The 65,332-nt window shown below is 42.5% G+C and overlaps 1 protein-coding gene across 2 annotated transcripts; it reads right to left on the reverse strand.

The window, feature by feature from the left end:
* Positions 1–732: 732 nt before the first annotated feature.
* INPP5D (inositol polyphosphate-5-phosphatase D) lies at positions 733–58,821 on the reverse strand. 2 transcript variants are annotated; one of them, XR_014565059.1, is made up of 28 exons: positions 58,476–58,821; positions 49,169–49,232; positions 35,848–35,998; positions 33,003–33,174; positions 31,905–32,045; positions 31,307–31,394; positions 29,950–30,018; positions 28,742–28,813; positions 27,771–27,894; positions 26,826–26,932; positions 25,606–25,708; positions 24,661–24,857; positions 22,947–23,064; positions 21,828–21,924; positions 18,721–18,859; positions 16,279–16,387; positions 15,821–15,909; positions 15,553–15,634; positions 13,634–13,723; positions 13,399–13,512; positions 11,505–11,587; positions 8,728–8,815; positions 8,271–8,420; positions 5,735–5,831; positions 5,324–5,443; positions 4,620–4,871; positions 1,958–3,665; positions 733–1,926 (listed from the first exon to the last, which is right to left on the reverse strand). XR_014565059.1 is itself a non-coding variant. In XM_083741789.1 (28 exons), the coding sequence occupies exons 1-28, from the start codon at positions 58,607–58,609 to the stop codon at positions 1,829–1,831; spliced, it is 3,621 nt and encodes a 1,206-aa protein (XP_083597915.1). In that variant the 5' UTR covers positions 58,610–58,821; the 3' UTR covers positions 733–1,828. The 2 variants fall into 2 exon arrangements, 1 of the variants encoding a protein (XP_083597915.1); XM_083741789.1 differs by having other exon boundaries at positions 733–1,831; positions 3,098–3,665.
* Between the last annotated feature and the right edge of the window lie 6,511 nt (positions 58,822–65,332).

Raw genomic sequence — 65,332 nt, forward strand, 5'->3', positions numbered from 1 at the left:
AGTTAACACACTCTCTGCATGGAGGAGAGGGAAGATCACTGCCTTTTCCTTTCCCTACCTTGGCCCTCAGATCCTCTCTACCAGTATGGGGGCGTGGCATTAGCTAGTACTGTGAGTCTGCCCCTCAAATGCTTTACCTAGAAATGTGGCTGTCCCACATAACAAGGAAGACTGGCTACAGGGCTAGGTCTGGAAGATCACCTGAATGATGTGGGATAAGAAAGAGGGACAGGAAACTGTCCTCCTGTGAATTTCATTACATTGCATGCCTTAGGATGCAAGCCAATCCATTTCACAAAAAATTGGAGAAGTGCTCCAGGGATAGGTTTATGATGGTTAGCCTGTTGGAAATCCACAGGCAGGGCCCAAGCACAAGAACACTCTCCCCTCCTTTGGCTTCCAGCAACTGGCTTGCAGAAGCATGCTGCTTCCTACTGTAGAGGCATAGATAGCACAGCTATCATAGCCTTCGATAATCCGCTCCTCCATGCTTCTGTTCCATCATGCAGAACCAGCTTTTCTCAAGTTCAGCCATGGAGAGAAAACAATTCATTTGGATAGAACATGGCAAGCATGCTTCCCACACCCAAATAATGCTACTTCTGTATTTCCTTACTTGACCATTCAGTATATTTTATATCCAACTTCTCTTCCATTGAAGAAGCCAAGGCAGTGCACCTTGAGTACCCAGGTGGCAGCTGCAGACCCTTTATAATTATCAGCACATAAAAGCAAATTATCATTTTTTTTATTTTAGCAACACATTTTAACAAAGTAGACATTAGAAACTGCACAATTTTATGACAAAGCTGTGCACGAGGGTCTGAGAGAGAGAAGTAAAAAGAAACTAAACATTATCGCTGACGTCATGTTCAATGAAGTCAGCATGTACCTAATGCCACTAAAACAACCAGGAAGACATTCTATTCTGCAGTAGGATTGACTTTTTAAAAAAATGCTAGACTAACTTCCAGTGGTCATTTTAATTTGCTTCACATTTGTACTTACAAATTATATTTTAAAAAACCTCCACATTTTTTCCTACTTACTAATAAAAAAAACCCCACAAGGACAGATCAGATTGCTAAGGCTCGTCTGGTATTAATACCTAGGAATCTTTCTGTACCTAGTAAGGAGCCCCTTTATCCCAATCCATGCTACCCATCAAACTAATTGGAAGAAAAACTCGGTGGCAGCTTACTATTAATAGACCTGCAGTTTCAAAGGACACACATACTACCAGAAAATCCATACTCTTTCTGCCCTAATCCTGTGAAAAATACAAAGTTATAGCACTTTTGACAGCATTGTTTGTTCTTGCTTTTCCACTCCACTGAGGGGAGGAATGCCATGAAGCTCTGCCAATTTCAAGATGGTTCCTGCTGAGAAAGAATTGCCCTCATTCAGGTTTGAAATACAGTAATCTACAAGCTTGTGTATGCAGAGCACTTTTTGGATGTACCTAACTTGTGCTTTTCCCCTTTTCCCATCCTTAGTACCTTTTGTAACACAAATGTCCACAACTCCTTTGCTCTCAAAAGAATTACCAAAGCTGCAATGTAAAAAAATCTATTATTATTATTATTATTATTTTAACCATTACGGCATTTGCTGGTATCGGACATATTCATGTATCTTGGTCTAAAGTAGTCTTGCATGATGTCTCAGGAGATGTGTACTGATAGATAGAGATTACCTCTTTCAAAAAATTAAAAAGAATTCCAGGGCTTTGTGAACCAGATCAGAGGATATAGACATGAACTCTCGGAAATGTCCATGCAGGTTCACTTCAGGACTCGTTTCAAGGTCTCATCTGTGAAGTTGTTGTTCACTGCAAAGACAAAAAGAACATCCACTCTTCAGCTTACCTACAGAATAATTATATAGCATTGACACTGCCCAAAGGCAAGGACCCTACATCTTAACCTAATTCTAAATGTTAAGCCAGGCCCTCCACCAAAACATTGTTTGCCTCAAGCAATATCTGCCTTGTAGATGACACTGGGAGCCATTGTTGGTGGATGCATTTTGCATTAAGCCCAAGTTACTGTTTGCTTTGCAAAAGCACTATCTGTATCTGCTCTGGTGATGCTCTTGTGTAACACCTCAGCAGGTATTTTATCTCTGTGCAAAGGGACCCTCAGATATAAGACTTTAGCTCCTAAAGTTTTAAGCAGCCAACAAATACTTAACAGTTGCCTCTGGTGTCATTGAGGCATACAGCTAAAAAGTATTCTCCTTTATCTTCTTCTCACTACCCCAAAGCTACCAGTGCAGTAGAAGACCTGAAATTGATTGGCTTGCAGTCAGGATCTTCTCTAAAATCAAGGAAAGGACCAACACCAGCACTTTAGCAGGGTGCATTATCTTGTCCCTAAACTCGCTGCCTGTTACTACTAACATGTTTTTCAAAATAAGTTTTAACCATTGTGTCTCCGGTTATCAGTCTAATGTTTGCATTATTAGTTTATTCACAACCCAAAACCACTTTGTTCTTTGGTGGTAAATGAATTGGACTCTCATTTACCACCCAAAGGATTAAGTGGGTTTGGGTTTAGGGAACTGACTGCTTTTAATGAAAGGGCAGGTGTTACACTGTTTTTATTGTAATTATTGGTATGGTTTTAATAGGTTTTATATATGCATATACAGTAGTTTGAGTCCTGAGATGGAAAAAGGCGGGATAAATATATAATAATTATTATAAAGTAACTAAAAATGCAAACACTGTTGGTAAATGAGAGTCAAACCTTTTGGTTCTGTGTGGCCTTACAGCAAAAGTAATCACCAAAGCACGGCAGCATCCTGCCCCAATTAAAATTTGGCCCCAAAACTTCAGCAGGCTGTTGAAGCACATTTGCAACAAATGGCAAGTCCCTTTCACTACAATGATACAACACTTCTAATAATTGCAATGCATCTCACTGGCTTACAACAACAAAAAGCAAAGACAGTAGCTCAGTGGCAAAACACCTGCTTGTTATGCAAATAGCCGCAGGTTCAGCCCACAGCATCTTCATGTAGGGCTGGGGAAAATCTCTGCCTGAAGCACACTGCATAGCAGCTGCCACTTCCTGCAGTCCTATCCTAAACGTACCGGCGTCGTTGTCCGGCTTACAGGTCCATTGTCGTTTTGGTGCTTTCTGTGGTGTGGAAGTTCTGAGCTGTCTCGATAATCTTTTCCTTTGGTGTTCTGCATGTCAAGCACCACTTGACTCTTGGATGGAAGAGGTGGTTTGCTGTGTCCTACTTCAGACCTTGAGAATTTGACAGGTTTCTTCAGTGGTGGTACTAGGGGGTCTAAGTTGGAACAGGGCTTCTGCTTGCCAAAAGTCTTTTCAGGCACTGCAGTCTTTCCCTCGGTTTGGTTGGAATAGGTGTGACAACGAACTCTGGATGCAGGGACTGGGAAGGGTGGGGAGGACTGCTGCTTGTATGCCGATTTGCTACTGTCAGGCTCCGGTAACTTGGGGAAAGGGAAGCTCTGGTCAGGGATATTTGGGAGCTCTTTTCGAGACATCTTGGAGAATTCCTGCTCTCTCTTGGACGGCACTTTGTCCTTGGTTTTTGCAAAGTCATAAAGTGGGTTATCAATCATCTCTGGTTTAGGATACATGTCATCTGGTAGAAATGGCTCTATCATGCTTTTCCTCACCTCGGCATACCTGCAATGGGAAAGGAGTGGGGGAAATATCAAAGGGAAAGCAAGGACAGGTTAAACCAAAGAAATTAAAAGCGGTGGGGAAGTAATCAAAATGATTGTGATAAAATACATGAGAATAAAATGCTGGTGAAGACTGAACTTTATACAAAACAGTGGTATTAAAAACCTGTTCACCACCACGACAGTGCTCAGATTTTAAAAAGTGCATTCAGCTAGGCTGGAAATTATTTATTGAAATTAGATGTACCAACTATGCACTTCAGAGAGGTTACTGTGTCTGCTTACTAGGAAGGTGGTGATGCTGGTGGCACCTCACTTAATATTTTCTACTTTCTATGGTTCACAGGGGGACGCGGGTGGCGCTGTGGGTAAAAGCCTCAGCGCCTAGGGCTTGCCGATCGAAAGGTCGGCGGTTCGAATCCCCGCGGCGGGGTGCGCTCCTGTTGCTCAGTCCCAGCGCCTGCCAACCTAGCAGTTCGAAAGCACCCTCGGGTGCAAGTAGATAAATAGGGACCGCTTTCTAGCGGGAAGGTAAACGGCGTTTCCGTGTGCAGCTCTGGCTTGCCAGAGCAGCAATGTCACGCTGGCCATGTGACCCGGAAGTGTCTTCGGACAGCGCTGGCCCCTGGCCTCTTGAGTGAGATGGGCGCACAACCCCAGAGTCTGGCAAGACTGGCCCGTACGGGCAGGGGTACCTTTACCTTTACCTTTTATGGTTCACAGGTGGGGAATCTGATGTTCTCGAAATGTTGGACTACAGCTTTTTTTAGCCGCAGCAAGCATAGCCAGTTGTCTGGAATACTAGGAACAACTGGAGTGTCATAAGTTCCCAATCGCTTTTAACACCTGGCACCTACAACCCAGTCAATCCCTCAGACGCTGATGAATCACTCTGTTAAAGAGCAGGTGAATGAGGAGGAATTAGAACATCTCTAGAGGGTGTGCAAAAACTCACACTTGATCCTTTCGATGAGTTGTAGACTGAGTGGGTGCTCTTGGAGATCCAGGGGACTGGGTGGAAGGCGTGGTGGGAGACTCTAGCCCCATCAGACAAGTACTGTCTTTGGATTGTAGGTCATAGTTCCACGCAGCAGGCAGTTGGTCTGGTGAAGGGATCTGCTTAAGCTGGCCTGTTGCAGGGAATTGTTGAGAGGCAGCCGCCATCCGTAAGTAGCTGGGATTATTGAAATCTGTGGTCACTGTACTTCTGAGGAGAAAGAGTTGCGGAAGGCAGAAAATCAGTCAGAATACAGAGTTAGAGAAGCGAAACCCAACCCTTAGCATAGAATATCAGTAGCTGGGAAGTGCAGCTGGGCATGTTGCGCTCATGTCCAGTTTATAAGCTTCTTACAAACATCTGGCTAGCCACTGTGAGAACAGGATGCTGGACTAGATGGGCCACTGGCCTGATCCAGTGTTCTTAATACAAAGTTAGAGAAGCAAGGTTTTTATCTAGAGCAGCTTTTCCCAACCTGGTGCTCTCCAGGTGTTCTGAACTCAGCTCCCTATCAGCCCCAGCCACCACAGCCAATGGTCAGGGATGCTGGGAGCTGGGAGTTTAGCAATATTTGGAGGCTGCCTGCATTTCCAGGCTCTTCTTCTAGGCAGGAAGAATTCTTTAGTGCATACAGCAAAGCACACTAAGGTAAAAATCACTACCGCAAAGGATCAGTCTTGCTCGGTTCATCTAGAGAAGTTGTCGCTGTTCCTCGATAGCGGGCAATAGCTGCTGCTTCTTTGGCCATTATGTGAGTGGATTTTCTGCTGGAACAAGGCTCCCTTTCAGGGGAAGACAGTGCATTAGTAGGTTCCATAATCTGATAATTTTCAAACATAATGGTAGCATTTTCTCCATGCAGCCATTTCTCACATCTGTTACTTTATTTGGAGATAGTTTTCAATGCTCTTATTATATTCTCTTGGTGTGGTGGGGAATAATACATGTAAACAACTTTCTTGTTTATTCTGCAATGCACACAAGCTCTGGCAGATCCATATCTGCCTGAGGGCACGTCACCAGCCAACACGTCAGTCATCTTTGCACACATAAATTAACTGCCTTTATCCTACCTATTCACCGGCTCCCACTCTTTGGCATAGTCTACACAGCTCGAGACCCTCACTGGTTTCTGGCCAGCAGCCTCATCCCGTTCAATCTTCACGAAGTCTAGAGGAAAGAGACAAAAGAAATATAACAGTGCTTAGGGCTGCAGTACAAGTTTGTAACATTTAGGTTCTAAATCCCTGAGATGCAGTCTCCAACTAAACAGTTCCACAAGCACAAGGAATTTTTGCCATGCAATGGAACTTCCTCAGCCTCTCCTCCCCCTGTGTGACTCCTAAAACTGTCCCAGGGGTCCCAACAGGCGGGTTTCAAGACCAGGCCCATCTGCCTCATTCTCTAGTAGAATTTGGGTGGTTAGCTGAATTCATCTCCCCTCACTGCCTACATAGGCCTGAGAGGGTCTCTGTACTTGTTAAGAGTTACATAAATGGAAAAAAATCCATTCATCCTAGTGTAACATGGAGGTAGTTCATGGGGGTGGGCAGTGGCATTCTCTTGGCAGTACCAGGCAAGGATGAAGCAGTGTAGTGAAGGGGGCAGGTGAGCTCCAGGGCTGGCACTGCAAATAATAATAATATAATAATAAAATTTTATTTATAGAAACCGAAGCCCAGTTCCTCAGTCCTCACCACCACCACCTCTCCTTGCTCCATCTCTGTCATGATGAGCACATTGCTGCTAGGAAAACCTCACTGCCTCCACTACCCCTCACAAGCTACCGTAACATTGTGAGAACCACAACTAGTAAAATGGCCCTATGCTGGAGCCGATGGCACTACAGGGACAGGAAAAGCAGCAACTTGAAGAAAGTCCCTTTCCAAGTATCTCTTGAAGGTACAGATTGAATATTCAAAAAGGTTTGATATCTGCAGGTCTTTCCAAGCACTATAAGGCATTTAAACAAATATATTTCTTTTTCTCAAGAAGAAACAAAGCATAGCTACTTCTCTTCCATTAATGATATTTGATATCAATGCTTTTCTATCAGGATTTTAATTCTATTTCGATTACGTTTGACATCCGGATCAACAATGCCAAAGGCCACTAATGTTTTCAAAAAGACAACAGCTATCTCTGCATTTTAGAGCCAGTTTGGTACCCATTTTTCAACGTATCTGATGAAAAGGAGAGGGAGGGAGAGAGAGAGAGACCTGCTCCCAGAGCCTGATCAGCATTCACATTTAATTTTTAAAAAATTAAATACTACACCCTGGATTGCGACTGGCACCACAGCACATGGGAAAGTTGAAACCTTCCCACCCCAGCCAAATTCTCAGTAAAAATCACACACAGCTCCTTGCACTTGCAGCAATTAGTACTGGGGGTAGGGGAAGATAGAAAAAAAAATATTTTCAAATGCTTATTACCAGAAACATTCTTCAGGATTTTCACAGCGGTTATGGCTCTTCTCTTTCACACACTGATATTCCCATTACAAGGAGATTATCTCCATATCTCCCTTCAAATATCAAAATGTCTAAAGGGCATTGTGGGTTTTCCTCCTCATTCTAATTGCTGTGCATGGGTGTGTGTTATTTTTTTACCAATATAGGGGCTGGGGGGGGATTTAAGCCACCCCTCCCCTGTGATGCTGATGACAACCCCCCTGTCCACCCACCCCCAGCACATGCCTGTTATTAAATTTTTAAAAGCCTATGACATGGCTGCTAATCACATCATTCATATAATACAGAGTGAAAATAAAGCAGAAGCATGTGAAATCTATATTGCTGACCGTCAGGTAGAGGGCTCCCTCTGGCTGTTCATTTGGTTGGAAGCAGGAAAGAAGAGCTATAACTTTATTCCGTAGATCTCCTGTATATTTGTTTATACCTCAGTGTGGGGGCGGGAATTACTTTTCAACCCCAAAAGCCACAGTGGTTTTTTTTTTTTTTAATGCTTAAACACTCCATTATCAGAGTCAATCTTCAGGTTCTTCACACACTGATACTCTCCTTACAAGGAGAATACCTTCACACAGGAAAACATCTCTTCTTTTATTTATATATATATATATATATATATATATATATATATATATATATATAAAAATATAAAAATATATAAAGGGCAACGTGATATTCTCCCCTGCCATGTATCAGCGATTTTAGCAGACAAAGACTCATGCTACCCGTCACATATTTTCTGCTTATGGATGTAACACACAAACAATGGTTTACCATTTTGTGAATGAACCTTGGATTCATGGCCTCCCTAATCCCGTCTCCTCTGCTGGTACAGCCATGAAGCATTCACTTCATTATTATTTTTAACTAACGGCTGCTTTGTATTATGTCTGAACCCAGAAAAATTGTGGTTAGGCTTAACTATGGATTACCAAAGCAAGTCAACTTCAAGCTGTGGTTTATGAAGCTGATTTACTTTAATAAAACCTTAGTTAAGATTAGCCACTGTTTAGGGTTTGGGCATAACACTAAACTATGGTTAATTGAAAATGAACTGATCTTCTTGCAGACAGGCTGAAACAGGAGAGGGGGGAGAGCCCATGAGCCCATTGTTTGTTCATGTAAATTGCCTTACCATATAGTTTTTCTCTCTGTTTCCCTTCAGATGTTTGCAGCTTGAATTCACCTTGGAAGATGCCTGTCTTTTCCCCATGGTGTGTTAGCATAGTTTGGATTGGGACTTGGGATTCTGTAGCTCCACTTCGAAGGGCAATGCAGCCTTCACCTAGAGAAAGACAAGGGAACAGATAATGCCAGAAGGACAGGTTTGCACAGGGAACTTGTCGGAGGGAGACTGGATAAGTCCATAGCGATTATGTTCCTCGTGTAAAGAACCACAGTTCTCAGCAATACTTAAAATTACATTTTAAAAAGATATGCTGTTGTAAAATGTTGCTATCGTAGAAAAGAGAATTTCTAGAAACCTAGAAATTCATACATGCATTTTCTCCCACACATTAAACAACTTTGTGGGCAGGGGGAAATGTAAGGAGAGGTTGACTCATGTATAAGCTTTAGAGGCAAAGTCTTACCATAGGATTCATCACTATCTGATGATTTAATGCTGATCAGAATGTGCTGGTCTAGCAGGTACTCTGGATCTGAAATAATTGGAGTCAGCTGCAAGAGAAAGCTCAGAAAGGTCAGTGATACCAGAGAGGGGACTGTATATACAATATATATCCCAGAAAGTAGCACATTTCCCTTAAAAATGCAATTGTGTTAAAGTTAGCCTCTGTAGTCAGTCAAAGCTTATGCTATCAAAGCTAAGAGTACTACCGTTACCCTTTTGGAAATTGCAATTAAATTTGCTATCCTACTTGCGCTTTCATAGGAGTGAGTCCTATTGTGATCAGGGGATTTACTCTCAAGAAACAATGTTTAGGATCTCAGCCTAAGGGTAATATCAGAGCTGCTTTTGAATTCCAGTGTTACAATTTTTTACTTGCTGAACAAAAATTACAATGACTGAAGGGCCTACATTGTAGCTAGTCCTGGATCTCCGATTACTACATTTAGATAACATACAAGTTTCCCGATATGTTCATACGTTGCATTTTAGGTGTACATGCTTATAAATGTACACCTAAAAATATGGGATGTGAAGCAGCCCTCAGAGAAAGGAATGGTGGAAATCCTGTAAGTAGAAAAGAGACAAAGCTGGAAGTCCCCAGTCTGAGCCTTGCCTCTGTGAGATGAACTCACAAGGTAGTCCTAGGTAGAGATGTCAGGAAATGTGAAGTTCTTGGAGGGTTGTTGAAAACACCTGTACACCTACAAGACAATCTTATTCCCTGTAGAGGGCATTCTGCAGATACCATCTTATCGGGAAGACTGTTTCACACCATGTTGGAATCAGGCCTTTAGTGTGGCATTACCTTCCCTTTGGAACTCCTTCCCACTTGATAGCAGAAAGGTGTCTTCTCTATTGTCTTTTCAGCACCTGCTGAAGACGTTCCTTCTAAACAAGGACAAGCCTTCTAAAATATTTATTCCAATTGATTTCTCTTGGATTTGAGTAGCTTTTATGTATGTGCTGCTATTGTTTCAAACTGCTTTTATTTTTATATTTGTTTTTAACTGATTTTATATGTGCAGTTCTTTTAGCTATTTTTATCTATGCAACTATTATACATGCTGTGTAACCCTAATCTTCATAGGAAGTAATTTAATAATAATAAATAAAAATAATAAAATAATAATTAACTAAGTTATGTGACGTGCTTTGGACATTAAAACACTCTATATAAATGCCAAGCAAATGTATTAGCGTATCTCTGTCTGCCTTCTAAGAAACCACTGGTACGATTCTTTCTGACATTAATGACTTAGGATGATTTGCATGTGCACTTCTGATATCACAACTCTAAAGCAATTATAAGTTAAAATATAACATTTTCAATGAGACACAGTTAACGCTGTGATAAAATAATGTTAGAATTTCCCTGTATTAGCAAAGGTGGAAACAAATATTCCATTTGACCAACAATGGTTTTCAAGGAAGAAATCCCTGTTATTTGAAGCCGCATCATATAATCTCTTTCATCTTGTAGCTGCTTTAATATATTCTTCAGGTTTTTAGAACATCTGGTTATAAATACGGGTTCTGTATCTGAAAGTGATGCCCAACTCCAGTTTCTGAACTGAAAATCTGTGAAGGTGAGACCATGTATGGCCATCATACATGAAAAATACATCATACACTGGGTGTCATCATCATAACATCCTGTTAAAGTAGAAGGGAGAATAGAATCAGCCATAAGGTCTTGTCTCTTCTTATGCTTGTTATGTAGGAGTCTGGAATGTAACACACCACAAACGGCTAACTGGGGCTACTAGATTTCTCTTGGCAGCCCTTAGCTGCAAGTCCTTTTAAGGACACCAGTTGGAATGTCATTTTAACATGTTCTTCCAAACTATTTAATTACCCATATGTTCATTTAGTATAAGTATTTGGAGCAGGGCTCCTAAGAAAGCATTCTATAGCCTATCTAGAAGAGAGAGAGAAATTCAAAAATTGGGAGATCTGAACTTTTGATTATGTGGAATCATGAAACCTTAGTGTTAGAATGGATCTGCACTGTGGGTTGTTGAAGAAGATCTAGAAGTTTTTCTCCCTAGTAGGACTCCTGTTTTGGGGGAACTGCATTTTCACAGTAGTCAAATCTCAAAATGTCGGTGCAAGGAAAATGCAACTTTCACCCCAACCTTGTCATCCCAACACTTAGACGCACTGGGATGTGCTCATCAACAGTGACTCGTGACATAATAATATCTCTCCCACATGATTTCATGATTATGTGTTAATTTTATTTATGTAACTTTATTGTGTGCCTTGTTGTACCTTTTATTTCAGTATACCCTCCATCTGGCCCTGCAATCTTAAAATGCTTCCCTGCTTTAGCACTCAAGCAATGGGGAGAGTGCTTGCTGAACTAACAAAAGTGGTGGTATACACTCAGCAAAATGACCTTGTAATTTTGAGAATTTCCCCCCTAATTATTTTTTAAACTTCCTGTGCACCTCCTCCTCTGTTGCTGAATGTTAAAAAAGAATTTGGTCAATTCCACTTCCCTGCTGTTCAGCAGCAGGGAAGTGAAACTGACACAAACATTTCTGTGCAGCAAGATGATTCCCTTGTCTGTCTATTGAGTACTGGATGTAGCACAATCAGAGACACGTGGAAGGATTGTACAAGCAACAATGGTGACCGAGGATGAACTTTGCACAATCTTTTGTGCTTTTATATAAACTGCAGCAAAGCTACAGATGGAAGACATTTGTTAAAATAAGCATGAAACAAGGCTACCTTAGGAAGGGCTTCAACAAACTTCACCACTAGTTCGCCTTCATTTCCTTCCTCATTTTCTCCCTCCTGGCTCTTTACAAAGCCTGCAAAAGTGTGAGAAAAGAAAAATCATTTGCCAGCTGAGAAATGCACAACAAGCACACACATTTGCAAAACTAAAATAAAAAAACTTGGCAGCAAATGGAAACTGCTAATTATTCTGCTTTGTGGACACAAAAATGGGAAGCATTTGTGTGTACAAGAATCTGATTCTGTCAGAATGTTTGCAAAGTCCATTTATTGAGTCCACTGAATGACCTTACTATCTTATCTTTTTATTATTTCCTTTCATTTAAGAAAGGTGTTAGAAGTCTCAGTGCATGCGTGGACAAGAGGATAAGGAGAACATAACAGCTCTTCCTACGCCACTCAAGATAGCACATTTTTGAAATTCTAATTTAAGATTCCTAACACATGGTTTCCATAGAAATGTATGCAAATCTCTGTATATTCCCCCCAATTTTTTGTGTGTGGAGCTGGATTAATCGATCTCTGTGACATGTGAATAAGAGTACAGTAGAGGCATGCTATTTTTCTTTGCAGAGGAAAGAATAGTCAACAGACTTTGGGCATGTACTCTCTCACTGCATAAATGGCTCAGATTCAGGAATTCATACAATTTCCAGCATTGATGTACAGTTCTGCTTACAAAACAAACAAAATGATTGTCTCCCAAGGCATCAACTGTTTTTATTGGCTGCAATTCACAAGGCGATTAAGCTGCAGCATTCCAATTTAAGTTCTGATAAAATATAAGGCAATTCTCCCAGTCTTGGGAGAATCCATTTACATGGCTACCCCTAATATTTTTCTGCCCAAGTTGCTCTGCGGTTGTGACAAAGGAGGCTCTGAATTGCTTGTCATGAAGATAGAAAACTGATTTTGCATGCTACTGCAAGCCTTCCAATTTAAGGTAGAGAGGTTTTGTGCAAAGACTATGCAATCTGGAGACAAGAAAAGCAAAAAAATGATCTCTCTCATACACACACACACACACACGAGAGAGAGAGAGAGAGAGAGAGAGAGAGAACGAACAAGTTCATTCTCCTACAGTGAATATAGTCATTCCACCAAATGCTGTGTACTACTATTGTACAATACAGAATTAGGTTTAGGACTAGAAATGACATCTGTTGACTGCACTATGCTACCTTGAATGGGTTCAATAACTTGGTATATGTCCAATATAACATAGCAATGATGGACTACATCCACATCACATTTTCTTCCAAGCTCAGACCAGCATGTATAGTATTTCCCCCTCTCTTCTTAACCCTCACAATAACTGTGTGTTAAGTTCCAGAGCATGGTCTGAAGGTGCAAGATGCAGCAACCTTGTTGAAGCTAAGTTGTGAGTGCCAGAATGGGAAGCATTCCTCTGAGAGCGCTATATATATCACCTTCTATGGTATAACATAAATTAAAATACATGATTTATGGAGAAATATAGGGATTTGCCATGCAGCAGCAGCAGACTAAATTGCAGGGTCTGTGGCTAGTCTCAGTTGCCTGGCAGGCTTGTGTCCTTTAGATAATAGAACTGTAGGGCTTTTTTTAAAGGTATACTACATGTATGAAACTTAAGTGATAATAAGGGAAACAGCCCTGATGATGAAATTTCAAGGGAAAACAACAAATAAAAATTGGCAAAATACAGCAATTAACACCAAAGAGTTACTACAACCAAGAATGAAGTATTTCAAAAGACAAAGTGGATATATTCTGATTCTTTCTCTCTCTTTCCCCGCTTTTGAGTTTGTCAATAGCCCCCCTTCTGCAATATTGTCCCTTCTTGATAACCTAAACATCATTAGAGCTTCTGTATAATAAAGACAAAAGGTGGAAGAAACAGTACTTTCTAGGCAGCTGGAGTAGAACTCAATGTAGAATTTTGTCTGAGACTTCGTCTTAAGGGTGGCACTGCAGCGCAGGAACTCAATCTGTCCCAGGGAATCTGTGTACTTATCATCTGGAGAAAGGAGGACACTTGTTCAGGTTAAAGATAATAGTTTTAAAGCAATGAATGAGATTGTTTTCTACTACATCTTTCTTTATTAAGGGCAGGGAAAGCTTGCACTGCATTTGCTTACCATTCTTTGAGACAAACTGAGAGGTGACAGCAACCTCAAACGTAGCAAAGACAGGACTGTGATCACTTGTCATGATGTCACTGGTGCATCCTAAGAGGAAAGTCAGATTCTAAGCACCTGTTTTTCTTGACCTCCCAAGGATGGAGAGAATAATGCAATTGTCTGTCCTATACTCAGAGTTATCTATGGAAACAATAAGCCCCATCTCTCCAAGGGGATTGTGTACTAGATGGATCAGTCCATCTAGTACACAAAAGTTTTCTGACACAGGCTTTGGACATGGTTACTTGAAACACCACATGTTTCTGAACAAATCAGTCCAGGTGAGCCTTGGGGACCTTCTTCAGATTTCACCCCTCTATGAAATAAGATAGGTGGTGGCGGCCAATTGTGGGGCCTTCTCTGTTTTGGCACTACACATTTGGAATCCCTTCCCTAGAGAGCTTTATCTTATACCCGTTTTAATTTTCCTGTCATCACCAGGTCAAAATGACCTCAGATTGAGTACTGTATTTTTTGCACCATAACACTCACTTTTTTCCTCCTAGAAAGTAAGGGGAAATGTCTGTGCGTGTTATGGAGGGAATGCCTACGGGTGGCAGGGGGGATCTGCTGCAGTCATGAGCAGAGGGTCCATGGTTCCCCTTCCTTCCCTCCTCCGTGGCTCGCTTTGAAACAGCAAAGCGGGAGAAGAGACGCTGAGTGGGGAGGCGAGAGGGACAGAGAGCCTGCTTCTTTAAAGGAGCAAAGCGGGAGAGGAGAGGAGCCACTTACACGAGTGTAAGCAGCTCCTGTCCGGTTGGTTCCTTTAAAGCAAGCAGGCTCTCTGTCTCTCTCTCCTCCCCACTCAGCTCGCTAAATAGCAGCAAAGTTTTTCAGCTCGCTAAGCTGGGGATGAGCGGGGAGGAGGGAGAAAAGCAGAGCCTGTTTGCTTTAAAGGAGCAAAGCGGGAGAGGAGAGGAGCCTTCTCCCCTTATACCCCTCTTCTTCATTATTAGCAGCATCCTTCTCCACCCACCCCACGCGTGTTCCTTCTCCCCATAAACCCCTCTTCTGCATTATTAGCAGCATCCTTCTCCACACACCCCACGCGTGCTCCTTGTCCCTTGAGTGCTTTTCCTTCCCTCCCCACTTAAAACGTGGTTACAAAGCATGGATCCACATGGATCCTCAGGATTTTTGCATTGGGCTACTCCAAACTCACTGTCAGATCACATGTCTGTGGCCACAGCATGAACCACAAAAATCATACATCCACTGTTTCATTTAGAATATTTTTCTTCTTCTTTTCCTCCTCTAAAAACTATGTGCGTGTTATGGTCAGGTGCGTGATACAGAGCGAAAAATATAGTATTTGCTGTAGAACTATAGTTTTACAGCATTTCATGTTATAGTTTGCTATATATCATGATTTTGATAAAATATTTCCTAACTGTGATTTTATTTTATGTGTGTCGTTTTGGTAAGACTCTGACAGCATTTGCCGAAGAGCTGCTTATAAGCATTTGATTGGGAACACATTAAAAATACATTTAAAAGACAAACAAACCCAGAGGCCAGAACTGGGAACCAGGATTAAGAAACACTAAACCACCAGCAGCCCTCTAATGCTACACAGCTTTTGACTTGGGGAAAATGGGATATTCTACAGGTTACTGGCAGTAGTGAGGTTCTTCCTGCTTAGTGACAGCGGCCTAATAAGGTGTTCTAACATCTGCAAGGTGCATTCCCAGTTATCACACAGCCGATTCTCTCCCCACTACACATCCAAGTTTTAGGAGCAAGCATTCCAAGCCAGAAACGACAGTGTGCATCCGTTGCTGAGAACTTGGCAGCGAAAGGCAATGCTACAGATTCAGCTCTGAATCATTTCCGTTTAAACCAGCTTTGCTGCTATTCCCAATCTGTTCTCTACCCACCATAAGATTGACACACCACATGCACCAGGGGATATGATTTCCAGAGCACTCGATCACACCAGGATGGCAAATTGTATTTCACCTGCAAACAAAAGGAGAATCAATATCGAAAACACATCACTCCACAAGAAGGAAAGCTTTGGTGCCAAAAAGCCAGCAGCCTGTTCCCAATTAGAGTTCTTTCATGGTGCTCCTCTATAGAAAGAGGAGCAGTTCTGGCAACAGACACCATTTGAAACATCATAATATGCTGGAAGATATGGCATACCCCTGTTGCTTTCTGCTTGGTGTAGACATAATGCTCCCGGGTGTTCCTTTCAAAGCGATAGGTTGGGGCAAATGTTATTTCTTCCTCCTCTGAAAGAGACAGATGTCTAGTTATTGTTTTAACCAAAACCTGGGTACACATGTCAAAGCACATCATGCAGGTTACTTCAAATCAATGTATGAGGCAACTCCTAGAACACAGTTAGCTGTTAGTATATGGTCTCTTCACCATATGGATCGGGCAGTTTTCTTAATGCAAAGAAATCAATTGCATTGCAAAGAAAAAAAAGGATTGTCACAAACAAAACATTTACCACATGTGTCAGTTTCTATACAGAGCAATTTAAAGCAGGTAATCACTCTCTCTACTGAGATTACTCTCTCAGTGATTACCCCTTTAGAAGGGTGTTTTTCAATGGCAGAGTAAAAAAGGGCAAAAGGAATAGAAGCAGAACTTACCAAACTGCAGAAACACCTTTTGATCCCTCTTTTCAATGAGAAGCTGGTCGTAAGGCAGTAGCTCTGTGTACTGCATCTGTTTGATCTTATGGACGATATTGTCTGCTTCCTGATAACAAGGAAATGTCATAATGGTAGATGTACCACTCTCTTTTCTTAAAAAAAACAAAAAAACCTTCCTGGTTAATAAATAGCACACTAGCATCTGAGGCCACAAAAATCTGTTACTGAGGCCCAACTACATCTGATACGCAACTGGATCTCCTGACACTTTGATTCTCAAAACTGGTTGATAGCAGCGGTACATTTTCCAATCCAATTTACATACATTTTTCAAAGTTGCTGCAAGGGCTAAGAGCAACTTGGAACAGGAGTGATTTAGATCAGGAAAATGACATGAGGAAAATAGGATTTTTAAGTGCCTGTAAGACAGAGTTGTTCTGCCTGGCCTTTGGCTTGGAATCAATTTGATTCCCTCCCCCTCTTTCTTTCTTTTTTCCTTTCTCCTTCTGTGTTGGAACTCCTATCTGGGGACTTCCCTGGCTTTTTTCTGGCCCATGTAGGACCAGTCTGGATAGTTAGCCTTGGTGAAGACTTGACTTTTTCATCCCCAAAAAAGTTTTTGATTTGAGTTTCTACTGAAATGAGGCTGCATTTTAATGTTTTTATGTTGTATTTTAATCTTGTTTTTTAAGCTGCATTTCAATCAATTGTTTTTATGTTTGGTGTTAGCCGCCCTGAGTGTTAGCCGTCTTGGCTGGGGAGGGCGGGGTATAAATAAAATTTATTAATTATTATTATTATTTAAAAGGATTTTCAAAAGCCACCCCAAAGTGTTCCTGCTCTGAAGCTTCCTGTAGCAAGTTTTAAATAACAAACTAAAAACCTATCAGTTTTTCTCTGCATTTTGTGTAGTTCCTATCCTTAGTTGCAAATGCACCATCAAAAATGTTATCACCCTGAAATAGAGTTCAATGGGGCTTATGCCCAGGAAAGTGGATATAGGATTTCAGCCCTCAGGTGTTTAGTTTCCTAACCAAAATGCATTTGCTATACTGATCTCTTGATTACACTGCACCCAGTAACAGCACCCATTACGCCTCTCGTAACACCCCTAACCTTCCCTTGGTGCTTTCCCACATATCCCTAACAGTCTTCTTCCGGCTTTTTCTTCCTGCTTGGTTACTCAGCAGCTGCAAATAGCCATGCTTTCCTTTAGGCTCCATGATACTTGCTTGCTTCAACTTCAGTAGCAACCACATATCCAGAGAAAACACAAGTCTGATTATTGGAAGAACAGGTTTCACCCAAGCTCAAGGGGGTGGTGTATGTGTGAGCAAAATGTATGGAGAATGATTCTAACGTAGGTTCATCACTAAAATCATGAATGTCTGCATGAACCCTAAGAGTGTGACCTAATTCAAATCTCATCCCACCCAAAAACTCATTAGGTGACAGGGATTCTCTCAGTTTCAGACCTTTGCCTGCTATATGAGGATGGTGTTATATGTTGGGGGAACCTTGCTAAACCCCAGAAATTAATAAATTGATTATTTGGAGTATTGAAGGGAAGATTGCAGGCCAGTGGAAAAATACAAGCAGTGCCTCACCTGGGATAGAGGCATTAGCCCTACGAAAGGTGTTGATGGCCCATCTAAGAGGAATCTTGGGCTTGGGCAGACAAAGATTTGCCAAGGTGATGTTGTGTGGATGTGAGGTGACAGGAAAAGAGTGTCTTTAGCAAGGTGTGCTGGGAAGAAGGAGGAAGAGAACAGAGAGAGAGGTCCATCTTGGGCAGGCTGAGAGAGAGAGAGAGAGAGAGAGAGAGAGAGAGATGCCTTTGACTCCAGCACTGAACTGCTATGGGGAACAAGCCCCTCTTGAGATGGCCAAGCTGTAAGATGGGAACTCCCTCCATGCAGAGTGAAGGTGTAAATATACGAATAAACCATATTTCTTAAAAGTTACGACCATCTCCGCCACGTCTTCAATCCTCCAAAGGAGAATGGGTTCTGGGTGAGTGCCCGGAACCCCCTGGAATTTTGCTACTGCTCAGCAGAGAGTGGAAGTAGTGCCCAACGTTTGTAACAATATAATAACAGAAGTCTACTTTGCAAGTTATTGTAAGGATAGCCTGGTTAATGTATGTAGAATGCTCCACTCACTCACAAGAGTTCTGCATAAATGCAAAGTACTATTAGCTAGTAGCAGAGTGCTGGACTAGGACTTGGGAAACTAGGGTTCAAATCCCCACTCAGCCATGAAGCTTACTGGGGGACCTTGGGCCAGTCACTCTCTCTCAGCCTAACCTACTTCAGAGGTTTGCTGTGAGGATAAAACTAGGAGGACAAGGACTATGTACACCACCTTGAGCTCATTTCAGGAAATGTGGGATAGAAATGTAATAATAAAATGCAATAATAAATAAACGGGCTCTCTAACCGCTGTGGGCAACTCTAGGCGATAGTTCAGGTCTCCCAGCCAAAAGAGATGAGTAAACCGGTGGGTGATGTTAAATGGACTCAACTTCTTGTCTCCCAGTGACAGAAACCGCAGAATACTTGTGTAGTTCTGGTTCCGCCTATTAAAACACAAGAGCAACATTCGGTATACCATTTTATTATATGGCCTCTCACCAGCAGCATTATCAGCAGAGACAGTTGGCTCAAGACAACAGTGGACTAGATAAGCCCATGAATCTTTCCCTGTCTTGGCTCTGGCTAAAGCCTCAGCTTCCCAAAGGCAATATACAGCCAGACAATCAGTTCAGTATAGCTATAGGAGTAACTTGTCTCTGTGCATTATTATGGAACTATCTGATCCAACTATCTGATCCACTAGCTTGGCATTGTACACATTTAAATGGAAGAAGTAGCTGCTTGGTTGCCAAAAGAAAAGGTTTATGGGTTCTGTTTTTCTGTTTCCTACTTATAGTTAACCGACTGGTGAAACTGGTCTAAACTTGAAGGGTCAGCAGCTTGTGGTATAGTCCGTTTCCTCTAAAGGAAAGCTTTTTTTAAAAAAAAAATGGCATTCACTGTGGAAAAAAGAGAAAGCACATACTATTTAAATATAATGAATAAAAAGTGAGAGCTATTTAAATGCCAGGGAGAGAAGGGAACTTTGCGCTATTTTTGCAGTATTTTAAAAGGGGCATCTTTAAGTGGATATATACACACACATTTCACTGTAGGACACACAAAAATTAAGAAAAACCTTTGGAAATAGCACTGTGTGTATATGTATGTGCAGTCATACCTTGGATCCCAAACGCCTTGGTAGTTGGACGTTTTGGCTCCTGAATGCCGCAAACCCAAAAGTGAGCGTTCCAATTTGCGAACGTTCTTTGGAACCCGAATGTCCGACGGGGCTTCCACGGCTTCCAATTGGCTGCAGGAGCTTCCTGCAGCCAATCAGAAGCCGCGCTTTGGTTTCCGAACGTTTTGGAAGTTGGACTTCTGGAACGGATTCCATTCAACTTCCAAGTTATGACTGTATGTGCATATTTGCCATCAGTAGCACTATACAACAGCTGCCTTAAACATCTGCATACAATGCATTGCAATAGTGCTAGCTGCATTTCTGAGAGCTTCTTGTATTTGCCTCCTGCTGGCTTCCAGGTATACCTTGATTTAAACTGATTGACCAGAGAATATGGTACAATGCAAAAAGAAATGTGTATAGGAGCAATTCAACATTATTGCTTCCAAATCTCTGAAAAGTTGTTGCCTCTACACAACCAAAAGGGCTCTGGGAATAAGATCCTCCATTCAAATGCCCTAATGCAATCGAATGTGCAGAAAAAGTGGCAGCTTTAATTTACCATACATACTGTCTCTGTGTGAATTTATTTATTATTTATTTGTATTTATTTTCTGCTAAGTAGTCAGGAGTGCTTCAATACCTTCAGAGCTACTGCAACATTGGGCCTTGCGCAAACAAAAAATATGGAACAACCGCCAAGCCTGGGGTACCTTGTTGCAATCTATGAGTGTGCCGGAGGACAGAAGGAAGACCTTGAAGTATGTGTTGCCATGGGAATTTGCAACTGCTTCAGGAAGCAAAAATGGGAGCATGTGAAGATGGAAAAGTACTGCGATATAACACAGCTCGACTCTTCTGCTTTATATTGGCATGTTTGCATGGTTTCTATTTCTGGAGCACACAGCAAAGGGAGGGCTATACATTGAGTCAACAAACAAGCAAGACCTGTAAGCACAAATAGTTACAACCCCTCTGTTCCTGTTTTACTGGAATGTTCCCTTCTAAACCACAGGAAGAAACAACAATGGAAATTCACTTGTTGTTTTTAGAAAAAGAAGAAATTGTACAATCACAGTTACAGATTCTTCAGCTATCTAGCTACAGTTTGTAGCCTGTGTCCATGCCCATGTGTGTATTAATTACTGTTAAGTTGCACATGGTGGGGAGATGCTGTATAGCAATTCTCTGGTGCACTGAAATTTTCACCCCAGAAAAATGAAGACATGTTTAAGGTGCCTAGGACTTACGTATCTGCCAATGTTTGTGAATTTCGTTTACACCACCAGCAGGACTGCAGCCTCAGGTCTTTGGTCCAAATAACCATCTGGGCCAAGATAAATAATCTGTGCCTCTTTGTATAGAAAAAAAAGCTTTTTGAATACATTCTATGTGTTCCATACTTCAGTGGGGCTTCTTGTTCCAAAGAATGCAGCTCAGGGTCATTAACAGCATGCTTAGCACTGGCCACTTTCCTTTGTCAGAAAAAGCAGCTGCACAGGGCCCCAATCCAGTTGGGACTGCAGTGCATGGGAAGAAGTTTTTCTTTAAAAAAAATTCTCTGTGCAAAATTCCACCCCACACCTTGGTGCTATTTGCTGTCCAAATGTGCTATTTGCAGAAACCAGCACCTTTAGTGAAGAGGTAAACAGAGGAAAGGATTATCCCTTTCCATTGGGTTCCTCACCCCTGAACTAGATGGATTGTTGATTTGCTCCAGCTGGGGCCCCTTTATGCTATTATATTCTTAAAATTGGCGGGTGGCACTGTGGGTTAAACCACAGAGCTTAGGGCTTGCCGATCAGAAGGTGGGCGGTTCGAATCCCTGTGACGGGGTGAGCTCCCGTTGCTTGGTCCCTGCTCCTGCCAACCTAGCAGTTCGAAAACACATCAAAGTGCAAGTAGATAAATAGGTACCAGTCCAGCGGGAAGGTAAACGGCGTTTCTGTGCACTGCTCTGGTTTGCCAGAAGCGGCTTAGTCATGATGGCCACATGACCTGGAAGCTGTATGCCAGCTCCCTCGGCCAATAAAGCGAGATGAGCGCCACAACCACCAGAGTCCACAACTGGACCTAATGGTCAGGGGTCCCTTTACCTTTACTTACTAAATGCCTAGAGATAAGACATGCAAGGGTGATTATTTTAAATCCTTCCCATGTGTTTCTTTTCTTGTTCAAATAATACCCACCACCACTACCAAGCTGTCACATCTAATTTGAATATTTGTACTGATAGGAACCTCTCTGTCAGCAACTGCAAGGCTTTCCAATGGCCCTCAGAATTTTACCTGTGTTTCTTCTCACTTCCTGAAGTCAAATGGCTGTTCACAAAACCAAAGGAGGTTCCATTAAACATGAATGACACCCCAACAGCTCCTTTGTTGCCTGAGAGGTAAAACAAAACAAGAAATGGAGAAGATTGAGAAATCAATCCAACTCCCAGGGCTAACTAGAACAGCAAAAGACTTCTAAAGTAGAGTAGCGGATGCAGAGAAGAGGAAACCAGAACAGCAGGACTTCACATGTGTAGTGCAGAGTTCCACTGAATATTTTCTTCCAAAAGCTTAGGAAAGAAAGTGAAAGATGAATTTCCCTCTGCAATTGAACAAAGTTCTATTCTTCCAGTTACGGATTTTTCAGCAGAGCAAGAAACCCTGCGGTTTTCATTGATGGGACAGTTCCTGCAAATTATTCCTGTGAATAACATTGTAGTGAAAAAGGATTTATATATATTTGCAAGGATGCAAGGCATTCCTGAATTCCCATCATACTCACATCTGATCTGACTTACGACAGTATCAATGGAATGATTTGTGGGAGCACATCAATGAGCACACCTCTAACACTGAGAGTACATTATTGCATGTGAGTACACTAGCACAAATCACTGTAGGATTATATCAGCTATTATAGTACATTTCCAAAGGATACATACCAAACAGTATCAGTAATTTTGCTGACAAAGTTGAAAGAGGAAGCAGTGACTTTCAAGAGTGGTCATGAAAAGAAGCATATCTTACGATACTCTTTCATATTCTGTTTCAGTCTTTGGCTTCCTCCCATTTATTTGAATGTATAACCTTAGAGATCCAATCTAGGATTTTTTTATTATTATTATTTAAAAAGGATCTATGTGGCCAAAAAAAGGTAAGCCTGCCTTCCATACCTTCTGCCCTGGTTAGCCAGCAAGGCTTTGGAAGTGGTCTTGCCACTTCACACACAGAGACAACCCCAAATCGCACCTTCAGAATAGTGCACAAATGAACCTTTGGCTCGGGTGCATGTTTTAGGGCAGGAAATCCCATCGTGGGAATCGGGTACTGAAAACACCTCTCTGCATATCTTTCAACCTTGGGAGACTTGTTGTGATGAGAATGTCTGTCAAGTACATTTTGTGCAAGCCTTACCCAGTCTGTTTGCAATTCCTGTCTTCACGTTGTCAATGCAGAGGTGGCTTATGCGATTCTCATGTTCTGGCTTGGCCAGGACAACAATCCTGATGTTCCAGAGGGTATGGATTGCTACCTAATCAGGAAAAAGGAAGTCAGCTGTCACATAGTTTGATGAAGCTGAACTGCAATATAGCCTAAAGCCATAGTACAGTGGTACCTCAGGTTACGTACTTAATTCGTTCCGGAGGTCCATTCTTAACCTGAAACTGTTCTTAACCTGAAGCACCACTTTAGCTAATGGGGCCTCCTGCAGCCGCCGCACCGCCGGAGCACGATTTCTGTTCTCATCCTGAAGCAAAGTTAACCCGAACCACTATTTCCGCGTTAGCGGAGTGTGTAACCTGAAGCGTATGTAACCTGAGGTACCACACTGTAAAGGTTATTTGTATTATGACAGACAGAGGTCTATACTAAATCCTCTTCAAACAAACCTCTGATTCTCATTTTTTAGGGGAACGGCTGTAGTTCATTGACCAAGTACCTGCTTTGTATGCAGAAGGTCCCAGCTCAAACCTTGGCATCTCCAGGTAGGGATGGGAATATCCCCTATCTGAAACCCTGGACAGCTGCTGCCAGTCAGTGCAGACACTATTGAGCTAGATGTACCAATGGTCTGATTCAGTATAAGGCAGTTTTCTATTCTCTAAGCATGCGACCCAAATGAGAAAGCACATTTAAAGCACATGACTTCCCCCAAAGAATCCTGGAGACCATAGTTTGTAAAATGTGAAAGAGAATTGTAGCTCTTTGAGGGGTAAACTACAGCTCCCATTATTCTTCAGGGGAAACTTTGTGCTTTAAATGTGGGGTGTGGATGTGACCCTCATTGCGAACAGAAATAAACTACTGAATGGAAGTTGGGTTCAAAATATGACCTGCTTTTCGATAACGACTGGCACAACATATTCCTGCTTATGGGGAACAGTATTTATAACAATAGCATAAATTCAAGTGAAGCACAGGGTGCCCCCCCAATATTATACCCAAACTGTATTTTACCTAATATTAGAGATGAGGAGCAGAATCAATTTTGATCTTTAACATCCAGCGTAGAACGATAATTAGTGGCATAAGATTTTTGACCCAAATAAAATATGTGCTGTTGAGTGACTGGGGAAACCCAGCCAGATGGGTGGGATATTATTATTATTATGTGTCTAATATATCTAACGGGACACGGGTGGCGCTGTGGGTTAAACCACAGAGCCTAGGGCTTGCCGATCAGAAGGTCGGCAGTTCAAATCCCTGCAACGGGGTGAGCTCCCATTGTTCGGTCCCTGCTCCTGCCAACCTAGCAGTTCGAAAGCACGTCAAAGTGCAAGTAGATAAATAGGTACCGCTCTGGTGGGAAGGTAAACGGCATTTCCGTGTGCTGCTCTGGTTCGCCAGAAGCGGGTTAGTCATGCTGGCCACATGACCCGGAAGCTGTACGCCGGCTCCCTCGGCCAATAAAGCAAGATGAGCGATGCAACCCCAGAGTCGGTCACGACTGGACCTAATGGTCAGGGGTCCCTTTACCTTTACCTAATACATCTAACAGCCTTCAGAAACAACATATAAATTTTCTTCAAGAAGCAAGTATGCAGGCAATGTGGATGATATACATTGCTAGTGAAGTCTACTATCCCAGTTTTGCTTTAAGCGTCAGAATAAAAATGTATTTCCTTACCACTTTGAAGCTGATACTTGTAATCTCTTGCAAGGATTGTCTTAGAATCTCTTGCCATTCTTTCTCTCCCAGGGAGTCCTCCTGTGTGCCAATCACATAGATGTCATGTGGAATGTAGTCAGCTGTGTCATCTCGGGTCTTCCCCTGCCCCTTAGAGAGAAACCAGGAGCTGATCTTCTTTGGTGGAGGAGCATCACCTAGATGGACAAATCCAAAACCAATATGAAACTGATCCATCTAGTGCAGTATTGTAGTTTCCCCAGCCCTTCTCAGAGGTGCTAATGACCTTCTGAATGCACAGCAAGAGCTCCACCACTGAGCTGTCCCGCAACTCTCCACTAGCCTAGGAGGAGATAGCTTTTATATGGTTTACTACATGCAGAATCTCACATGGACATACACACATGGATAATATGCTTTGTGCCACATTTTATCTGCATTTCTCTGATGGACAAGTCATCACCTCCTTTCCTAGCAGATGTTTAATTCAGCAGAAAAATCACTGTGGGGAGGGTTCTCTTTTTTGATTCCCCCACCCTGTCACCCAGCTCTTAGAAATAGGATCCTCCGTCAGAAAAGGAGTAGCAATTGAGGTGCCCTTGAGATGCTGTTGAACTCCCAACTTCCATTAGCCCCAGCAACACCGTCAATGGTCAGGGATGACAGAAGTCCCATAACATCTGGCAAACACCATGTTTGGATATTCCAGGAACAGATGAATCTGCCTATCTGATGATTCTCTTATACAAAAGAAGGCCATACGTTAAATGACAGAGATGTCCAAGCAATAAAGGAGTATAGCAATGAGGGTAGCTGGCAAAGCTGTGATATGGTTCCTTTTGAACCAAGCAGCACAAACATGCTAAACTGTATTGGAAATTCATTGAGACGAAACTTGTAGGAATCTAAACAGCAAAGATTGGGACACAAAACTAAAATGTATACCCAGGTTCCAGGTCCCAATGAAGATGGTGATCATATCAGGCTCTGGCTGCTCAGAATGCTTATTCTTCATCTGCTGTAAAAGTTGGCAGAAGCCTTCTCTCTTCTAAAAATGGAAGAGCAAAATACAAAGAAACCTGGCTAATAAGATTACACTTGTTACACGGAGGCTGGAGCAAATTCCTCCCTCATGGTGGCGTGCCGTGTGGCAAGGACTAGTTATGCTGGTGCTGAATTTTGACAAATTCAGATTCTTCTGAAGTTAAAAACCAGGATAAGTATGTGAATGCTTGGGTCTGAGGTAGCCAATATGGTGCCCTCCAGACCATCCAGTAGAGGTCTAATGACTATTACAGTCTGCAATATCTGGAGAGTACCACATTAGCTTTGCATCCGTTCCAGTCATTCTTTTACTTAAACTACGTGCAGATTGAAGGCAGTTCAACTAATTTCCACTAAGCTGCTCCAGAGTTGAAGTTTGTATTCTCCTTTCATCTATTACAATGAATGAATGAGATCTAATCTGCCAATTTCCTTGACCCTGTGCAAACACAAAGGATAAGCATGACTCATATTACTGCATAATTTTTATTACAGACTCACTTATGCTTAGAAAATGTTCTCTGGATATATTCTAGCTTTATTTGAACTGAATCGATGAGAGCCCTTAAAAGAATTCACTTAGTTTTCTCTTTGATATAGGGTAGGGGGAGCCAATGTGGTGCCCTCCAGATGTTGCTGGACGACAACTTCCCTGAGCCCAGCCAGCATGGCCAATGGTCAGAGATGATGGGAGAGTACCATGTTGCTGGCAAAGGCACACAAAGATGCCAACATTCTTCTCCAGAAACTCACATATGGAATATGTTATTGAATACCATGTAGGGGTGCCATCTCCTAGGAACGGAACCTTTTTGGGGGGGCCCAATGTTTTTTTGGGAAGGGGCCAGCCCCACAGTGTTCAAATGGGGTGGAGGAGACCAAGCCTGGAACCAAAAGTGGTGTGGCTTCAGTGGCAAGCTCCTCCTCCTCCTCCCGGGCACTGGCAACCGCCGCTACACCACTGGCCAGATTCTCTTACTGGGGATGGGGACATAACTTGATTATTTTCTCTCTTTACATTTTCTTCTTTTTAAAAAATAGCAAAATAATATCATAAATAGCAGTGCCTTGCCTGCGTTAAAGGGCTCGTTGTGCACAAGTACCCATAGTGAGGAATTTACCTTAGAATCAGCAAATACATATTCTTTTCGGTGTGTTTTCTCTTTTTCTGTTTCCAGTACAATTACCAGCTTGTTAGGAAATTTCTGAGACTTGATGAGCTGTAGAACTAAGAAGAAGCAAGAGAACACTGGTTCTGGCAGCACAAATTCTGAAATGAAATGTACTACAATGCTGATACATGTCTGTGTATATGAAGTTGTAAACTCCAGTGCTATTTATAACCTCCTGGTCTATGGTGAATAAGGTTAGATTTTTTTTTTAAAAAAGACAGCAATTTAAGACTGAGCCTGAGCTACAAGTTTGTTATGGTTTCAAGGCCTAACTATTGCTGGAACACTTTCTGGTCATGAAACACTGAAGCTGCTCAGCACAAAGGAATATTGTGTAGGCTCTATGGCCCCAAACACTTGAAGGGGTTGCCCACACTAGAGTTTATTGAGTGTTTGCAGCTGTTTACTGAATGTTTGCATTCCTCTTTAATTTGCGTAGTCCACATGACAACCTCAACCTCAACATTTCACCCCTGTAAAATTGGGTTTATCTGATATGCAGCTAATCCAATAAATTGGGGAAAACCAGGTGCTGAACTGCTCTATTCAGTGTCACAGATTATTTGTTTGGGTGGGGTGTCTGGCGGGGGACTCGATATTCCCTTTCTGCTCTCCCCTTTCCACTACTTCCTCAAAGCTTTCATTTCTTTTTCAGCTGTGTCTCTACCTATTTCCTTTGCACTCACGAATGGAGGGGTGTGTGCCCCCCTAAGATTTGCTCAAACCCAAAAAACTCACAAGTAAACAACTTAAAAAATTGTGCACTGAGAATTTATAACTGCCATTGTGAAACACATTTCCTGTACTGTTGGTTGCCAGATCTCTGGAATATCAGCAAAAATATTCAGTGAATCCCAGCGTTCTTACACATCTCAAATGAGCCCAGTATCTTACTTTTATTGTGAGTATAGAACTTGTCTTCAGGCCCATCCTTAGCTTTCTTGATAATGAGTTTTCCTAACTCAACATCAACCTTAAGATGTATTTTGGATGGAATTCCAAGAGAATCAGTTTTCACCTATGAGAAAAGGAAAACATTATTCATAAGTGATCCCCCCTACCATTTTGAATGAGATAACTAGCTCTTAACACTGCATAATTACATGCAAACATAGAGTTTGGATTTGGATTTGATATCCCGCTTTATCACTACCCGAAGGAGTCTCAAAGCGGCTAACAATCTCCTTTCCCTTCCTCCCCCACAACAAACACTCTGTGAGGTGAGTGAGGCTGAGAGACTTCAGAGAAGTGTGACTGGCCCAAGGTCACCCAGCAGCTGCAGGTGGAGGAGCGGGGAATCGAACCCAGTTCACCAGCTTACGAGTCTACCGCTCTTAACCACTACACCAAGCTGGCTCTCAATATACACACACACACACCTATACACACACACACACACACACACACACACACACACCTATATATATCCAGTATGCAGATTTTCTTGCGGCACTGTACTGTATTGAGGAACTTTGGTTGAGTGAACATGGAATGTTATTTTTTGTAATAAGGAGAGCACTGTACCCGTGAATTAAAAACATGGGGTTATAGTCAGTGTAGGGCTAGGCAGATTGCTCCATCAGCACACAGATTTCTCATTATTCTATAGAATGACCTCCCCCTCTTCTCCCACCCCCCCTATTTGTTCTGCGGTTTTCTCCGAGCCTCCAGAACAGATTTGGGTCTAGCGCAGGACACACATCCTGGGGGAAGCAAAGGTGGGCCCTCTTATGCTAGTCCTAATTCTTGTGCTAACCCACAAATAACATTTAATACCACTCAACGTGCTGTTCTGACAGTCATGGTGCTTCTCTATAGTATTATAAAAACTTACTATACTACTGGAGGGGGAAAATAAAATTCACCTCAAAAGTTACAGGAGGAATAAGCGAACGTCGATGTGTTGAGTCGGGCCCTTCAATCAACAATTTTTTCACCTATAAAAATGCAAGCACATAGATTTCTATTTGAAAGTCCTAAACTGCAATTGGAGAGATCCCAGATTAATACAATCCATGTCATAATGTGCAAATCAGCAACGATAAATAAGCACTCTGATTTAGCGACAGAAATTCAGATTGTCAAATTAATTAGGAAGAAACTGAGATTATTATTACTGAGATTAGATTACTATATCACCCTTCATCCAAGGTTCATAGGAAGGTTTACAATATACAAACGCAAAAATACATAACACAATAACAATAAAAAACAATTAACCCCAGTTTAAAAGGCCATATACAAAAACACATACTAATGTAAAGTGTGCATTAAAATGCATCTATTAATGAAACTAGAATACAAAAATATATTAAGAAAAAATTGCACTAAATTGTTGATGAATTTTCATGAGGACTTTAAAAATAATAGTCATCAACTGATGTGGTAATGCAGATAATTGAACATAAGATTGGAAAAAATGAGAAACCGAGTGTCATTTGCTAAGGATGCTAAGAGTGGTTAGGGGACCCCTATTCTGTTCAAAGAAATGCAATTCCCAGAGTGATTTTTAACCATCTATCCCTTTTCCCATGGAACTCTTGTAATTGTAGCTCTGTAAGAGGATCAATTCTCAGCACCCTTTAACGAAGCACAGCTCCCAGGATTCTTTGGAGGGAAGCCATGACACTTTAAGGTGGTATGATACTGCTTTAAATATATGGGTATGATACTGCTTTAAATGTATGGTGCAGTTGGGGCCCAGATCTATGGAAAGGAGAAGCTTGGGGATTTGACCTATGCATTGTTTGAAAGGAAGGAGGCTAGACACCTTACAAGAGCTTTTAGTTCCTGGCTAGCAGAAGAAAACAGAATTTCATGTCAAAAGGTTTCTGGCCTCCCCACTCCCACCCTATTTCCCTCAATAAGCACTGGGATAAAGAAAATATAGACATAAGAATGACAGGTGTGTGAATAAAGCTACTGGAAAATAAAGAGGGAGCCATGAAGAATTATTGTTTCCAGTGTTGAACTCATTACTTGGCCTTCAGCAGCTGTTCCAAGAGTGGCTCACAACAGTTGAAAGTTCAGTATTAAAAGCAGTTAAAATTAATTAAAACAAACATTGCCATACCTTGTCTTCAATGGAAGAAAGCAATCCAGTCAACTGGACAAGTTTTCCACGGGTGGCGTCACAAGATGGCTAGTAGAAATAATGCAGAAGGAGCAAAGTGTTAGGTACCAGTGAAGTCACTCTCTCCTTCCTCAGTGGAAGCTTGAAATTGTACCACAAGCATAGATCATCTGTGATACGTGTCAAAAAAAAGAAATACAAGCCAGCACTGGAGTGTCAGCAAGTCTCCTGCATCCTGAAACACTGCAGCCTGGAATTTAAGTGAATTTGCTGAACAGATAAATCAAAGACAATGCATTTCAAACTTGGCATGTTGAGGCTAGCGAGTGATGCAAAGGCAGTCTAGAGCCGAACCATGTAGGAAAACTGAAATGGTGACATTTACAGAGCCACAGGTGGAAGAAGTACTTGGAATACCTGATTTATGTGGGCTGATGGAAGGAAAGTTGTTCTGTATTGAAGTTCTCACCCTGGCCACCAGGGGTATTGTGTATATAGCTTTCACTCAGGTCCACGTCAGTTACTTTAGGCGGGAAACCCTGGGTTGTTGTTGCTACAATGTTGATAGCTGGCTGCCTATAAAAGCAGGCCGGCTGAGCTATTTGCTGTTCAGTTCTGTTCCAGCTTACAAATAAAGAGCTGCTTTGGAAGAATCACTGTGTCGTCTGATATGTTCACCCACAACTTAACAAAAGTTTGGCCAGAGGAATGCAGAGGGTCCATCCAAATAGCCTGCTTATTTAACATGCATCCTGATTTGCTTACACGGAGGTTGGACCTTACCTGAGGATGCCAGGGAGGCGGTGGGTGGACCGTTTGGGGCAGCGCAGAGCCTGCAGGCGCCCAAACCACCATGTCACTCCCAGGAGAGATGTGTGGCTTGGGTGCACTGCAGGCCCCACCGTGAGTGCCACCCAGCATTTTGTCACCCCCCTCAATGGTGACACCCAGGGCGGATCGCCCCACCACACACACCCTTCTTCCGCCCCTGCATGGGGGATGCTGTTGTAGAACAGAATGTCTCTATTTTCATCTGAGGAATGTTGGAAGGTATGCTATATCCCTTCCCCTAAAAGGGTGGTGGAAAACTGCAATGAGAGATGTAACAACAAACTTGCAGTCTTGGGCCTGAGGAACCTTGCTGCACTTTACCTTATAAAACGGAGGGAACTGAGAAAACAAATGCTAGCACAGTGCAGCTGACCCTGCTCCAAAGCTTGCAGTGTGCTCCATCCCTTGGAGTCAAGAAACAATTTATTTGGCATAATTATGCAGTAAGTGCTTTCTCACATCCCCTGCCAGTTTGATGTTCTCATTTCGACCTGCTCCACCTCCTGCCTCCTCCAGCAGATCATACCTGAGAATGTCGATGGAGCCCTGGAGGCAGCTGCTGGTCAAACACCATCTGTAAGGACTCCAGAGAAGGAAGAGTCCGAGACACCTCACTGAAAGCAGAAAGATATGAATTTGAGATTTGTGGTCATAAGAACCTCTCTGTGTAGTGCTAGACAGACAACCTGTTGCTAATCAGCCCAAAGGAGTCTGCTTGAAATTATGCCATGCTGATTTTCTGCAGCACAAGCTGCAAAGGCCAGTCTTTAGAAACTTGAATTTAGTTCTAGGATGTATTGCTAAATAAGCAAGAAGCTCTAAAAAAATGCAGGTCTTCAATACAGGATGTGACTGTGTGGGTAGAGCTGCAGAACTGATAACAAGAGTTAAGCTGATAGTAATTCCCATGTGTGCTCAAAAGGGAAAGGAACATCTATATTTGTCGGTCAGATTCTGCAGCAAACAGAGTAGTCTCCCACCAAAAGCAACAAGGTTTACAACAGGATTGCTTCAGTAAACTAGCCTTCAGGAAAGGCTTAACATACAAATTCTGTACACGCAGAATTTCCCTGTTAGCTACCAATCGAAATGTGCCTCCAGAGTCCAGACTAACTTGTGTTTACCTGAAAAGTCCTTTGCAAAGTGTTGCAAGCAATTTCTTCAGCTGAGGGAGATTCCAAGGCGCTTGCTGTACTGTCTCAAGATCACTGGTGACATGAACTCGCAAATAATCCTGGATGAGTTTGAAGTGCTCTTCTGGAATACTGTGAAGGAAAGGGGGGAAACTGCTTGGAAGACCACTAAGGCTTATGAGCTTGCAAATGGGCAAAATATCCTAGTGAATGAGAGCTAGTGTGATATCAGACCCGAGAACAAAGGGGAGGGAGGGAAGCAGGGGAGGCAGCTGTGGCAGGGAGAAGGTCCCAATTCTGCTGCTTATCCTTTAAAAATTGATGATTTTTTTCTAAGGAAGGGAGCTGTCTGGGGGGAAAGCTGCCAACAACACTTCTGTAATGGTAACTCGCAATCATATAGTGATTTTTGGAGTGTTCAAACTACTTCGTTCAAACTACTTTTTCAAGGTAGGTAAATAATGCAGATAACAGGGGCAATAAAAAGTGAACAAAAAACTTTGTGCTGTAGGCAAGAATTAAAGCAGGGGCACCTTGATTTGTAGGTCAGTGTTGCACAGCTTGGTCCTATGAACCTTTACTCAGAAGTAAGTTCTACGGAGCTCAATGGAACTGACTCCCAAGCATGTACACAGATGACTGCAGCTGTGACCATGATGCTCCACCAGCTATTTATCTCTTTCTTGTTCATTACTATGTTATGTATGAGTAACTCCTTATACTGAGGGAAGGAAGGCGTTCTTCCTGTCTGCAACCCACACAAAAACAACCCTTCTAACCTTTTCCTGAGAGGACTCCCAGCCAGCTCATTTAGCTGCCATCTGCAAAATAATTTTGAGCCCCACCCTCTTATCAGGTGGCAGATTTTTGTGTTTGCAGTATTAGGGTTGACAGCCTCCTGTACCTTTTATATGGGGACAAAAAAAGAGAATTCCACCGCATGCAACGTCTCCTGTTACTGCAGCACCTAGTAAAAGGATCTCCCTTGGGGGCCCTATTCAAAATGGCTGTGATAAGCAAAACACAGTAAAATACGTTTCTAGACTTACTGTTGCTACTTCCTCAAATAAATGAATGGCTAGATCTCACCTGCTGGTGTCTTGGTGCTGTAATCGCTGGAGCAGGGTCTCAGAAAGGGATGGTTTGCTCACTTCCACCACCTGGGCATGTTCATTTGGAGGAAGATCTTCTTTTGCCTCAGTTGCCAGAGGTGGTACTGACATGCTGCGTGGAGGTAATAGAGGCGGCACAGGTATAGGATCTGTCGCAAAGGGGAAGGAAAGAGTAAGATCCAAAAGCTCTCCAGCTGTCTTTCCATGCTACTTTTAAATGGCTTTTTAAATTTTCAGTTGGGTGCTATTCTGAGGGTATCTGTGCTGTACTCTGTGTAAATCAACAGAATTTACACTGGCTTAAGCTAAGCCAGCATATGTTGCCCCAATGTCCTGAGCCTGGAAGTGGGAGAACAAACCTTTAAGAGTTTTATTTATACCACCCTTTTGGCTGGCCTAAGTTCTGCTAGGTTGCCAGGTCATGTGATAGGACTGAAATAGGTGTAAGTCTCTCCTTAACCTGCCCCGCCCTTGCCCCAAACCCAAAACAGTTACACCCATAGGTTCTACAGGCTTTCATTCCACTGGCTAAGCACTGGCTGAGCCAGACAGCCCAGTATCTGCCTATTCCAAACTCGCTCATCCTGGAAGATCTTGGGTTTTGATTGCACTGTTAAGAGGATTCAAATCCCCACTCAGCCATGAACATCACTGGGTGACCATGGGCCAGTCACTGTCTCTCGGCTGGTTTATGCCATGGGGGTGCTCTGAGGCATAGGAGCCAGCTGCTAGGAGCCAAGGTCCCTTCGCCCCCCATAAAATATTTGAGGGGGCCAGCCCCCCCAAAAGTTAATGGGCATTGCCACTGAAATGGTGTGCATGTACCACATCATGTGATTAATTATGTGGGGTACGGCTTACCTGCCCCCCCATATTTTATTCAAGTTGGTACCCCTGCTCTGAGGATACAAGGACTGGGGGAACACCCCATGTATTCTTGAGCTTCTTAGAGGAAAAGTGGGATATAAATGAAATAAATCATTTTACATCTCATGGTAGATTGACATCAGCAAACACACCTAGCAAGCAGTGGGAAATTTACATCCTTGCAAAATACATTCTCTTGGGAACCAAATATCAATGAAGAATTCACAAATTTCACAGCCAGAGCTAGTGCGGCTTTGAAGAAGTTTCATGTACAATGTACACCTTCAGACCAAAGTGGAAGTGTACAACCTTAATTATCAGCTTCTTTTCTTTAAGCTTGCAGAGCAATCAAAATACAGCTGGCATATTAAGAAACTGAACCATTTAAATTTAAGTAGTAGATTAGAATTTTCTTTTAATGATCTTGCTGAATTCTAATTGTCAAGAACTGCAGCCATGGTTATGAAAACTTAGCTGGAAGCAATATGGTATTTTTAAAGTAGTGTGGTATTACTTTTCAGACTCTTTCCCCAGCTAACTTTGGTTGCTTCTACCTTAGCTGTTTTGTCAGCAACTGCCAAGCTTCATTTACACACTTTTTACACAGAATATAGATGACCCATTTCATGCCCGGTTTTTATGTGTTGTCGTTTTTCAGGCCTGATTTGTGGTGCTTGCTATCACTTTAGATGCAATAGCAGTGTCAGCATCTTCATTACAGACTGGCAAACTGTTACTGGGTTTTTTCCAGGACTACTGGGTTTTTTCCAGGACTACTGTGCCTTTAACTATATAAGCTTTGTCTTCATGACTTCTGATCCTGTAACTGCTTTCTGTTCCATGAGGGCACAGCAATACTGAATTGCCTCTCAATTAATCAGTTTCTCTTCCTGAAGTGGGAGAGGGGTGTGTGTGATTGAACTATTGCTTTCCATTTTAAAAAAATTCTTATTATTTTGTTTTAAAATGGTGAAATAGTAATTCAAGGCCCACAATGGTAGGACACATAAACAAAATATTAAACAACATTTAAAACAACTGTTTTAATTGCAGTTCCAAATGAGTGTACTGTATAAAAATTATGTTTTAGCAGTACTAAATGACCCTGGTGCGGAAGCTGCCTTCTGCAGCTTAGAAGCACAAAAGAACATTCAAAACTGAAGTAAGAAACTTTAATGAACAAAGAACAATGAGTGTGCTAAGTGAATGAGAAAAACCGGAAATGGGAAAAGAATTATAGATGCAACAAAAGAAAATTGAAAACGACACCTCTGTGGAAGTACTGAACTAAATATGCCTTTGTTATAGAGAATTTAAAATGCACAGCCAATGAACCTTAAATCCATTACTTATTCCTGTTACTTAAAGCAATTAGCTGTTGTATAACGTTATGTATTACCCTAAGCAATGAGTCTAAGCAATGGTCAAAAGGGCAGATATTTAGAAAATTAAGAACAGTTTAAGCTGTTGTCCTGCAAACTTACAACAACAACAACAACAACAACAACAACAACAACAACAACAATATTGCCTAGACCTGCACAAAACTTGTGCAAGGTGAATGCAAGCAAGGAGCAAAATCAGGACATTTATTGAGCCCCTAAAAGGCTGGTCACCATACATGGATGGTAGACTACATTTAATTCAGTGAGTCAAAATTTCTACTGGCATGGCTTATATATTTGTGGTACTGCCCACCTGCTCCTTGAAGTAAGAGTCTCTCTCTCTCTCTCTCTCTCTCTCTCTCTCTCTCTCTCTGTGTGTGTGTGTGTGTGTGTGTGTGTGTGTGTGTGTGTGTAAGAAAGACAGCCTTTACAGTGGGGCAAAGGCTAAGAATTTACAATTCCTTCTTCAACTGATAGGTTTTATTGATTAAGTCTGGACAATTTAACACTGTTATTTCCAATACACTGACAGTCTTGGGAGCACAAGCTTCTGTGTTTTGAATTTCTTACCCATATCCTCCTCTGGCTCCTCTGCTGCCTCCTCCTCTTCCTTCTGGACTGGAAATTTAAGGCTCCGGATCAGACCCATATTCTCTTTCTTGTAAAACTCTATCAGATCATCCAAGTTGTTGAAATACTGCACCGGAACACCTTCAGATGCCTGAAAACACCCCACAAAGCATAGATGTCAAATATTGCTAAATATCATTCCCACCAAAAGAAAGAAAGAGCATATAGTGGTGGACAGCAGTAAAATGAAAGCTCAGTCCACACAATGTCACATCCTTTGTCATCTTTCCAATTAAGTCTCTGGCACTACAGCAGCTAGGGATGATCAGAAATGGAAAGAGAAACAGCCACTGCCACAATTCACATGTTCGTCTGGAGTCAGTAATGGAAATCATGCAATGAATACAAGCAGTATTTGCTATTGTTAATTTTCTTTAGTCCATAAATGTTATGTAACCAATTATCTGCAGTTTGTTAAGAGTTGCTCTGTGAGAAGTAAACTACAGCGCCCAGAATTCTTTGAGGGAAGGAATGTGTTTCAAATGTACTTTAAAGGTATGGTGTGTGTGTATGCAGACCAAGCATGACTATTATCAGCTATAGCCCATTGCCTCCCCAGGAACAGTTTTAAACAATGGGCAGCTGGTTAACTTACTTACATATAGAGGAACTCTGTCTTCACAAAGGAATAGCAAGATCAATAGTGTACCCCTCTGCCCTCTTTCGTTGGAAGCATAAAGCCCCATTAAACTCAGTGGGGCTTATTTCAGATGAGACAGGATTGCACTGTAGGTACATCAGACCAGACAAGCACTCCTGTGTTTCAAATGATACAAACCTATGCAAAAGCTTCTCTTCAGATGAATCAGGCTACATACACAACAAATATTTAGGCACCCCCCAAAGAATCCTGGGAATTGTAGTTGCCCCCCAAAGAACTGTTAACAAACTACAGTTCTCTGGATACAGCCTAAGTCAGCAGCGGACATTTCCCCCTCACACTTGCCTATGCCTTAAAGGAGAAAAAGTAGAGGTTTCCCATAAAATTTTCTGGTACAAACAGATTATGGAACAGCCTTTATGTACAGTGGAACCTGGTAGGTGCTTCGACTTATGAACTTCCCTCTAGAAATGAACAGAGGCCTTGCTGGCAGCCCGAAGCTTGCCCGGCCGGCTGCAGAGCAGCACTGGGGCCTCCGCTGCCGGGGAGAGGGCCCCCATTCCACCCCCGAAGCTGTGGAAGAGGTGCCGCCAGCAAGAGGAAGAGCAGGGCGCACTGCAGCCCCCCCCCCCTCCGAAGGAACTAACCTGAGGAAGTCCAGAGAAGAACCTGGCCTGGCAAGAAAAAAAAGTGTCCCCTGGCCAAAGTGAATCAGCTCTTTACTGACCCTTGCCCCACCCCCAGCTTGTAGCCAGGTATGCCAGTCCACCCTCAGTGCACCCTCAGTGCTGTTTTAGGGGGTGTTTTTCATTGTCTAGAACGGATCAATTCACTTTTCCATTACTTTCTATGGAAAAGTGCGCCTCTACTTATGTACGTTTCTAGTTATGAGTGGACCTCCAGAATGGATTATGGTTGTACGTAGAGGTTCCACTGTATAGCCATTTCATTTGAGACAACAATCACAAGAGTTTCAGTTTCTTCAATTCATTGAGAAGGGATTTACTTCCTTGTCCCTTAAATCAGATCACTGTTGTCCTTTCCTGGCTTTCAGCAAACAGAAGTTGATAATCTATGCACCATAATCTTTCTATTCTGGGGAAAAGAGTGCTGTGGCAGCTACCAATCTGTCTGGGCTGACTTCCATTTACTGCAGGCACAATCATTTACTGGTTCGCCCTATTCTCTCCCCACCCACGTTTAGCTTCCATTTACTACTACAGTACTAGCATTTTCATTCCCCTTCCTCATCACTTCTTTTAGACAACCTACTTGAAAAATTACCAGAGCTAAAGCCAGGAAGCGGATCCAAAAAGAAATCTCTTATTTCAGCCACCTCACACCAATATTCTTGGATCCTCTTACATTCCCACCACAAAATAAAATTGTCAGCATTTGTACTCATGCATCTCCATCATATCTTTGCATTCATTCTGCAGAACGTAATTAATTTTGTAGCCAAGAGGCACCATCCATATGAAACCTTGAAAGAATTGTCTCTCAGACTTGTAGAAACTGAGTAGCTGCTTTCAGTGTGTGAAAACTTGCCACATTTCTTCTGAAATTACTGGTTCACAAATATTAACCCTACTTAACCTTCAGTGTCAATCCCTTTCCCCTTTACATTGGTTCATCCCTACATAACAATAGCTTGTAGACTGTTGGCAAAAGCACTTTGGGAGATTTTAACCTCAACAATATTTTTTCTAGCATACATTCTTGATCTGCTTATGGTATGTGTCTCCTATATCAATCACTCCAACGGCAGCCCATCTATTATGGAAAGTGGGGTACTGCTCTACCAACCTCAGCCAGTCCCCATCTATCTTCCTTTCTTCCTACTTACCTTCTTCCTAGTCTCAGTATTACCCTTGTAGAAGGGAAGAGGATGGGGACAAAACTAGAATTAGTTTATTCTCTCTCTCTCGTAAAGGCCACATTCACACCATAAATTTAAAGCACTGTAATACCACTTTAAACCACCATGGCTTGACCCAAAGAATTATGGGAGCTGTAGTTTGTTAAGGGTGCTAAGAGTTGTTAGGAGACCTCTACAGTGGTAGCTCAGGTTAAGAACTTAATTCGTTCTGGAGTTCTTTTCTTAACCTGAAACTGTTCTTAACCTGAAGCACCATTTTAGCTAAATCTGTAACCTGAAGCGTATGTAACCTGAAGCGTATGTAACCCGAGGTACCACTGTATTCCCCCTCACAGACCCACAATTTCCAGAGTTCCCTGTAAGCAAGATGAACTTTTAAGAGAATTGTAATTTTGTGACAGGAATAGGCATCTTGTAAGTTAACAACCCTCAGCACCCTTAACAAGCTGCAGTTCCAAAAATTCTTTGTGGGGAAGCCATGACTGTTTAAAGTGGTATCATGGTGCTTTAAAAGTACAATATGAAAGCAATCTGAGTCTGGCTCCACCTCCTTTTTGGGCTCCCTGCCTTGTACCCTACCAGTCACAATGGGCACCAACCACCCCTGAATTCCCACCCCCACCAGAGAGATCAGTCCTTCCTCAGTATGGCTTGGAGACTGGAGTGCACATAGCAATATTCATCCCATACAGACCCAGTGAAAATACCAAAAAGTGCTATTAGTGTCACCAGGGCTGCAGCAAAATCTTGGGGGAAATATTGATTACATTTAATATAAACCATCTATGTAAGAATGTGGAAAGTTGAGGAAAAATGTGAACAACATGGATTCAGGCTCTGGGTGTTTTTACTTTTTTAAATTTAATGAGGAACAGAAATGGAAACAAGCAGTGGAAGCAGAAGTGAGAAATGCACAACCGCAGAAAGCAAGCTGGGATGACGGCTGAGGTCCATGAGAGTCACTATCTTTAGTAGTCAAAAATCACAGTTTCAAAAGACAGTCTCTTTTCTCCCCCTCTGCTCATGTTTGAAATGCAAGCCCAAATATATGGGCACAGCACACTTGCTCAATGTGTAGAATAAGGCTTAAAGCTAACACAGAGAAGCCGATCGGGGGAATTGCTTCACCGATGTGTTTTAAGGTCATCTAGCCCAAGTAAGCCAGATCACACCATCAAGCACATGGCTTCCATCAAGGAATCCTAGGAACAAACTAGAGTTCTCAGGATTCTCTGGGGAAAGCCATGTGCTTTAAATGTATGTTTTGGATGTGATCTGACTTACTTGGGCTAGCCATGTGTGGATCACTATATAATTGTGAAGGTCCACACTCCTTACGTAAGGCATGCATAGGGATATTTGCCACATGGAGCTGGGAGCCAGTAGCAGAACCACTGATTGGCAACTAAAAACCTCATCATTGCCCACTCCCAATATGCCCCTCTTCCACCGCATCATGCCTACTAAGAGCTCTTCAGTTAGCAGTCCCAGGTTTCCAGCTACTTACTGTGTAACACTCCCCTTTCTACATGCCACTGTTTGCTCTCCAAATTCCCCAAATGCCAACATTTGATTCACTGGATCCACTATCCATTATGCAGACCTTTCAATCTGACTTCAAACCGGGCTTTGGTACAGAAACTACCATTCAGTGCAGATGTAAAATGCATGGCTCAACACATTAGAGCACATGGCCCCCCCACCGCAGAATCTTGGGAACTGTAGTTTGTTAAGGGTGTTGGGAACTGTAACTCTGTGAGGGGAAAACTACAGTTCCCAGGATTCTTGGGGAAAGATATGTGCTTTGAATATACAGTGGTACCTCGGGTTAAGTACTTAATTTGTTGTGGAGGTCCGTTCTTAACCTGAAACTGTTCTTAACCTGAAGCACCACTTTAGCTAATGGGGCCTCCTGCTGCTGCCGCACCGCCGGAGCACAATTTCTGTTCTCATCCTGAAGCACAGTTCTTAACCCAAGGTACTATTTCTGGGTTAGCGGAGTCTGTAACCTGAAGCGTATGTAACCTGAATCGTATGTAACCCGAGGTACCACTGTACTTTAAATGCATGGTGTGGTTCTGCCCTTGTGGTCACTGGATGGATAGCAGGGGGAATTCCACACTCTCTGTATCATTGAGACCTGCACTGTAAATTTTAATAGAATGGGGTGGGGAGTTGATGTTGAGGTGTCCACTAGCAGCCAGTTTTCATGGCCCCCAATATCATCTCTGTGGAGTGTAGCTAAACTGCCACAGACAATGATGCTGTCAGAGCTGGAAAGGACAGAAGTCAGGTCCTCCCCTCAGCAGAATAAGCAGGAGGGATCCCAAATGCAGCAGAGCTGTCATACAACATTCTGAAGTGAAGCAATACACATCAACTTGTTAAAAAAAAAATCCCTCCCCGAGTAAGGCCAGTGAGTTTAAAATTATCTTAATTCACCACAGGCCAGAGAATCCACTTTAGACCTCAGTAAGCCCCTTGAGCAGAACCCCAAGAGCCGGAGAAGTGAGATCTCACCAAAAATAGCTGTCATAGCCACTGCTTCGCAAGCACCACCTACAACTTATGTAAAGGAGGCTTTGACAGAGGGGCCTTCGGTGGTGTTGGGACAGTGGTGGGATGGCAGCTTCCTGTTGCACCTCAGGTGGCTAAAAGGGACAGGCCGTCCCTAGGTGCAACAAGCTCTGCCCCCTACTGCGAGTGGGAAACACTGAGATAGCATTTGATTGGAAGTGCTCATGTGTGGGTGAACATGCACAAAAATGCACATGCGCATTAGTAGTCTGGTGAGTGTGCAGCCTCAGTGTGTGTTTGAGTGGGTGAGAAGGAAGGACCTGTGAAGCAAGGAAGCTGGGGGGTTGGGAGAGAGAAAGCTGTTGGGGAGGGAGAAAAGGTTATGCAGGCCCTGCTCCCCCCATCCCCTGCTAAATATGCTTTTGTAAACATCATTTACTAAATCTAAAAGCTCTGAAACCCAATTGGGGCAAAGCAATTCCAGAAGCCTATCACAGTAATGTGACCTTAAGATGGGACTTGCAGCTGGAAGAAAAAGCTGTTTCCCAAAATACAAGCCAGCCGCAAGTTTAGACTATTTTAAATGCAACTTTGCGGGTGGAAAGGAAAGTGGAACTGAATGAGGATGACAGGGGGAGTGTGAGCTTTGTTGGTGTGGCTGACAGCAAGCTGTGCTCATTACTTGTACCGAGGTTTAGCTGTTCCTAAAAGCCAATGTGTTGAAATCTCATGTTCATCTTTCTACAAAAGTTCTCACTAACAGCAGGTAAACCTGTTTCTGGGCTGCTGCACTGTAGACTGGAGGTGCCAGTTCTCATGACTGAGTGCACGAAAATCTCCCTTTAGATAGAAACCTAGCTTTCTAGAAAGAAAACTTCCCTTTGACATCTAATTTTTTGATAGGGAGGGGATTTTTGTATGCAGGAAAAGTCTGTCATATGAACCCCCGACCTGCATGGACAACCTGAAGTGGGCACAGAAGGGAAGCATTTTTTACCTCCTCTGCTGTTCATGGTAATTGGCATAAAACTAAACACGATGTTTCCTCACAGTGCAAAAACGGCACCAGGGGCTGGGGGAATGTGATTTTAACTGGGACCATAACCAGGCTGTGGGTTGGTAAGAGTTAAACTCTTCCTCCCGGTCCGCTGTGGCCCCCAGTGCTCCTAGGATCCAGCTGTGATGATTACTTGCATTTTTTTTAAATGCTCACATTAAAGAGGGATATAGGCAGCTGCCTTATACCAATAAGACCATTGATCCATCTAGCTTAGTACTGTCTACACTGACTGGCAGCAGCTCCCAAGGTTTTCTGATGGGGACCTTCCCAGCCCTAGTTGGAAATGCTGGGGTTGAAGCCTGGACATTCTGATACCATACCTCTAAGCTACAGCCCTTCTCCATTTTAACATATTTAATCTGGGCCTGGTTTAGTCTCAGAGCTGCATTCCCTCCCTTCCAAAGAGCAGATGCCCGTGGGGGGCAAGGCCAGAGGCAAAAAGTGGTCTGAGCAACAGATGTGCCTCCCACCTTTGCACATTAGTACCTTTTAGCCATGCAGAGGTTTCTATCACCCACCCAGACAAGTTAAAATGTATTATCACAGTTCAAGTATACATTCTAGCCAGGTAAGAGCACAGAGCAGGGATGGTGAATTGTCCGGGGAGATGAGACATGATCAGGGGAGGGTCTCGAGGGCCAGATCGAGAGGCTTGGAAGGCCACATCAGACCCCTAGTGTTCCCCTCCACTGCTTCAAGTGTTTATCGATAGCATGGAGTGATAAAAATGTCTATAAATTTCTTCAGCTCCAGGTTTTTTTTTAATGCAATATGTGTTTCTTTAAGGCATCAGCTCCTGGGTTTTGATTTTATTAGGGTGCAATGGCGGTGGGGACACTGATTTTGTTTGGGGACATACGGTAATTTACAGGCAATCACATTAATCTATCAATGCTGGTGCTGTTTTATTTCTTCAGTTATTTACAATAATCATGTTGACAGGATGGTGTGCAACGAAGCTGTAATGATTTCTACCTGCACAATAGGAGTTTCTCTCCCATTCCTCTTCCCATGCCACCCCTGCTCCGGAAAATTCTATTCTAGTGGTTCCCCCAACCCACTGGAGCAAATCTGAGGTGTGGGGTGCATGTATGGAGAATGGAGAGGGAGAGGTCCCATTGCACATGGTTTTTTTTGCTAGTGGGAGGATTTTGTTGGATACAAACAATTGTTTTCTACTAAAATAAATTGCACGTCATTATCTTCTATCATTTTCTAATTTCCTGTTAAGAGTAAACCATGTAGAATATATATCTTAGCTAATTTCTCTTTTCACGGTTTCTCTAATATTGACGATTACCATCACTGCCTTTCCTTTTCCTGACATTAGAGACGCCCAAGGGGTAGGGGTCATCCCCAAGTAGCCACATGCAGCTGTTGTTAGTGGTACACACTGCATTTCCTCCCCATTCATAAATGCCAGAAATTTGCTTTTAAAATAAATGTTTTTCACAGGTTTCCAAACAACATCCCGTTGTTTATGGAAATGTTCTAGTTGCCCTGGGTTACCAGGAAAATGGGTGCTTGCATGCTTCTGATAAGCACCTAAAATTTGAAAATAAGCTATTTAGAACACTCTATTCTGTGTATGCCCTAAAACAGTTATGCAGGAGACTATGGATGTAGTTGAAAAATAATTATCTGCCAACGTATGCATTATAGTACAAGCGCACAGCATTTACGGAACATACCATGCCGACATTGTCTAAAATGCTGTACTTAGGGAATGGGTAATTAATTTTTAAAAAACATACTGTAATTAAATAACACATGGTACTTCCTCTTTCCAACAAGTGTTGGCATAAAGACAAGTAACACCACTCTGCGTTTTCAAGCGGTTCTGTCATTTGAAAAGCTAAAATAGCAGTGGGGTGGTTTTTTTGGCATGCTGTTAATCTGAACTCCCAAATGCAAGGCATGAAAAGATTTATATGTGGTAACAATAGCTGTAATGCACAGTGACATATGTAATCAATTGAATCTCCTAAAAGACAGAAGCATCTTCCGAAAGCACTTTGAGATTATTTACACAGTCAGTATCCAGAGATTATTATTGCAAGATTGTCATACTGAAACAGCAGCCTAAATCTACATGAACCAGGTATGTTTGAGCTGTGCAAGGTTTTCCTTTCTTTTCTTTAGTATATCTATCCCTAGGCCCCAACTGCACTGTGCATTTAAAGCACTATTCCATGACTTTAAGCCAGGGGTCCCCAAACTAAGGCCCGTGGGCCAGATAAGGCCCAAGGGACTCGTTTATCCAGCCTGTGGCGACCCCCACTGCCCACTGCTGCCGCCCGCTCTTACAGGCACTGCGCTGCGCAGCTGCCCACTTTTGGGTCAGAGGAGCACCGGAAATAGCTTGTGCACATGCACAACCGTTATTTCCGGTGCACATCCAGGTCGGAGGAAGCCTGTGCACATGCGCACAACCTATTTCTGGTGCTCCTCTGACCCAGAAGTGCACCGGAAATAGTGTGTGCGCACGCGTATGGGCACATGCTCCCCCACCCTCCAGCCCCCAAACCTAGGATGGAACAGACCAATGATTGAGTGTATTCAGAAGTAACACAGAATGCAAACAATTTGATCCATCTATCCCTAACTGACATACAGGCTCATGTGGAGAAAGGCAATCCCCTTGGGTCATGCAAATCTTTAAAAGCCAAAATCAGCCATTCATTCTCTTTGGCCATTAGCAGGTCACTATGTTCTTCTATGGGACGCAGGTGGCGCTGTGGGTTAAAGCCTCAGCGCCTAGGATTTGCCGATTGAAAGGTCGGCGGTTCGAATCCCTGCGGCGGGGTGCGCTCCCGCTGCTCGGTCCCAGCGCCTGCCAACCTAGCAGTTCGAAAGCACCTCCGGGTGCAAGTAGATAAATAGGGACCGCTTACCAGCGGGAAGGTAAACGGCGTTTCCGTGTGTGGCTCTGGCTCGCCAGAGCAGCGATGTCACGCTGGCCACGTGACCCGGAAGTGTCTCTGGACAGCGCTGGCCCCTGGCCTCTTGAGTGAGATGGGCGCACAACCCCAGAGTCTGTCAAGACTGGCCCGTACGGGCAGGGGTACCTTTACCTTTACCTTTTATGTTCTTCTATGGAACTGTGCATCACCCACCAGAGGGATGGGTCCTACTCATATTTTACATGACTATTTTCCCCAGGACACAAGAGAGATAAGCCAGGGGTTCTTGGTCTTGCTGTGAGCAGGTGACTTTCTCCACTCACTTCAGTTCTTCAGTGGCTGCGTAAAAAGGCTTTCAAATATGACATTTCCAAAAATGATGGAACAGAATGCCAATACACACAAGCTGAAAACTGAATGAACTCTTGATTTTCAATACTGAAAATATGAAACTGCTTAGCACAGTGCTTCGGGCTCCCTATGGGAGCATACCAGAATTGTTTCCAGGTGTTTGTGCTCATATGGGCAAATATTGTGAAATGGAATTGGTACAGACAGCATTCTTGCTTGCCTGGGCACCATCTTACATTTGTCACCATGAAGGTGTGACAGGAGAGAATCAAAACTACTTGTATTAACAAATAATAATTGTGTGAGCCAACTCAGTTACTGCTCCTACATGCTGTAAGGTTACATAGGGTTGCCATATTTCAAAAAGTCTTCGAGTTACAGTGGTACCTCAGTTTACGAACTGGAAGTCTGTTCTTAAACCAAAACCATTCTTAAACTGAGGCACGCTTTTCCTAATGAGGCCTCCCACCGCCGGTGCCCTTCCACCGTTCAGATTCTGTTCTTAGACCGAGGTAAAGTTCTCAAACTGAGACACTACAGTATTTCTGATTTTGCAGAGTTTGTAAACCAAATCGTTCTTAAACTGGACTGTTCTTAAACCGAGGTACCACTGTATTTTGAACTATTCTTTACGAGAATTGGCAAAAACGGCACTGTCAACATGGCTTGCCATATGTCTGGAATTTCGCGTACATATAGCTGATTTCTGCTCAGACACTGCTTTTGACCACAGTATTCTGTGTATGTCCAGGAAAATTCTGGACGTATGGCAGCCCTACATTATCTCATGTCAAACAGCCATCAGCTGTGTGCAGGATAGGTCACATAATTTTTAAACAATGGAAAGATAGCTTCCTAAGGTCATTATCAGATCGTTAGAACAGCAAACTAGGGAGGGTGGACTGGCAAAAATTCCAGGGCAGGAACTGGCATACTTCCCAGTATAGCCCTTATTCCCATTTCCACATAGAACTGACACGGGAGACCTGACACTGTGTCTCATTTGCACAGGAAAATAAAATAAAATTCTGTCTATGACGTCAGTGACAAGGCCAGTTGCAGGAAATACAGGATCAATTCTAAGCTGCCAAACTAATCATACTAGGGGAATATACTACATATATCTGCACAGACAACGAGGGGGGGGGGGACTGGTGTGATTGTTGACTGAATCTTTTTACTTAGGCAGGAGCAAAATTTTCTAGCTGTTTTGTAAGTTATGTTCTGTATGTTTTATATTTTAATGTATTTTTAATGTATTTTAATGTGTTTGTTTATTCCATTTGTATACTACCTGTCTGCTAAGGTACCCAAGGAAGTTTAAAGTTTAAAAATACTAAAATTAATAAATTGGAAGGTAGAAGGTCCCATGTCCAATCTCTGGCATCCTACCTAGTGGATGCTAATATTGATATGTCTGCAAAACCCTTCCAGGACTCTCATAAAACATCAGTTACAACGGCTGACTTCATGGCTTTGCTGTTGTTTAGTCGTGTCTGACTCTTTGTGACCCCATGGACCAGAGCATGCCAGGCACTTCTGTCTTCCACTGCCTCCCGCATGGCTTTAGCATCATGCTATCTTTCTCTTTAGCTTGTGGCTATATAGCTCAGTTGGTAGAGCATGAGACTCTTAAACTCAGGGTTGTGGGTTTGAGCCCCACACTGGGCAAAAAAGGTGATGACCCTTGTGGTCGCTTCCAGCTCTTTAATTCTATGCTTCTATGCTCTTACCTCCCTGTGGAGAGGCATGGGGTTGAATTTTTATTTATATATATATAATTGGAATTAATGCGCCTAAACCTGAGTTATTCAGAACATTCATTTGGAGAACTCTGTGTGTGTGTTTGTGTGTGATATCCAAATAGGTTCTGAACACAAGCTCCATTTATTACAATGCGACTGGCAGCCTGGCCCTGTTAACATGCAGCATAGTTCTTATGTTTTCAGTGGGGAATCCAACAGGAAAAGCACCTTCATGTATATCAGGCCCCATCAACTCTCCAGCAAGCTGATACCTTCTAGTGTGATAAGAATGCATAAGCATCCTACAGTTTCAGCTTCTTCTGGTGAGCAATGAGTCACAGTTGCTGGGCTGCTTTCGAACTACGCACTGTGTGTCATCGATTTCCTGTTACACAGAGTCCCGACCTCAGAGGCGGAGCAGGAAAAAAAGTGACCAGATGCGCAAAGCTTTCATCAGTCTGTGCAAGGCCAGAAACTACCGTGGAATCTTGAGGTCAGGAAGTGCTGAAGGAGAGCAAAATCAGAGCCCTTTCATGTCAGGAATGGGAAGGATATCCTTAGACGACATTGGATGAATGAAGTGCTTATGAATAATGCTGGGCATAAAAGGCAATTATTCAAGTGTATCACAGTCACATCCCTGCTTTAGGTCAAATGATGGAAGAAGAACGATGCATGGCAACAGGTAAAGTAGTTTCCCATCTCACATAAATGGACCAGACATCTGCAACTTTGTCATGCTTGAAATAATAATAATAAAAATCATATAATTCCCCCCTATACTCAATGGGATTGCCCTTAGGATGCGCCTCAGGCATTCTCCTTCCCCCAGAAGACTCACTGAGCAGAAAAGCTGGATTATATAAAGGCCTTTCCCAAAGGGAAGAAAATGCTGCATCTGGAAATCAGAGGCCAAGTGTAGTCAGTGGTTTCTGATGTCCCATGGTGGGGAAAAGGTAGGACTGTGGATGGTTCTACAAGAAATGGTTGAAAGGATTGTGTGTGTTTAGCCCAGAGAAGAGAAGTTTATAGGCTGACACTTACTTATTTTAGACATTTATATACTCCTTAATTATTTGTATTTCTAAGTGGCATGCATAAAAAATAATCCACAGAAAATGGGAGAATAAAGCAATAAAGAATTATCACAAGACCAAACGCTACCTTAAAATACCAGCTGGAACAAGAAAGTTTTAGCCATTCACCTGAAGGTCAGCAAGGAGGGTCCCTGCTGTCAAATCTCAGTTGGGAGTTTAGGCCCAATTCACTGAATGCATGGTTTCTGGTAGTTATGAGCTGTGCACCTGAGCCATGGGAGACCACCATCAGAGAATGCCCTAAAGGTCTCAGTAGATCAGGAACAGGTGTCCCTTAAGATACCCTGGATCCATACCATTAAGGGCCTGGTTAATTTATACAAGAATGTTGAACCTGGCCTGGTAACATCTGGGCAGCCAGTGCAAGCTTTTATGTGCTGGTGATTGTCTCTCCCCATCAACAGTCCAGCTGCAGCATTTTGTCCAATCACAAAGTCTTGAGGTTACCAATGCATGAATCACCACAACTGGGTGATTCCATGATAGCAGTCTTTCTACAATCACAGAATTGTAGAAATGTAGAAGGGACCTCAAGGGTCATCTAGTACAACTCCCTGCAATGCAAGAATGGCATGTGAAAGACTGTCCTGCAGAAGACAGAGCTGTTTCACAGCGGAACATACTGCCTCAGGAGATGATGGGCTCTCCATTGCGTTATGCACTGAGCAGAGAGTTAGACTTGGTGACCTCAAAGGTAACTTCCAATTCCACGCTGTGCAGTAGAGTGTAAAATGAGACTGCATATGGCTTTCCTGAGCAATCAGCAGCATTTATTGCATAGCCTAGGAAACATCTCCATGGCAATCGGCCGCCTACAGTTAGGGAATCCACTGTGAATAAAAATACCTAGAGCTACTGACACTAGGGCAACAGTGCACTTCCACTGCACTCCTCAACATTTTGTTTACCAACACACCACTCACTGTTGTCTCTGGTTAGTATCATATTTGAGATCCCTCTACAACACGAATGGTAAAGCTGTGGTCCTTCAGATGTTCTTGGACTAAAGCTGCCATCATCCTTGTCCTCCCTCTTATGATATATTTCTCATATAAGACAACAGAATGTGAAACTAAAGTGCCATATTTAGCATTAAATGAGGGCTTACCTGGATAACTAGCTTATGTTCTTTATTTGGTAGAATCCTGTAGGTATACACACAGTTCCGATACCTGGGACACATAAGAGGAGAGGATGTTAGAAGAAGAAAAGGTAAGTCTGGCAAGATATGTTAATCACAGTGTTTATTGTTGTGTTGATAGTCTGTAGGGGTAGAGAACCTGTGCCTCTCCCAATGTTGTTGAGCTCTCATCAGCCACAGCCAGCATGACAAATGATCATGGCTGATGGGAGTTATAATTCAGCAATGTCTGGAGAAACAAAGGTTCCCCGCTTCTGGTCTGAAGCATACAAGGCCAACCTGATCAGTCTGAAAACTTTATTTTTATTTCCTCCTTGATATCTAACTGCCTCGCCCCATTCCTGACTCTTGAGGTTGCAAAAATAAGCTTGAAAATGTCACATCGATACGTAATCATCAGGAAGGTTGTACAGTGACCCCACATTTATTGTGTTTTCAAATGTCACCATTATTCAAGTCCATTTTGAGATTTCAAAGGCTGTTTCTGGGATTCCAAAATTCTTAGTATACCTGGAATATTGAGTCTGAAGGCCTAATCAGACTTTACAAGCTACAGAGCTGTTCAGTATTTCTCTTTCTCGTTTCCACTGATAATGCCTAGTGTTACATCAAGTAAGAGTGGATGTCATCATGTTTCTCCTATGCCACAGATGACAGCTAATGAACTGAGCTGGGGACAAGGAAATGTTCAGCAAGCTGTTAGTAGTAAGAGAGGAAAAGAGATATGGTGTTGGAATGGCTCCATATGTATTAGTTTTAACATATTTGAGTTTAAACATCTTGTTGGCCTGGAATTCTATGGATTGGGGCTTCCAGGACAGATGGAATGGTTTCCGCTTTCTGCCTTGGACTTGGCATTTATCTCTCTCCATCCATTTCCTTCTCTTTTAAATTTTCCATTTAAAAAACAGAACCTCTAAGGGCTTGTGCCTTTGATTGCAAAGCTATGATGCCCACAGACGTGGGCCGGGGGGGGGGAGCAGGTTTCCATCATATCAAAAAGTGGAATTAGCAGAAAGACAGATTACCAGTACTTTACAAAAATCCACCAAAGAACCTAAGACCATTTTTGCATCCGCCACTTTTTTGGCCATGGTCATGCTTAAGGATAAAAGTATCAAATCACAATGTCACTTAGGACAGAAACTGCTGTTTAGCAAAGAGAGAGGAGGTTATTTGTTTCAAAATGGGAAACTAATCTCTTATGCAGCAGAGACATACATATAATTGAAAAAAATGTCTGTGGTTGCATCAGTTCTAATCAAAATACTAGCTGTTGAATGTGCCACTTGTCATAAGGTACACCCTCTGTCTCCAGCCATAATCACATATTTTGAAAGACACTGCCTTCTGCAAATTTTTTCAGAGGCAAAGCAGAATTTCTGCTGAGAATGACTAGCTGTTCCATAAGAGACCATGCTATTTGCTTCTTCATCACTTCCAGAAAATAAGAGCAAGCAGATCATCTCAGGATTTGTCAAGACAGTTTTCAGACATGTCATGGGAAAACATTCTACACAGATATTTCTCCAACACTGCTGCTCTCCCAGTGTGATCAAAAACAGAGGCAAATCCACCAGGCTGAACACCTCAAAGCAAGGAACCCCTAAAAGTGAACTAGTGGGTTTCACCTTCTGAGACTCAGGTAAAGAAAGGACTTCTCACACAGAAAGCATATCCACACCATACATTAAAGCACATTTAAGCACATGGCTGCCCCCAAATAATCTTAGGAACTGTAGTTAACCTTTGCAAAGCTATAATGATCAGCACTTTTAACAGACTACAGTTCCCATCATTCTTTTGGGGGAAGCTATGTGCTTTAAACGTATGGTGTAGATGTGGCCTTAATCCCCACATGAACCACAGCAGACTCTATGCCCACTTGCCCACTACTAGAGCATTCCCAACTGCCTGTAAGCTGCTGAGGTAAATGAGGGGAGAAGTATGGAAGAGTCTGTTGCTGTATACACTGGGAGGAACTAGAATGTCATGAAAGACTTTTGCCTCTTTCTCTGAGGTGCCTAATTAAAACCTCTGGCTGTTGAAAAGAAAAGGGCCAGAAGTCATTTGATAAGGAGCTACACAGGGGCCAGATGAAAGCCCTCAGTGTATTTGTGCTGGTGCTTATTTTCTATGATAAAGTCATTTTGCTGCTGCTTCTTTCTTTAAAAAAAAAACTTCTCTAAATTCAAGCATTCTTTTCCTTGGGATTCACTGTAAATCTCTGTTTGTGATTGCCTACCATTAATTATTTTATTGCTTAAATGTGCTTTAATATTTTGCTCCACTCAGGATTCTATGTCATTGAATGCAGCGGGGCTTATTTCCAGGTTTACAACCTTAGGCTGAGAAATAGAAATAATTCATTTCATTTAAATTTATCTTCCAAAGAGCACAAAGTGGCATATATACAGTAGTTCTCCCTGTACGCACACACGCCCCCCCCCCATTATTTTCACAAAAGCCCTGTGAGGTAAATTATGTTGAGAGACAGTGACTGGCTCAAGTTCACTCAGTGAGATACATCACTGAGTGGTGATTTGAACCCTAGCCTCCCAGATCCTAGTCTGACACACTAATCTATCCTTTTTCAACCTTGGGTCCCCAAATGTTGTTGGACTACAACTCCAACCATCCCTAGCTAGCAGGACCAGTGGTCAGGGAAGATAGGAGTTGTAGTCCGACAATAGCTAGGGACCCAAGTTTGGGAAAGGTTGCTGTAACCACTTCACCAGGATTCCTCAACCTCGGCCCTCCAGATGTTTTTGGCCTACAACTCCCATGAGCCCTAGCTAGCAGGACCAGTGGTCAGGGATGATGGGAATTGTTGTCTCAAAACATCTGGAGGGCCGAGGTTGAGGAAGCCCGCACAGCACCATATTAGAAGTGGATCAATCTGTCGATCTCATTTTCTCTATTTCTCTCTCTCTCTCTTTAAATCTTATATTCAGTTCTCCATATTTCTGCATCATTCTGTGAATTTATTTTTAAAGTCCTCATGAAAATGTGCCAGCATTTTAGTGCAAATTTCTCCCAATGGGCACGTTTTTGCTGGCATTTTTCCCTAATAAAATGCATTTTATATGCTATTTTCACTAATGTATGCACACTTCTGTACACATTATTTGGTTGGAGAATTGCATCATGAAATTTGAAGAAGTGTGAGTTTCAAAAGGTAGCGGTGTTTCGGTTTGCATATTGCTTCAGAAACTGCAAACTAGGTAGGTTCTTCTTATTGAAGTTCAAACCAAACCCAGTTTCTTCCCCATCCCTACTCCCCAACAGCTCATCAGTGGTGCTATGTACTGAGTTGAATAGGATCCAAAAGCCAGCAGTCTGATTGGTCCTAGAACAATAGGATTCAGAATGCAGCAGTCTGATTGGTCCTAGAACAATGCAGTAGTATCATTGGTCCGCAGGAGCCACCCAATCCAGCTCCAGGTGGAAGTGAATCCGCAACCTGATTGGCCAACAGGAGAATCCCAGAATTAGCCAATCACGTGCGGCCCATTGTGTAAATGTATATAAAGCAGATATTTGGGGGGAACTTTCATTTCCTCCCTACTATGAGCTGAATAAAGAGCATGAAATCCACACTTGACTCCGAGTATATTTCAAGTAATATGACTGAAGAGTTGAGGACTAGGGAGGGAATTGGATTGCTCACAGGCCAAGATTAATTCTACCCTTTGTCCTTTCCGGAGAGACCTCAAAGTGTAAAGAACAACATGGGTGTGGAAACAGCATTGCCTCAGCCAGATCCAAAGATTTTGGGCTGTTTCTGCGACTTTAAGAATAATAAAATGTGGATTGTGAGGTTTTAGGGATGCAACTATAGCAGGCATAGGCAAACTCGGCCCTCCAGATGTTTTGGGACTACAACTCCCATCATCTTTCATGAGTCAGGTTCCAGAGTTGTTGTTTTTAAGTGGATGTTGACTTATATTGGCCCATAACCCTAAGCACTTTTATCCCTGTGCAATATACTTCCCAGTATCAACACCAGACTTGGGGAGAAAAGGATTCAGAGAAATGGATTTCAGGAATATAATGGGGGTGGCGGTTCAGCTCCTTTCATCCACAGGACACTTTTTATGTAAAAATCAGACCTATTACCACCCTCCCTGTATATGCAGTCTTGGCAGATATGTGATTCAACAAATGCAACATTTCACATCTATTTAGGTTCTGAATGTGTGAGACTTAAACTGAATGTGTGTGGCTGCACTCTGTCAATTCAGATGCATTCATGCTTTTGAAAAACTGATACAGTGCCTCTGGTCTGCATTGTTATAATGGTTATTTTCCTCAATGGGTTGCCAAGTAATTAAATGATCCTTAACTGAACACAGAATCAAAACACCACCCGAGAGTATTCCCCTTCTGTTCTCTTTCTGTTGTATTATTTTTTTAACTCAGGGAACAAAGAGCAGAAGATAGAGTTTTATCTGAAGAGTAGAAAAGATCAGAAAGAGCCATTAAAAAAAAAACAAAACCAACAGTTTTTAGGCTTAATTTCCAGACTTCTATAGTAATGGGAGTCTCACCTCCAAAAAGGACAATTAATGGGATGCTTTGCTTGGGGCTGGAATTATTGAACCAGCATGATTAGAATATCTGAGGAATCCTCACTTTTGACTGTGGAATTGACGCAGACAGTTTTCTGAAGGTATTTTCACACATGACAATTAAATATATTTTTGCAGTTACTGTGGTTCTGTTTGAAATGTAAACCCGCCCTTGCCCTAGAATGTCTATTCACTTTCATATGTGGCCCTCTCCCATGCTCTGTTCTTTCCTGACAGCAGTGTAGTCAAAGGGCTAATGAATCTTAAGGGCATTTATAAATACATATTTTTAAAACAACAACAACCTTCTTTTATTTATCTACAGGCATTTCTGTTAAAGACAGGAAGAGCTCAGAGAACATACTAGTGCAGCTATCTGTCTCATCTGTCTTTATTCAAATTTTTATTTCCATCTCAGAACATGGTAGGAAAATTACTACTTCTTCCTCACGGTAAGCACTATAGGACCTTTATTCTCTCTTCGTTAAGCTTTGAACACTTTAGCTAGACAAACTAGTCCATTGAAAGGGTTTAGTTAGCAAGCTGTCTCATCCCTGCTTGAATTCTTATCAATAAGCTATTTTGACGTATGTTACAAAACCACATTTTTAGCTTACGCTTTGCTTGTGAACTTTTACAAGAACTGCTGCACTGATGATTTACGTCACAAACTGTTAAACACTGAATGTCCAGACAGTCTGTTCAGTTCCGAATATATTTGTGTCACTCATTTGCTATCATGGTAAAAGTTGCCTACCTAATTCACAGTTTCTGTAACAATATGCAAAGTGAAACACAGCTACCTTTGAAACTTCCACTTCTCCAAATTTAAGTATGCAGTTGTTTAACCAAATAATGCATATAAAAATGTGTGTATTGAGGCAAGATGTGCATAAAAACACATATGTTAATGAAAATAACACCATAAAATAACATAATAATAAAAAATCATGCCTTGCATCCAACTAAGTCCTGCACAAAGTAGACCCATTTAAATTCATGAACCTGATTTAGACATGTCTGCTCTGAGTAGGGCTAGCATTGGCCACAATCATAGATGTAACCTAAAAGATCATATATATCCAATTCCACATGGGTGACCACATGATCACCCAGAAATTGCTGTTATGGTTGTACAGCAGCCAAGGCAAACATAGACACATTTCTGTGACTTCTTTGTTGTCATTCTAACTAAAATGCTAATTCCTCTGATTTTGCTCAGTTGATGTGCTCCTTCAACAGCAGGCAGAAGAAGCTTTTCTCCTGCTTCTTCACCACAAACACAGCATCTTAAGTTATACAGGATATTTTGATGTCCCATATCAAAAAGTAAAGGGCATAACTGAAACATAGCAATGTTAATCTAGACAGATCAATGAAATAATTTTGCAGTTCATGGTGAAGCTATCAGGAAGCATTCTTAACATTTGCCGTTAAATAAAGATCACCAAACAAAGATATCTCCCACCCACATCTTGAATTTAAGCAACTGAATTTAAGCAACTGACACATCAGAATTTAGAAATCTAGATATCTAGATAAAAGTCATATAACTTGACCACCTGACTAACAAGTAAGCAGTACTGGTTGCACAATCCAGCTGAAACACTTTGTTAAAACGATTCCTTGAAAGCTTCTCCCGGCCTTCCTAAGCCTGGTGCCCTCCAGATGGCTAGAGTCCTGGACTAGCTAGAGGAGATCCAGGTTCAAATCATCACTCAGCCAAGATACTCACTGGATATCATTTGGGCAGTTTCTCCGTCTAATTTACCTCACATATGAAATATGAAATATCTTAAATCTATACTATTAAAAGTGACATAATCATATTCTTATATTTACCAGAAGTACTCCCTTCATAATATAGCTGATGGGGGTACCCCCTGAATGTCAAAAATTGCGTTTAGCACCTTGTTTTGATTGAAATTATTGAAAGGATTTCAAGTGAGGAAGCCCACCAAAAGCCTGTGATTCTGTGGGTTTAGTTTAAGCTGCAGTTCTTAACACATATATTAGGAAATAAGCCCCATTGAACTTGGTGGGACTTGCTTCTGAAGAAACATGCATAGGATAGGTCTTTTAGTTTACAGGATTTTTTAAAAAATGAATTACTTACAACCCCCCTTATGCCCTCTAACATTTCAGGAGCCCACTAATATACTGCTCATTGGATCAAGTTTTTAAAACATAGATGCCTAAAGCTGGGTCTCTAGATCCACATTTAAATGTTAGCATTGCCAAGAAGTGTTGATGCGTCAAGCAATTTGTAGATCATATGCTTATGTTCTGGAGTCTATAAATGGATTTCGGCTGCTAATTTTGGCCTTCTTTTTTTCATATCTTGCCTGGAAATTTTTGTTTCAATGCATGGCTATGGCTGTACTGCAAAACACAAGCATGGTTCCTGAGAAGCCCAGTTTTCCTTTTTTTTTTAAAAAAAGAATACTTTTAGGCTTCTACATTTGTGCAGGTAGGTTTTAGAAGGCATGGGGGGCACTTTGCAGACACTCCACTCCTTGAAAGAGTGCCCAGTCCAAGTGTAGTTTAACGTTAAATAAAGAAGGAGAGCAGGGACCTTGAAGTTCCTCACTTGGACAGTAGACTGGACATCTCATCACCATTTCCCCCCACTGTGGTAAGATATATTTGTAGTTTATCATAACAATTATTTCTAATTTTGCATATATGCACACAAATTAGCATGTGCACATTTTATGCAAATCTGTGTCCTCATTCATCCTTTTTCTTCTTCTTTTTCTTGTAATGCATTTCCTCTTCTTTGGCAATCTGTGAGTGGCAGCTCTAAGGAGATGTGGTTATGCTGACATTTAAGATAGTGTTTTCTCCACTTCCCCAATGCTACAGTGTTGTGTTTCATATGGATGAAAGAAAGCTTGTGGTATTTTTCTAATGTTTGTTTTACATAGCAGAGCATAGTGGAAGCCAATAGGCATCTGCAGCAGGGAACAAATTTACTGACTGATCTCAAGATTCCCAAAGCAACAGGGTAGACTCACTTCTAAACGGCTTCCAGTCCAGCTAAATTCCAGCTCAGAAACTGACCAAGAGAAATTGATGCATGTTCTTTGCTGTGAGTAGCTGCTGAATTAAGGATATGAAAAGAATAGGAGAGATCAGAAGTGGGTCATCTAGGTGACTGCAAACAGGCCCTTCACGGAGCAGCTGATGGACCGTCCGTCTATACCATCAAATAATATTCATATTTCTTTACGATTGGGGATTTCTCTCCAAACTTCTGAGGCGCTACCTTCCAGTTTCCAAGGTCCAATAAATTATTAATTCAAACTTCCTGAATTTTGCCAAATGTCCCATTCATGTTAAGCCATGTTTTACCTCGACAACCACAAACTTGGCTTGGGAAGTGTCTGTCTCTGCAACTCTAATTTGAAGTGCCTGTGATTCATCTCCATGCTTCAGCCTTTGCTGGTCTCAACTACTTTGCATCCCTGACAGCAACAGTCAGTTGCACAGTCCATATAGCTGATCTCCCAGTCCCACAGTAGGGTCAGTATCCAAAACATTCATTTAATGCATTCTCATGCCTCTTTAATAGGCTTGGCTCCCCCCCCCCCCAAGAATCGAGGGAACTGTAGTTTGTTAAGGGTGGTGAGAATTGTAGCACTGCGAGGAGTCTCCTAACAACTCTCAGCACCCTTAACAAACTATAGTTTCCAGTCTTCTTTGGGGGATGCCGCAACTGTTTAAAGCGGCACAAGAGTGCTTTAAATGCATGGTGTTGATGTGACAAATAAATGGATTGCATTCAGGTCCTATTTGTGGGCTTCTCGCAGGCATCTGGCTGGCCTAGATGGGCCATTGGCCTAAGCCAGGAGGCTGCTCTTATGTTTTTATGGATGATCATGAGGTAAACAGGTTTTCCCTTCACATCTTCCCAGTTGTGCACTGCAGCAGCGGTGGAGCATATGCCCGCACTGCCTTGGGTGGGTGGGCAGTGTGCCTGCCTGTGTGCCACAGTTCAGAGTAGGAGACAGGTGAGGAAGCTACTGCCCAATCTCCTCCTGCTGTCCGCTATCCGGTCAGCCAAGGCATCCCCTCTCAAAATTACGCCCGGGGCTGCAGCACCCCTCACGCTATGCCTCTGCACTGCAGTAGCCTCCAAGACTACGTACATCCTCTAAATATGTCTGAGGAGTTATTCAGAAAACCAGCATGTTTGTAGTATGCAAAAAAACCCAACACACCTGTTATGGTTATATCAACTCGAGAGACAGAGAGGGAAAGAATGAACTGGTGGACTCCAAATTATCAGTCCAATCCTGTACACACCTACTCAGAAGTAAATTTCATTAAGTTCAGTGGCGCTTACTGTAAAGGACTGCAGCCTCAGCAAATTAATGGATTTTAAAAAAAATAAAATAAAACAAAGCAAAGCAAACCATAGGTGCAACAAGATGAAGCCTTACTGCTACCTACATAATTGTTTAAGAAATTGCACTTTTGCCACTGTCTCTCTTTAAATCTGCTCATGTGTAGCAACTCTTCTCATGTAGCTTATTCTGTCATGCCAGCCATACACCCAAGTTCTTTTGCTGCCTCCAGTTGAGCACAGGCATCACCTGTCACATACAGAGAGATCAGACCGTACTTTAGCTCCATGCACGGCTTGCTGCAGAAGGAGGAGAGGAGCCGCTGAGTGCAGTGGAGGCACAAGCCATACTTACAGCAAGCACAGGGCGTATGCTGAGGGGATGGACTCACTGGCCCGCACAAGGAAGCTTCCATCCTTGCCTACTTTAGAGAGCAGGTCCTCAGCTCGTGAGCGGGTGATGGTTCCGTGGTACCAGCACTGATCCATGCCTTGACTCGCGAGGGAAGGAGCCCGTCCCGAAACGAAATGAAAACAAATGTTAATTTAAAAATAACGATAACCACCCAACCGGCAACTTGTGTGGAGATCCCAGAGCTGTCTGTGTGTAGTGCTCAGAAGCAGAAGCAGCTGCTCACTCAGCTTCCTGTTTCAAATTGTGCAGAGAGAGGGAAAGGAAACAGAGCTGAACTTCCTCATAGAAATCAAGAAAGAGAGAGAGAGAGATGCCACGCACACTTCCCTGGCCCCTCCCTCTGTGCCATGGCACAGCCCACATCAGACGGAAGCCCATTCTAGCCACCAGCTTTGCACAAGTTTGATGGGTACAGTTTGCATTGCAGCCTCATTTGTCCAAAAATGAATCTGACCCCAGTCAAGATAGCATTCTTCCCTCTTTCCCTCCAGCCCACCCCCACCCCCATTTTGCATGTCTCTCTGTCCTTGGACACCTCTGACTTAAAACACAATTGTCTTTTATCTGCTTTGCCTGAAGAAAGGCCCAGTTTCAATTCCTAGCATTTCCAAGTAGGCCTGGGAGAAACTTCGGCCTGGAACTCTGGAGAGCTATGGCCTGTCAGTATAAAGCAGGGGTGCCAGCTCCAGGGGGCCAAACCGTTTTGCCTCCCACCTTTGTATGGAGGCAACCATGGTGGCTGGCTCCTTCTCCTTCTCCTGCGGCGGAGGGGAATGTCTGAAGCAGCTTCCTGCTGCTGGCAGCGCCTAGAGGAGGAGGAGCCACATCTCCTCCTGACATCCTGATATCATGCGTGTGACATTGAGACATCACAACACACATGTGATGTTGCCCCCCACCCCCAATTGCCTGCATAAGCTGTTGTCTCTGGTATAGACAATACTGACTAGATGGACCTATGGCCTGACTCGATATAAGGCAGCTTACTATGTTCCCTCAGTACAGTGGTACCTCGGGTTAAGTACTTAATTCGTTCCGGAGGTCCGTTCTTAACCTGAAACTGTTCTTAACCTGAAGCATCACTTTAGCTAATGGGGCCTCCCGCTGCCGCCACACAATTTCTGTTCTCATCCTGAAGCAAAGTTCTTAACCTGAGGTACTATTTCTGGGTTAGCGGAGTCTGTAACCTGAAGCGTATGTAACCTGAAGCGTATGTAACCCGAGGTACCACTGTACACCACTGTACTGAATATCAGGGGGGGGGTCTCAGACTTTGATGCAGATAATTGTTGAGGGGGGAGAAATAGTTTAATGCTCCACAAATACAAGCTGTTGCTAGTAGTGGGGAAATTGTGCAAATGATTCTTGCCCTTGTCCTGAACATGTTGGAGGATTTCAGCATGTTGGTCAAGGCTGATATTAGAGGGCAATTCTCAGGCTTTTGTGAGAATTGTGAATTATTCCATATAATAAATGGACTGACATACAGGTATGAGACAGAACATTAAGTTGTGAACGTGTGCTCCAATGATAGGGATGGGTGAATCTGACCATGTTGGTTGTTCCCAGCTTTTTATTTTTCACAGTCTTGTTACATTCTCCACATTTCCATATCATTTGTGGCTTTTTAAAAAAGTTCTCATGAAAATTCAGCAGCATTTTAGTGCAAATTCGTCATACATTGCATGCAATTTCTCCTAATATAATGTTATTTCCATGAATATATTTTAATGAACAATTTACCCTAGTATATGCATTTTGTATACAGCAGGAGAATTCCCTGCAAAATTCAGAGAAGTGTGAATTTTTGAAGGACAGCTGTATTTTGGATCACATATTGTTTTGAAAAGAGCAGATTCTGCAGGTTTGCCTTTAAATGTGAATTGAATTTTTTCCCTGTCCAGTGACTGAGGGTGTGTTGAGAAGACACTATTGTCAAGATCAAACTTTGACCTTGTGAAAACATAGGTCCCTACCGTTCAATGGCCCTGTTAGCAATGTACGGACTCTCTTTCACCCCTGCTCCCAACCATGCCTGTTTGAAAGTTTGGAGGATTGGTAAGAGGCCTTTAACTTATTGTGGTCCCTTTGTGTAAGCTCCTTATATTTCTAGCCAGCTAATTATTTATGTATAGCCCAACATGGCTGGCATATATGAACATTAATTACTATACAGCATTAGCAAATGAACCTTCGATGTAAAACCAACATCTGCCTTCTGTGATAAACCTACCACCAACTTTTTGGGCAAAATTGCTTGTATATGGCTTGCCTGGGAGCTGCTTACTTACAGTATTAGAATTTGAGGTATCAGCTTTGCCTTGTTTTTAACCACTTAGTTTCAACTGGTGCACTTAGAGGGCTCTCTGAACAGCCACTTATGAACCAGTTCCAAAATTTCCCTCCTACTGGTTGGGGTGAACAATGCATTTCTAAGAGTAAGTGCCAGGCAGCCTCAAATGGATAATGGATCCATGTATCCATGGTCTTGTTCAAAAAGCCATTATATAAATTCAGCAGCCATTTCATGTCTTCTCTCCAACTTTCCTTCTTGGGGGAGGTTGTGTTGGAATTAGAGCTCACCAGGTTACTGTTCGCATTTTAGATCTGGGCCCAAACATGGCTTGTGGGTTTGGTTGATGATGCCCACCTGCCCTGCTAGATCAGACTAAGGCCTGTGCAGTCCAACCTTCTGTTCTCGCAGTGGCCTACAAGATGCTTATAGGAAGCCCACAAGCAAGACATGCATACAGTTGCACTCTCTCTTTTAGACTAGTCTCTTGTTTTCAGTTCTCTGAACCATGAAGCCTTGGTGACTTATCTGCAAGAACTGGCAGGTGTTTATAAAGTCACTCTTGATTTGAGAGGTTCCACAGTTATTCTTGGTAGAAACATCTCAGGGTTGCTGAAAGGCTGAATACTCATCCTCTCCCAGCAATTCCCCAGGGAAACTCAAGAGGCCCCATCTTATCCCTTCTCCTGTTCAATGAATGTATGAGGCTGCCAAGCAAGACCAGACATGGGTGAGAGCTTTGACAAAGAGGTTCCATAGTGTGCTTTGATTTTCAAGCAAAGGTGCCATTTTGGGTATGGACATAGGCAGATCAGTAGAATTCATGTAAAATCTGAAGTTTCCCAGCAGATAGCAAAGACTCTGTGCATTATTTAGACATGTGTTTCAAACAGTGGTTCCACAGCATAGAATAAAACTAGCTTTAAAAATGCTGGGGAGAATTTTGGGAAAGTATATTTAGTATTATCTCTGAGATAGTACAGCAACCTATCCAAGCCTGATCTGTCATTGACTCTCCTGTCAATCACTTAAGAACCCCATAAAAATATTTTCCACAGGGAATTCACCCTTCTGTTTAATCGCTGCTACCAGAATGGAGGTTGCAAAATGTGTGTGTGTGTGTGTGTGTGTGTGTGTGTGTGTGCCTGTATGTTTGTGTGTGTGTGAAACGCCACAGTCGCTATAGATTGCTCACTGTTTTTATAGAAAACAGCACTGTACAGCAACAGACCAATTCAGTCCCTGAGACAGTGATCCATAAAGCAGAACACCAGATTTAGTTCATCATAGCACCTGTAATATTTCATTCTGATTGAGGGAATTAGGCCATACCTAGAGGCGGAGAAGCTCAAAACCTTGGGATAGTCTCTTTTCTGCAATTCAGTCTGAAGTCTCCATTGTCTGTTGACAAGAGCATAATGTCCAATTACTCAGAGAAAATGTGCAGAGCATCTTGCTGTGGCTGTCACAATATATACCTATGTGCATATGTATGTGATGTGTGCATGTATATATATACACACCCATATATAAATCAGATACTTTTAAAGGAAGATTTTAGAATATTTTTAGTATTTTATTTTAACAAAATATTTACAGAAGCGTTCTGACGCTGAATAACTATTCTGGTACGGAACACCTTTTAAACGTTGAAAACAGGCTTTGCAAATTTCTACACAGTGGGACATCAACACAGGCATGACAATAACCATTTGGCCACAAGAGGGCGTTCAGACCTTTGTCCATATATGGCGAACTGTCACCCATCCAGCAAAGTACCATGTGTTATATAATGTATTTATCACCTAGCCCAGATTATAAATGGCTTCCTTGGGGAGAAGGGTGGGGTGAGGGCAGACTGCAGTGAGATTAAACTGTTATTCCAGGGGTGGTATAATAATGTAATGGATGTAATGCATCCAACAGCCTTGCACATTCTGTGCTTAGATTTTGCTTTGGTTCTTTGGTAGAAATGGTGTTGCCAAGTGTTAGGATTGGTCCTGCAGCTGTCCTTTGTGGGGGTATAAGTACTTTTTTTTTTTAAAAAAAGGGTATTAATTATTACTATTATTATTACAGTTAAAGTGAATATACAGTGGTACCCCAGGTTAAGTACTTAATTTGTTCCGGAGGTCCGTTCTTAACCTGAAGCACCATTTTAGCTAATGGAGCCTCCCGCTGCCGCCGTGCCGTCAAAGCACGATTTCTGTTCTCATGCTGAAGCAAAGTTCTTAACCTGAAGCACTATTACTGGGTTAGCGGAGTCTGTAACCTGAAGCGGATGTAACCTGAAGCGGATGTAACCCAAGGTACCACTGTAATCAAAACTAAAAGGGGGGAAGGGGGTGGGAAAAGGCTCCATCAGAGTCTGCTGGGATGGGAACCTCATGCAAACAATTCCAGGTACAGACACCCCAGTATCTAAGTGTTTATTCTCTTCTTTCCATCTGCTGAAGGTAGCTTTTTTTTCATATGTTGCAGTAGTAGATAAGTCTTCTGACAGCTAAGCAATGGGGAGGGGGATATAGGATAGAGGTAGCAGCAGTTAGACCATCAATTAACAAATTATAACGTCTGCACATTAAACCTTTGTTAAAGGCAGAGGAGCTGGCTAAGCTGCATATGTCCCATACAATTAAAGCACACCCACACACCCCCTGAACCCTGGGAACTGTAGTTTGCCCCAGAGAGCTGCAGTCTCTAGCACCCTTAGCAAACTACAGTTTTCAGGATTCTGTTGAGGTGCTTTAAATGTGCTTTAAATGTATGCTGTGAACACAGCCAACTGTTCTTTTTCTGGCCACCTGGCAATCTTGGGCAGAAATGGAGTTTTGACTTTTGTATTTTTTGCAATGCTGTACCTGTCTGTGTCTAATCAGAAGTAAGCTCCACTGAATTTAGTGGGATTTAATCCCAGGCAAGTAAGTATAGAATTGCAACATCAAGCTGCTGGCATAATCTGTTGAGTGTTAAATTGTTATTCATTTTTGCTTTTTGTTTCTGCTTTGATTTGTTAGGATTTTATCGCATTCTGCTTTTTTTTATTGAGAATGCCCTGGGAACCATTGGTTGTAAGGCCAGTAAAATATGTTAAATAAATAAATAAATTGGGGGTGTGTGTGGAATAGATCTAGCAGCTCTTTTATAACATTCTCCTGGCAGAGAATGTAGGGCTCAAACATTGCCTTTCAAAATATATGAATGTAATAAGGAACAACGGGGGAATAAACTGTCAAACACTGAGAAACCCAGTAAGTAATGCTGATTGATGTACACTCAGACTTATCCCACATGGAACAATTAGTCTTATGTGAGGCATGGAATGGCTCCCTGTGCAGCAACCATGCTTCTTCATGTTGCAGAAAAGCAAATACATTCCCTTCTCCTGAACTTCTACTTAAGCATGTGTTATTTTAAACCATTCCAGGAAGGGTTGCCAAATCAGAAATGTAGAAGAAACACTTTGGGGGGGGGGGAACAGTAGGCTCCCCTCTCCCCTCTCATTTCCAACCTTTAAATCCTTGTAGCCGAGATGTTCCACAGTTTGTCTTCTCATTGCCTCTAGCATGCGCCTGTACTTTACTCAAATTAGAACACAGTTAGCAGGATATCTTCTGCTTCCAGGAACGGGTGGTGGTGGTGGGGTCACGGCAGTTGGAGTGCTCCATGCACTCAGTGCCTTTGCCTGCCTTCGCATTCCTTAGGGAAGCGGGTGCCAGACCTCAGGGCAATCCACAGGGCCCGTTCCTCTCCCACCCAGAGAGGAATTCAAAAAATGAGTTTCCCCATCGTTCTTTGTTTATCTCTGTCTGTTTCTCCCTGCAATGTCGAGGGAGACTTCCATTCCTGGCGCAGGCAGAACAGGAAGCCCAGAGAAGGGTAAAATTTGAAGGATGGCTGCGCTTTGCAGTTCATCTGTTTTTCATACCTAACCCCAAGCCATGAAAGGTCTTAAAAGCCACATCCAATATCTTGAATTGGAATCGACACAGGACCGAGAGCCAGAGTGGATAATAAAACACTGGCATGAGGTGCTCAATATCCAGAAAGGCAGGAAATGGAGCAAACTTATTTTCCCTCACCTGCATCCTCCATTTCATTTTAAAAAGAAAAAAAAACAATACACACCCCTTTATATGTGAACAAGGCAAACATGTAAATCTTATAAAAAGCATTGCTGAACCTGTCTATGCAATTCTGTGCCAACAAGGAGAGGCTGATGATCAGACTGGAGGAAGGAAGCACATCAGGGTCCTCTAGAATAGCTTCCTCTAGTCTGTGGTTGTTCTTTTCCATTGGGCATGATGACTGGGGCTGATGGGAGTTGGAGTCCAAAATGTTTGGAGAGCTCCAGGTTCAGGAAAACTGTTCTATAAGGTTGCTGCCTTTGCACCACATCCTTTGTTTGGTTGCTATTGGCTGCTGCACTCCCCAGCTGCAGAGCAAAAAGAAGACTTAAGGACTACTGGTCAACATATGCACAATATGTTGGTGCTCGGAGTCA

Source organism: Podarcis gaigeae, assembly GCF_964106915.1.
Source record: "Podarcis gaigeae genome assembly, chromosome: 5".
NCBI classification, from domain to species: domain Eukaryota; kingdom Metazoa; phylum Chordata; class Lepidosauria; order Squamata; family Lacertidae; genus Podarcis; species Podarcis gaigeae.

Excerpts from the sequence above, each read along its gene's own strand:
- INPP5D (XM_083741789.1), bottom strand. The coding sequence starts at position 58,609 with ATGGATCAGTGCTGGTACCACGGAACCATCACCCGCTCACGAGCTGAG. Across the intron at positions 31,395-31,904 it reads CTTTGCAAAGGACTTTTCAG|TGAGGTGTCTCGGACTCTTC; the intron begins GTAAACACAAGT and ends TTCTGCTTTCAG. Across the intron at positions 16,388-18,720 it reads GCCTAGAGTTGCCCACAGCG|GAAGCAGACAATATCGTCCA; the intron begins GTTAGAGAGCCC and ends CCTTGTTATCAG.